The sequence below is a fragment of the Miscanthus floridulus genome, chromosome 1 (assembly GCF_019320115.1).
Source record: "Miscanthus floridulus cultivar M001 chromosome 1, ASM1932011v1, whole genome shotgun sequence".
NCBI classification, from domain to species: Eukaryota; Viridiplantae; Streptophyta; class Magnoliopsida; order Poales; family Poaceae; genus Miscanthus; species Miscanthus floridulus.
The window spans coordinates 12,178,879-12,250,967 of record NC_089580.1 but is presented as its reverse complement, the minus strand read 5'-3'; the positions used below and the strand labels follow the sequence as shown (position 1 = coordinate 12,250,967).

Below are 72,089 nucleotides of genomic sequence, written 5' to 3'. Positions count from 1 at the left end.
CACCTCGGCTGCGCGTTGCTCCTCCTCCACAACCGGATCTGTGACCACAGTGGCGGATCGAGCACCCCCAGCGGCGGCGGCCTCCACGGTGGCGGATCGAGCACCCCTGGCGGCGGTGGCGGCGCGCATTGCGGGACCTGCTCCCCCGACGGCGGTGGCCCAGATCCAGGCCCGGTTAGGGCTAGGTATGGGCTTTTACTTTTTTGTTTTTTTATTTGATTAACCATGGCGGGCATTCCAACCGCCTCGGTAAATCATGATTTACTGTGACCTTTTGGCCGTGGCGGTTGTGATGCCCGCCTCGGTAAATCAAAAACGTCCGTCACGGTTAAGATTTGTATAGTAGTGTCTCACAACATACAAGTTCAATGATTGATGATGAAAAGGCTAAGCGAGTTGCTGCCATGAAGTGTTTGAGGAAAATGCTTTTTCCTGAATTTATATAATTTGGTACGTATTTTCACTGGAATGTGACTGAACTTAGCTTAACCTAGCTTAGTGACTGAATTTATATATTTTGGTACATATTTTCACTAGAATGTGAATATCTATGTTTTTCCCTGCTGTAAGACTGCTGCCGGGAAGACTGCTACCGAAGATTGCTGCCGAGGAGACTGAATTATAATGAGCCTTCTTCTCAGTTACTGGTGTCTTATTCTCAGTTACTGGATGCTGTTGCCGTGAAGCTAGTGTATCTGTGTCATGTATGGGCGTACGTACGCTAGAAGGCGTCGTGCCAGGGACATCCGTCGGGCCACAGAGCGCGCACTGGGCGCGACCAGCGACCAGGCCGCACCACCGACTGGCTAGACAGCAATGGTGATCAAGACTTTCAGCTTAGATCCTTAATTCTAGTAGTTTGTTTCCTCATTCAGTGCGGCCAAGGGCCATATATGCTTGTACTCGTGACATTGGAGGATTAAGTAAGATTTGTTATCACCAAAACCTTTCTCATCTCTCTCAACGTCCCAAGCCTGCGGCAGAGGGGCAAACCTCGCCGGAGAAGACGGACCGAGGCTACGAACTACGTAGCCAAGGGCCAGCTACCCTAGGGCCTGAGGTCCTTGACAACCTGGTATCACGGTCTCGTCGATCCTCGCCTTCCGCCGCCGCCGCGCCATCAACCACACAACTAGCCGCCGCAAACCCTAGCCCACCATCAGCCGCCACCGCCAGCACCCCATCCTCGCCATCGTCGTCCGTCGCCTCCTGCGCCGGCACCATGGGAGATGATCTCAAGGCTTCCATCGAGGCGCTCACCAAGACCGTCACCTTGATGCAGAAGTCGATCGAGGCCAACGCCAAGGCCATCGCCGACCTGACCATCGCTAGTTCGTCCACGTCCGGCGGCCGATCGGGATCCGGAGGCGAACACCACCAAGACCGGCCGCCCAAGCACTGGCGTCCCGAGTTTCCACGCTACGATGGCAAGAGTGACCCGCTGATCTTCCTCAACCAGTGCGAGTCCTTCTTCACGCAGCAGCGGATCATGCCGGAGGAACGGACGTGGATGGCGTCCTACAATCTCCAAGAGGCGGCGCAACTTTGGTACATGCAGGTGCAGACGGACGAGGGGACGCCGCCATGGCCGCGCTTCAAGGAGCTCCTCAACCTCCGATTTGGACCGCCACTCCGTGCGGCCCCCCTCTTCGAGCTCGCGTCTTGCCGGCGTACGGACACGGTGGAGGAATACCAAGACCGGTTCCCAAGCCTGCGGCAGAGGGGCAAACCTCACCGGAGAAGACGGACCGAGGCTACGAACTACGTAGCCAAGGGCCAGCTACCCTAGGGCCTGAGGTCCTTGACAATCTGTTACCAGTAGTTCCTGCTGCTAGTTTCAGATAACTTGTAATCATTTGATTGTGACCTTTCTTTTGCTTGTGAACTTGTGATCATTTGCTTGTGACCTTTCTTCTGCTTCTGAACTTGTGTCGTGTTGCCTCTGAATGATTCTGGACTGAATGCACAAGCCGTTTCAATCATATTTGATTTATGGAAAGAAGACATATGTTATATTTAATTTGTCAAATATATTATATTACACTATATTTAATATATTATTTTGTAGGATTTGTTTTGTATCAATTAGCAACATAATAGTATATAGAAATGGTATTCATGATTAATCACGGTTACATGCAAGCATTAAATAACTTATAGACAACCAAATAGACAGCCTCTGAGGTTGTATGAGGTGTCTGTGTTATTAATTCCCAAACTTGCAGACAGACCCTTGTATGTGCCTGAACATGCCCTTAAAGCCAGCAGGTCTGTTGTATTATTAGCATAGCTCTTATAGGAGTGAGATGAGCAGGGTCCTCACGCGCCCATCGATGATGGTCGAAAAAACGATGCTTTCGCCATTAGGGAAGGCAGTGCCTGGTTTCTTTGGGAGTGTTTAAATCCAGGGGCTAAAGTTTAGGGGTGTTACATCGGGTGTTACATAGGGGTGTCACATCGAGTGTTCGGATAGTAATTAAACAAATTGCAGAAGTCCTCAGTAATCCACGATACGAATTTATTAAGCCTAATTAATCCATCATTAGCACATGTTTACTATAGCACCACATTGTCAAATTATGAACTAATTAGGCTTTAAAATTTCATCTCACAAATTAGTGGTAATATGTACAATTAGTTATTTTTTAGTCTATATCTAATACTTATCAAACATTCCATGGGACAGAAGTCTGTGCGCACGGCAATCGATCCGTCCTGGCAGTCTCCCGTGCAGATTGAGCCAAGGCGTTTCCGGTTTTCCTGTCGTACGTGCAGAAGCTCCAAAGACCAAAATCCTGCCCTCTCCCGCCAAGAGTCTCTCCAGTCTGTCGTCCACAGGTCAGGTGCAACCATCTGTTCCCAAGCCCGATCACTCATGGATCCAGTTCATCCCTCAAGGTATCAGCATGTTCGGTTGGCTGGTTCGTATTGTTGCTGATTTATGAAGAAGTACTATTAGCTGGTTTGTGTGCTGGTTTGTGTGAGAGAAAAATACTATTCTAACTAAAAATTTACGATCATTTACGATAAGCCACAGCCAAACAAAAAGACTATGTTCTCCGGATTGCCATCCAAGTCCCATGACCACGCACTTCCAATCAAGCTCCTGTAATCTCCAGCTTATCCTTCTTGATTTGGCTCCAGTTTTCACAGCTTTATTAGTACCGCTAGTCTGCTACTGATATTTGTAACTATTTATTTGCCACGTAAGCAAAAATAAGTGACAGCCTGCTGGACGACGCGGCGCTTCGTCCACGGCCCGTGCAGCACCGGCTTTACACGCGCCCGGCATGCAAGCATGAAGGCAGCTGCTCTAATTATCCTGGCCTGATGACGTGCTCGGTGCTCCAGCTATATATTTTGCATTAGAGTTCGAGAGACTTCCTGCACCCACAAAGTCGAATATGGAATAAAGCAACCACAACTTCGCACGTACGTTTAATGTTACATTAGGCTACGTGTTATGCGCAGCTAAATATCATTGGTGTACTTAAATTTTTCAAATCACAGATGTCACATTAATCTTCAAATTACTGTCAAGAAAATGTAAGAAGACCAATTCAAAAGGCTGATCAAAATATCGAAAAACCGTATTTAACAGTAAGGAAAGGAAAAATGGGCCGGCATTACTTAAGGCTAGTTCGAAAACTTAAATTCCCTTGGGATTTTAGATTTTATCTTAGAGTGAGAAGCCATTCAGTTCTTCGTAGGGGCTTTCCATGGATTTGCCTCCCTTTGCTTGCAAATTAGACCTTGCCGAATAAATCAGACCACTCATGAAATTGTGCGCTATCATTCAGATACTCAGAACACACTTCATAGTGGGGGAAATCTGTTCCATTTCGGTGACTTCTTATATAGTTATACATACATAAATCTGACGTGAGATATGCTCAAGCCGGTGGTACCTTTGACCATGATCTGAAGGGAGGCGATGGTGGTAGTCGTCAGACGCCACCGCCCGTTCATACACGGAAGCGCCGTTATAAATGCCGACAGCCCAAAAGTTCGCGCAGTGTCTAATCTTCCAGCAATTAGCCGCTGCACCCTGGGCCCATCCCTACCGCGGACCCGCCTCCGGCAAGACGAATTTGTACGGCCGCGAATCAGGACCACTAACCCCGACCAAGTGGGCCAACGGGGCGCCTACCTGGCCCACATGTCAGCACCTCGTCGGTGGCCACCCGGCCTCCGCCGGCCACGCGTCACTGCGCAGTTGTTGACACATGCACGCCCACGCCCACGCTCCTAAATAAAGAAGGCAACTGCGGAATCGCTCGCCACGCAGGAGGTGGTGGGGTGGCACGAGCTCGCGGGACGAGCGGGGGCGAACCTTCTGGTGGTGGTGGTGGTGGTGGCTCTCGTCGTCGTCAAGCAGCAGGAGGAGGGGAGAGAGGAGCCGGCGGCGGAGGTGGATGGCGGTGGAGTACCACTGCTGCTCGGCGGCCTTCTTCGAGCACATCGTCATCATCGTCGTGCTCGTGCTCTTCGCGGGCCTCATATCGGGCCTCACCCTGGGCCTCATGTCCCTCAGCCTCGTCGATCTCGAGGTGCTCGCCAAGTCCGGCACCGAGCAGGATCGCAAGCACGCAGGTACCCTCTCCTATCCAACTACCGTCGCCACCCGTGTTTCTCGGCCGCTCCGGGCCCCTTCTCTTCTCTCGCGTATAGGTGCGAGGTCGTCATGTTGCTCGGGGGCGTGTGCGCTGCCTGATTTGGATGTGCGGTTGGTCGGATTTCGCTGGGGCCGGTACACGAGTTGGCTTGGCATTTCGTCGAGCAGCTCCAGGGTGGCAGGGTGCCAGTTCGATTCATGGGTAATAGGATAGGCGTTTTGCTTTGAGAATCGGTGGATGGTGAAACTAAAGATTGATCAGGAGTTTCGGACATTTGAATTGATAGGCTGTTTCGCCGTATTGTTGACCAGGAGTATCTGGAAACCCTGGTTGCCTCGTGTTTCTGGACTTGGTCGCCTGTGAAATGTGAATGGGATATGACTGTATTGATCACCTGGCAGTGGGTTCTGAGTTTCTCTAAACATAATGAAAATGCTGCACTGCCTTTGGGCTTTGGCTTTGGCTTCACTAGACATTGGGGTTTGTTTTTTACATATAAACCAAACCAAATCTAGGCACAAACTTTGGGGTTTCCTTTTTATTATATACTACTATACATATAAGAAGAGTCATTGAAAAGAACGGAGAAGTCTTCCTGTTCTTCTTCTCAAGTGAGACTTACAGTATATTGTTAGGAAAAGATGTGCGAGGTTGTGGTTTTTAGTAGAAAGCAAAATGTGTCTTCAGTTAGGTTTGTTTGATATCCGTGGGATTTTGCCACATTGAAATGGTTGGAGATGACTCCTAGGATATATATTATTTGCAGAATCTGATGCAAAAGTATTAAATTTCTATTAGGTAAACTGCAGGAAATATCTAATGCACCTTGGATGCCTTTTTTCAGCAGTACTGACAGTATGACACTATGTTTCTTTGTTGCAGCTAAGATTTTACCTGTTGTGAAGAACCAGCACCTTCTGCTATGCACTCTTCTAATCTGCAATGCTGGCGCCATGGAGGTGCTGCTCTATGCTTCCAGTGACTCTTGGATTACAAAAGTTTGATACCCCACTATAAATAAGTTGTGATGATATGCTTGTCTGTGTATAGGCTTTGCCCATATTCCTTGATAGCTTGGTGACTGCTTGGGGTGCGATTTTGATATCAGTGACACTGATTCTGCTGTTTGGTGAGGTGAATCATCCAATTTTCACTTACGGATGCTCAGCTTCATGTGTTGAGTTTGGTATCATGCGCTAATATTTTGGTATGAACAGATCTTACCACAGTCCATCTGCTCACATTATGGGCTGGCTATTGGTGCTTCAGTTGCTCCATTAGTTCGTGTGCTTGTTTGGATCTGCTTTCCTATTGCCTATCCTATAAGCAAGGTAACAGGCGTACTCCCTGATAGAGTGTATTAACAATACTTGACGAGTTCTCCAATATATAATGTGGACTGAAAATTTCCTCTGTTTCAGCTATTGGACTATTTGCTGGGTCATGGTCAGACAGCTCTCTTCCGTAGAGCTGAACTAAAGACACTTGTCACTATGCATGGGAACGAGGTATACCAATTATGTTGTCTCCTAAGTAGCAAGTCTATCATGCAAATGTTTCTTTGCTGTGAATCTAGACTGATCTTGGCCTTGCCCATAGTGTATTTGTGTTTCTATCTATCTGTAGCTTTCGGCACGATCTCTGTATGCTCCCGCTAGGAAACAATCACATGGGCATTGGCTAACCACAGTCTCTACATAGCACATTCGTACTTTAGAAGGTATTGCAGGAAAATATTGTGTGCTGTGTTAGTTTAAAGCTTGGTTGCTTGATTCAAGCATCTCGTATAAGAACAGAATTGTATGCTTGGTATTGGCAAATAAGTCTTCTTCAAATGGATCTGTGAAGTCTTCCATAGCTGATGTACATGTTTAAGCAGGGAGGATATTGAGCTATTCCAACTCATCACAGCCAACTTATGATGGTTGTCAAGTTAGATTATACAGCTTATCATAGTTTGTTACCTTTCTACTTCATTTGTCAAAGTTTAGCAATCATTTTGCAGCCTTATCTGTGTCAACAATAAGGATGCAACAAGGTATGTAATTTAGTGAGTCCAATGCTTAGGAGAAGAGTGGCTGAAGGGTACTGGAACAAGCAGGGGTTTTGTGAAAACCGAAGGCATAAGATGACAATATATTTAGACCACTACCATACGGTTATGTGAGCTCGATGTTTAGGCTTTCAAAGCGGATAATACAATATAATTTCGTTTTGAGAGTCATTAGTGGATCTGTGGATGATTTGCTGGTGTGGATGTGTATTCAATGGAACACAATAAATGATGCCTACTTGGAATATCGAACGAAGTTATATGCTATAAACATCTTTTTACTGGTTTGGGCATATATCTTAGACGCTCGAATGCAGCTGATCGACTTAATAGATGTGTTACATTTATTCTATCCAGACACATTTAGCAAGGATGTCATGGCATAGATTTTGTGAGGCATGAAGGTTTGCACGTGTATGAAAGTTTATGTTATCTTAGCTATGTTACTTGTTTGTAACTGAAACAGGCTGGCAAAGGTGGAGAATTAACCCATGATGAAACTACCATAATAGCTGGAGCTCTTGAACTGACTGAAAAGAAAGCTAAAGATGCTATGACACCCTTGTGTCAAACATTTGCAATTGATATAAATGCAAAACTTGACAGGTAATACGTCATATCTCATTCTATGTCTTAAACAGCGTGCTGCAGTTATGCAGAATTGTTGTTAACAAACTGTGCCATTGTCTCCTTCACACAGGAATCTGATGCAAGAGGTACTTGAGAAAGGGCATAGCAGAGTTCCTGTTTATTATGAAAAGGAAACAAATATTATTGGATTGATATTGGTAATGTCCTGCTATTAAAATATGCTATGCATTTTTCAGGAAAAATTGGAAATTTCTAGCATTTTCCATCTATCCTTCAGTTGTCTGTCCTTGTTGAAGAAAGATCTTTGCGTAGAATAGGATTCTCCACAGTGGTAAGGATTACCGATTACTAGCCAAATAGAACATTCAAAATTAAGTTCAGAAGAGATTCAGGTAAATGGCAGGGGAACTAAGCCAAAAAGGGTTGCCATTGTCAATCCTTGCGAGAAGTTGACAGCAAACAGTTCATGTATGTAGTGTTGGTTTAATAAATTGTTTGCACTTGTATTTTTAATCAAGATAGAAATTTGTGGAAGATTGATTTATTAAGCTGGACACACATACAACAACAACAACAACAACAAAGCCTTTAAGTCCCAAACAAGTTGGGGTAGGCTAGAGTTGAAACCCAGCAGAAGCAATCAAGGTTCAGGCATGTGAATAACTATTTTTCAAGCACTCCTATCTAAGGCTAAGTCTTTGGGTATATTCCATCTTTTCAAGTCTCCTTTTATTGCCTCTACCCAAGTCAACTTCGGTCTTCCTCTACCTCTCTTCACATTACTATTCTGGCTTAGGATTCCACTACGCACCGGTGCCTCTGGAGGTCTCCGTTGGACATGTTCAAACCATCTCAACCGGTGTTGGACAAGCTTTTCTTCAATTGGTGCTACCCCTAATTTATCACGTATATCATTGTTCCGAACTCGGTCCCTTCTTGTATGACCGCAAATCCAACGCAACATACGCATTTCCGCGACACTTATCTGTTGAACATGTCGTCTTTTCATAGGCCAACATTCTGCACCATACAACATAGCAGGTCTAATCATCGTCCTATAAAACTTGCCTTTTAGCTTCTGTGGTACCATTTTGTCACATAGGACACCAGATGCTTGGTGCCACTTTATCCACCTTGCTTTGATTCTATGGCTAACATCTTCATCAATATCCCCATCTCTCTGTAGCATTGATCCTAAATATCGAAAGGTATTCTTTCTAGGCACTACTTAGCCTTCCAGACTAATATCTTCCTCCTCTCGAGTAATAGTGCCGAAGTCACATCTCATATACTTAGTTTTAGTTCTACTGAGTCTAAAACCTCTGGAATTCAAAGTCTTCCGCCATAACTCCAGTTTCTGATTCACTCCCGTCCGACTTTCATCAACTAGCACTACATTGTCCGCGAAAAGCATACACCAAGAGATGTTCCCTGGCATGTCCCTTATGACCTCATCCATCACTAAGGCAAACAGATAAGGGCTCAAAGCTGACCCTTGATGTAGTCCTATCCTAATCGAAAAGTCATCCGTGTCTCCATCACTTGTTCGAACACTAGTCATAACATTGTTGTACATGTCCTTAATGAGCCCGACGTACTTCGTTGGGACTTTATGTTTGTCCAAAGCCCACCACATAACATTCCTTGGTATTTTATCATAAGCCTTCTCCAAGTCAATAAAAACCATGTGTAGGTCCTTCTTCTTCTCCCTATACCGCTCCATAACTTGTCTTATTAAGAAAATGGCTTCCATGGTTGACCTTCCGGGCATGAAACCAAATTGGTTCATAGAGACCCGCGTTATTGCTCTCAAGCGATGCTCGATAACTCTCTCCCATAGCTTCATAGTATGGCTCATCAGCTTAATTCGCCGGTAATTAGTACAACTTTGAATATTCCCTTTATTCTTGTAGATCGGTACCAATATACTTTTCTTCCACTCGTCAGGCATCTTGTTCGATCGAAAAATATGGTTGAACAACTTGATTAGCCATACTATAGTTATGTCCCCGAGGCATCAAGCTGAACACACATAACATACTTTATTATTTTGTTAAGGAAGAAGTACTTCAAACTTACCTCCTGTTCACGTCGCTACTCTTAGATATTATGCTCAAGGCAGGTGTAGCTGTGATTTAGTAAAGGCTGAAACATGTGAATGTGTAAATTGATTTAATATGAAGCAATGCTATCAACAATGGCATGTGTGACATTGGTGAGAATTGCTGAGTTTTTTGTAGTCTCTCTTCTATGATCGACTAATACAATATAAAAATGTGGGATGTGTTGCACGTGTGTTAATATTAGTGGCTATGACTTTTGAGTATAGAAATTTCTTTTTTGGTAACCTTTACGGATATAACTGTATTGCATTTATCTTTATGGATTTTCAGGTGAAGAATTTATTATCGGTTAATGCTGATGATGAGGTTCCTATAAAAAGTGTAACTATCCGCAAAATTCCTCGGTAATATATGAAAGTTCTTTCCATTTAACGGTTTTAGGTGGTTTCTGTAGTGAACTATAACTCTGTTTCCATATGTATCAGTGTTACTGGAAATACAAAGAATGACCTATCACAGTATCCTTGATGCTCCACAAGAGAACCTATTTATACCAGTCATGAACATCGCTATAGGATGGGTGGGTCCTAAATAACTAGTGTGTAGTGCGGTTTCAGGCTTTCAGCTAGCTTGTTGTTTTCACTATTGGGGCATTGTTGGGAGAACATTCATATATATGACATGTATAATTAGGTTAGCATACAAGTGGCTTATAGTCCAGTTATTGTACAAGTCATGGCTCTCAAACTCGTATACTAAACACATCAAGTTCAAATTTGGATATAGGAAAGTGAATAGTTTATTTCTTCAGCAATTCGAATGTTGGAGCCTTCTAGTTTGATCATCATATTGTGAACATATTACTATAGGGAAGACCTAATATATATTTAGCTAACACATGTGCCCCTTGCTGGATTTCAGTGTTCTAGAAGATATGCCCCTCTATGACATCCTAAACGAATTTCAGAAAGGTCACAGCCACATGGCTGTGGTCATAAGGAAAAACAATCAAAGTTACCCACCAGCTGAACAAGCTGCCAATGATGGTGGAACTTTCGGTGAGTTCCTATGCAATTGTTACACCTTATTAGTCATCCTTAGTAACTCACATCTGGTGTGCACATTATCATATTATCTTGCTCTCTTTGCTTTCTTCTCTTTGGGTGTGGAACAAAGAGGTGTCCATTGCTATTGATGACAAGAACAGCGAAAAGGTCGTGAAGAACCTTCCACCACCGCTGCAAAGATGGAAGAGCTACCCTAACACTCAGAACGCATCAAATAGAGGAAATAGGCCTAAAAAATGGTCCAAAGATCAATCAGACGTTCTGCAGGTCCATAAAGAGCCCTTGCCCACGCTGAGGGAAGATGAAGAGGCTGTTGGAATCATAACCATGGAGGATGTCATTGAGGAGCTTCTGCAGGTTAGTGGTCTGGAAATTTCTAAGGTTTATTTAGGCTGTCGAGTAAACTGTTTTGTTGTCTATAATGCTTGCCTACCGATAGCACATTCAAACCAGATGAACTTTTATCGTAGCTGTCTTACGAAATTATGGTGATTATTTTTGTTGTTAGAAATAATATGGTAATTATTTTATTTGTGGAAACTATAAAGAGATTACGAAATTCAGTAAAGTAAGTTGAGGGTACTTAAAAACAGCTACATACATGTCCTCATTATAAATAGGATTAAGTCCATTTTTGACCCCTCAACTCTTGTCTTTGTCTAATTTTGAACCCCAGCTATAAATCCAGGAAACTTAGCCCTTATAAATACTAGCAGGTGAGCCCGCGCGTTGCGCGGGTAATATTGGGGGAAAAAGGTTTGTGCTGTGTTGGAAAAAAAAAAACGGAAAAACGAAGAAGTTATACTGTTCCTTAATGGGTCGGAGAACTGTTCATATCATACCCGTTACTGTACATAAACCCGGTACTGTTTATATTTTGTCCCGTTACTGTGCATGAACCTGTTACTGTAGCGCACAGTTTTCACGTTAACTGTGCCGGTAACAGTGGTTTTGTGAGAGCGATCGGAGTTCTCAGATTGCACGTCTTTTATATTATAGTATAGATATGGAGGCTCAAAAGGTCCTATCTTGTGCACATATGGCTTGAGCACCGCAACTGTTGTCCTACAAGGTATCATTTTGCAACATTCACTGTACAGTGATTCTTATCTTCTTCGTTTTTGTTGACGCAGGAGGAGATATACGACGAGACAGACGTACATGAGGAGCAATGACGCTGGCCATGCGCCCACTGTTTATAGTTCCCTCCATCTGTTAGAAAGTGCGGCATATGTAATGTATGTAAACTTATGTATAGAATAGGAAGATACATTGAGGGCTTGGTTGGATGCATGTGTATCCAACTCAGTCTACATGTGTTGAAGTGGAATGGAATAGAATTTAGTTTAATTCTACTTCAATCCACTTAACACATGTGGATTAATATGAATACATGCGTATTCAAAGGCCTGAGAGATATTTTAGCCGTAGCCCGTAGCCGTTCATTGTAGTACGTACTATTGGTGGCTGGCTGTCTCGAGTATTGGTAAAGACTGTTCGGAGTGCGTCCTCCTCGTCCAGAACAGCGCTTTGGTCCGGAAAATGTACCGCGTACTGGGCACCAGGGAAAGAAACAGAACCGTTGACGCGTCTGTGTAGCTGGGTTCAGAAGAAACCCCAATAAAATATTTGTTTCTTTTTATGATGGCGGCAGGCTGATACTGTATGTGAATATGGAGCAGCATGTTTGTTTAGTCATAAACATTTTCAGTTAGAACAATATTTTTCTCTCACATCAAATTAGTCAGCAGAAATAATCTACGATCATATACCATCGTATCAGCACCCGCCAAACAGGCTGTAGATCTCTACATTTTGAGGCACGCAGGCTGGTACAGCTGTACAGCCTACGGAACGCAACAGCAACGGTACGTATGGGAATACCGCTCCTCGTTTTCTCCATGGGAGTTTGTCTACCAGCTACTAGTACCGTTACTGTAACATAGTCACGGAATGTGGCAGTCTTCTAAAGTCTGAACTAAAGATGGCAACGGGGAATTCCCCGTCGGGGGTTGCTTCCCCATCCCCGCCCCCGTGGGGGCAAAAATTCCCCGTCCCCGTCCCCACGAATGGTCACGGGGGAGAACTTCGCCCCATCCCCGTCCCCGCACGGGGATTTTGTACCCGACGGAGTCCCCGTCCCCGCTAAGAATGCAGTCGCCGGAGCTTGTGCAGCTGATGTCGATGCGCCGCCGCCCTTGTGGAGCCATGTGCGGATGCGCCGCCGCTGCCTGTGGGGGCCTGCCACCGCCACCGCCCTTGTGGAGTCACGTGTGGATGCGCCGCCGCTGCCCGTGGGGGCTTGCTGCCACCGCCAGCATTGGGAAGACGCGTCGCCGTCGCGGGATGGCCGCGGCTGAAGGGCTCGCAGTGGCTCCGATGTGTACGTGGGCCGTCGTCAGAGGGCCTCTTGTGGAGGGCTTATGGTGGCTCCGACGTGCGCCTCCATGGGTGTTGGCTGGTGTTGTGCTGCTGCCTGCTTGCTGAAGTGATTGGTAGCCTACAAAAGTGGCGGCGACCGCTGGAGGCTGGAATACACTACTAGTAGGTGGGATTTAGGGTTTGTGGAGCGTATATATACAATGGGCTACGACTTGGGCCTTTACATGGGCTGCACTGGTGCCTGGTTTTCTGATTCACGCGCATGAAGCGGGGCAGGTCGCGGGGATCGGGGACCGCTGCCTGCTGCATGCTTCGCGGGGCGGGTTGGCAGAGATCGGGGTCGGGGACCAGGCAACCATCCCCGTCCCCGCCATCTCCGACGGAGACAGCGTTCCTACCAAATGTTTCCCCATGGGGATTAATTCTCCTCCATCCCCGTCCCCTAATGGAAGAATTCACCGCGGGGAATCGGGGATCGGGTCCCCGTTGCCATCTTTACAGCGCACGCTTGTATTGATTTCTGCACACAGCACACCTCCGCGCGCTATGGGAGGGAGGCCGGTCGATACAGTAGAAAGGAACGGCGCGGCGCGTAGAATCAGAAACTCAGAATCCGAGGGGCCGTGTCACGACCCGCAGCTGAGAGGGAGGGCAGACTTCCCGGCCAAGGCCAATGGACAACCCAGCGTGCGGACCGAAGCCATACGCAATCTCCAGTGCGGCTCTGTAGCCTTGGCTCGTCCACACACCGATGATACGCCGGAACGCGGCGTACGAACAGGAGCACGGATTCCTTGAACCAGCACCAGACAACTAGGGCGTGATTGGTTAGTTCTATCAGTAATTTTGGGAACCAGGCGTCTATCCGCCCCGGACACTTTGTTGATGGCCACGACGCTGGTCAAACTACCCTATCATATCTGCTCGGGAGTTCTAAAAAAAAGAATCGGTCTTTTTGTCTCACGGCCCTCTTCCTTCCCCAACGTATCGCACCCCGCGCGTAGCTCGCAACGCCGTGCCATCGCCTACAGCCCCACCGGCCACCAGTGTGCCCCTACCGCCTCCTCGCTCCTTCGACCCGGCATCGTGCCGTCCTCCCTGCCCACCTACCACGCCGCCACACTTGCTCCACCGTGCCCTGGACCGCCGAGGATCGCCGGCTCCTTGAACTCAGGGTGAGAGCCGAGGACCACGGGCTGCCCTTCTTCCGAGATCCATCCGTCGCCTCCTTGAACTCGATGTAGGTCTTCTCCACTCCTCGCCCCGGGCCACTGCCTCCGGTGAACACACACCGAGGAGCCTTGTCGGGGTTATAACGTCGGGGTGTCTCAGGGCATCGACTAAGTAACAGGCCAAAGCGGACCATTATACAACAGCCAGTGAAAGCCCAAGCGACCGAGGCCCAGCTGAGCCAAGTAAGCCAGGCCGAACGCCAAGGCTAGGGTCAGCCACGTCCCCTTCCTTCTGCCTTAGCCACACGATGCACAAGAGATGCACAAACTCTTACCGCCATGACCCCTGGGAGGAACGGAGAGAGGTCGAGCCTAGCCAAACGTGCTCACTCTGACAGGAGTAGGCACGCCACTTTGACTCCATAAGGACCGAGGGGACAGCGGTCACCTCGGTCCAGTCGAACGCCACCCCTATGCCACGCAGCTTAGACAAGACAACACCACCCAAGATGGTGACGATCGGTACAAAAACCACCGGCCAAATACGGTCCGACGAGACAGATGTACGATTCTACCCACTACGGGATGGGATCCACGACGAAGGCCTTGACTTAGAGGTCATTCAGACGACGGGAGCCACGACCCCCAACGATCGGGATCGTGGCCTTTAGCTCCTCAAGCCCACAGAGCGATCGATGACCCACGGGAGGCTACCAACCCCTTGTACGACACCCCAGGAAACCAGGAGGCGATAACGAAGACCACGGCGGAGACCATGTCGCACACGATGCCTAGTGAACCACCACCGCGCCTACAGTGCCGCCACGCCCGGCACAGTAGCACCACGTCAAACCATGCCGCGGCGTGGCCACAAGACCATGACGACAACCACGTCCAGACATGCACCACAAGATGGCATAGCTTGCAAGCCAAGTTAGCTTGGCCCTCCTTCAGGCTCATGACCCTTCGGTCGGGAGAACCTTCTTCTTTATACACGCCCTGCCCCGAACTCTATATAAGGGCAGCCAGGGCACCCATCTTAGGGATCCGACTCTCATTCACTCATTCTTACATCGTAGAAGGCTCCTGAAGCTTCCCTTCGGGTAGCCCGTCTCCTAGCTCTAGCTGTCCTACCTCTTTCACTATTCTTGCACCCCTCATTGTAAGAACTTCAAAGCATTCAAGCGAGAAACACGCACTCGATCATCTCTGAGACTGGACGTAGGGCTCTAGCCTGAACCAATATAAATCATCGTGTCTTTTGGATGCTATCATCGTCTTTCTAGAGCAGCGCGACAATCGTATAAATTTACTAGTTCGGTTTACAAAACATCGACAAGCCTCCATTCTTACAAGCAACAAGAAGATGTTACGCTGAAAGCACATGTTGCAAGCGTATGCTTTAAGTATTTCAGATGTTTTAGAGATATGTTGCAAGTGTTTTATATGGATGTTGCAAAAGTGGATCGGGATGCTGCATATGTTGCAATGGTTGTGCACGTATGTTGCAAGCTTTTGTTCTCAATGTTTCATCTGTTTTTTCTAGACGTATATTGCAAGTATGTTAATTTGGATGTTGCATATGTTTCACACATATGTTACAAGTGTTTTATATGGATGTTGCGTATGTTTTACGATGTTACGATGTTTTTCATGTGTTTTAGATACATGTTTCAAGTGTTTCATATGCCTTCAGACGTATGTTGCAAATGGTGCATCTAGATGTTTCAAAAGTAGATCGGGTGTTGCAACTTCATCCTCGCTTTTGGCTGCCTCGCCTCAGTGTCCCCTCCTACTCTCAACGCAGGCCGGCATCCACCGCCCCCTCCCCCTCTTCTCGATGTTGGTGACATTCGGGGGTGCCGTGGGCCCCGCGTAGGCGTGCGAAACGATTATAGGCGTGTGCATCCGGATGCCCCGTCCGTCTGGATGTCCAGGCGCTAGCAAGCCTGTAGTTCTATATATGGGCAAGCTAGGCTGCAGACCGACGTGAGATGACTAGGGCATGATTAGTAAGGACATCCGCAATATATAGGTTCAACCTTGATTCTAAGCAATGATTTAGCCACAATCACCCATGGTTGTGGTCTACTGGTGGTTCTATGGACTGTAGGACGGTGGATCCATGTCCCTATGGCCTAGATTCATAGTTCTTCTGTTGGATTCATCAGGCTCGCTTCGGAGGTGCCGGGGCGGAGTGGGAAGCTGTGCCCCTGGGACGGTGGGGCTACTCGGGCTCGTTTACGGTGGTCTCATGCGTGAGTGAAGCGGTGTCGGGCTACTCGGTGGGAGCACGACAGGTGCCATGGCTTTTGCATGGTTTAGAGGGGACCCTCCACTGCGCCTTTGTTGGTCCCATATCCAACCATAGTGGCCCTAGGCTTTGGTTTGTGTTGCGGTGGCGGTACACGGCGAGCATCCTCGGTTTTGCGGCATTTGTTGCCCCCAATTTTTTGTAATTTGGTCCTTTTTTGAAGAAAATTTACGTTTGGCCCCCTGGGAGATGTAAACTCGTCTTTAGACCCTAAGGTCAGCGCCAGGACTCATGGCTCTGAGGTAACACGTATCGGTGCCAGTACCTATGGCGCCTAGGTTCCTGGGCGTGCACACCTGCGCATCTGAGGCGGCGCTGACGTGGCCAGTACCTCGACGCTAGAATACGTGGCTCCAAGGTCGGAGCCACAGATCTTGGCGCCGAGCTCGAAGCCAAGAACTGTGGCTTCGAGCTCGGAGCCACGCACTCTGGCACCGAGATACAAATCCTAAATAGGGTGCAGTCGTTGTAGCTCTCTCTCTTGTGTGGCTCTCTCTCCCTCTCTGTTGCACTCTCTGTCTCTCCTAGTGCCACCGCCAGCCAGCCCCACCGTCGCCCACGCCTTCTACGCCGGCTGCCCCCCGCTCCACCGCCGTAGGCCACCGTCGTGCCCCCTTCACCGTGCCATTCCTGGCTGCCCTCGTCGCCCCTTCCCTCCTCCTCCTCGCTGTTCAACGGTGAGGGTGGCCCGCCATCGCTCGCCTGAGCTCTAAAAGTCCCTTGTGTGGTTTTGGTAATTGAGTGACAACCCTCACTTACAAGAGCTCAAGTTTATCAAATAGATGACACATGCTATAACATAGGGGGAGGTGTCCCACCAATTGGTATCAAGATCAAAGATCCTATGTGTGGTATCTCAAGGAGCCCAACTAGTAGTATCTACAAGTGGTATCTACAAGGGCTACAAGTGGTGTCATTCCAACAATTAAGTGATGTCCATAAAAAATGCAAGATTCAAGCTTCAACCATCTACCCCAAAAGCCAAACCTTTGCATCAATGAGAAGCAAACCTTTGCATCAATGAGAAGCACACCTTTTATGAAAATTAATGACAAAGGGGGAGAGATTATACAAAGATATAAAAGCTTTGGGAGACAATTGAAGAAAAGAAGTAGAGGTTGGACATGGACATAGACATGGACAAAGAGGGAGCAACATTGAAGGAAAGAGATGGATCAAAATTCTTGAACAAGAGAAGCACACAAATAGGAGGAGCAAGCTCATGAACGGTGCAATGGACCCAAACAGACTATGCCGATATTGAGTCCTCCGACGATGAACAAACGTCTTACAACCTTACGACGAGGGTCGGGACATAGGTGGAGCCTGCACCGATCCTGGACCGAGTGGTAATGTCAACTATAACCCCATCATTTAAATACCATTGCATGCAGTTGCCTGTGCCGGTGTCCACTTATTTTGCTTGTAGCTAAGCAAGGCCTGAAATTTTGGACTCCCGGCCAGGTTGCCTTAACTTCACTGTAGTCAGTACATGCTAGTTTAGATTTCCTACCTATGTATTATGAGAAAGTACACCTACCTAGGTTTTGAGCGCATTAATATTTGTTTTATTTTGCAGGGCAACGCGCTGAAGCAATCTGTGATTGAGATCGAACGGTTTCCAAGAACAGGTCTGGACGACCACACACTAAACAACTTTATTGGAGTAAGTCGACACTAGCCCTCTTGTTGTTTTATGCTTAAGTAAGTTGTTGTGTTGAGCTAGTGGTTTTCTACTTAATATCTCACTGTTCAAGCATGACATCTAGCATAACAGAGGTAGTATGATGATGATATGGCATTCATTTGAATAATAACTTATCTGTATGCACTCAACAGCTTACTAATTGCATCTTTGCATGATAGAGGCTAGCACGTAGGCTACGGCATGCTGCAGCTCGTTGTGGTTATGTTACTAGCGTTGTGATGGACGTACACGGGCCACACGCACGACAATGGGACACACCTGTAGGCCTTGGTACTTCTTCTGACGGAGGTACTAGCGTTGCGACTGTGGACACTTTCTAAGGCCACAGAGATGAGGACGAGGAGGAGGAGGAGGAGGGCGAGGAGCGTGGTTATGATGAGCTTGCCGAGTCTCAGCTCCAGGACGCTCCTTCGACTGAGCCTACGCAGGTTGCAGGAACGAGACGACGCTGTCCGCCTTGCAAGTACACTCCAGGCACCGGCGCTCTTAGCCACAAGGGTAAGGGTAAGACTAGGAGGCAGTGACGATGACTTGTAGGTTAAGACTATGCTACCAACTTAGACTCGATGCCACAACTATTTGGGCTGCATGGACTTTGCTTATTTTGCATTTATGGAGATTTGAAAAGTATGTAGTTACTTTCCTATAACTGTTTGGGACTGTATGGATACTGTGGACTATTTAGACTATGCAGGACATGTTATGTTGATTGTGACATTCGATGTGGTTGTAATTACTAAACCTAGGGTTTTTTCATTTGTTGCACATAAATAAAAACATAATATAACACGATGATAAGAGATTACCTTGGCTTACTAGCTTTACCACGCCTTGGCATCCTACCATTACATAATACAAAAAATAAAAAATCACTTCAAACATTAGGTAATATCGTATCTAGGGTTGCAAAATAGACGTAATATATACCAAATCAATGCGTAAAAATGATAAGGAGAGAGAGGATACCTTGCTCGCGAAGATGTATGGATCAAATCCAAGTATCCAAGGTCAAATTCGTTGATTCAAGAGATTGGGCGGGTTAGGGAGAGAAAGAACCCGAGAGGGAGGAGGAAGAAATGAAAGCAGCCTCGGCAAGGAAAACTTGGCTGTGGGTTTTGAATTCATGCTCGACGTCAGGTTCCACGGCGCCGAGCTCGGAGCCAAGATCTGTGGCTCCGAGGTACTGGCCACGTCAGCGCCGCCTCAGATGCGCAGGTGTGTGCGGCCAGGAACCTAGGAGCCATAGGTATTGACGCCGATATATGTTACCTCGAAGCCATGAGTCCTAGCGCCGACCCGTCTTCTAGGGGCAAACGCATTTTTTTTTCAAAAAAAGGACCAAATAGCAAAAAAAAAAAGAGGGGGTGGGGGGTGGGGGGTTGCCTTGTGGGAGCGTCTGCGGTGGCTACCTACGGTAGTGTGGTCGCATGGGCCAGCATTGCTATGTTGCCCTTTGTGTAGGGGTGAGGTGGGTGTCAGTTGTGCGAAAGCCTTGGTTGTCCTTTGCATGAGCTGACGACGGCGACACTATTGTCTGCCGGTTTCTCCAAAAGAACTCTGCCTAGGCTACCTAGGTCGGACGACGACGAACGACGTCGTGCTCTCCCTGGAGACGTTGCTAGTAGAACCGGCCTAGGTGGCCAGACGCAAGCAGATAACGGTAAACATGAAAGGAGATTGTCTTTCACTGCCAAATCAAGTCATGGGGATGGTGGATCAGTTATGCTGCAGATTGCGCTGTAGTCCCACATTCCTGTTATCGGAGATGGAAGTGATGGCGCCATGGCTGCATCAGGAATTCAGGACCCACGTAGGTTGAGTTAGGTAGGCTTTTCGTTTCGGCTGAATTGGCTTATAAGCTATGATTGAAAGTACTGCTGGCTGATTTTAGATACGAGCGAATAAGTCAAAACGAACAGGCTGATTATTTTTATTACCTCAACGTATAAGTGGCAGTATCTAAACTCATGCACCAAAGTCACACCACACCACGTGCACACACTAGATCTACACGGTTAAGAGATGTGACCGTTGTAGTCGATCATTCATGCGATGCGCTGGGCACCGGGTGAGGCACGCGAGTTGGAAGGCCAATCAAATCTAATTTCTTCTTCGACTTCGAATACAGTATCAAGGACGCTTTCGCCGGTTGGACTTGCTGAAAGGCCAATTACGATTTTAATCGTGATCTTCTTAACATTACTGGATCTAATTGTAAAATTTTCTCTTACGGCGCAGCCACCGCAGACGCGGGGTATTTACATATTTACCATTATTACGGATAGCATCTTACACTGTGTCACTAACACATGAGGCACTGACATGGTACTTTTTATACCACTCACATCATAATGATGATATGTAAATAATCCCGCAGACACCAGGCTCGGTCAACGTTTTAACCATTTATATATCAACTTTTTGATAGTTGATTGCATCGACGTAAGTTCTACGGAGTATAAACTCATAATAACACACGTACGTACAGATACAGTAGCCGTGTGTAAAGAACTACCTACGACTCCGGTTTCACGAGAAAGATAGCCCACCGTGGCAGTCCGCACTCTACAGACTACTACGTATCTAAGGTCCTGTTTGGTTTACCTCATATTCGGTTTGTTTAATTTATTTTTTTTAGTCGGAACAGTGTTTTTCCTCTCACAACAATTCAACCAGAACATTATTTTTCAGTCAGTTTCGGCTAAGATTCAGCAAGCCGAACGGAGCCTACTTATCCGTTACGATCTGAACAGCGCTCGCCGCCACTGTTGTACACTTGTAAGCCTGGCGAGTCGCGCCACTGTCTGCTGGCGCTGCTAGCCATATATACAGCATGTTCGCGTGTTGGTTTTAGCCAGGTCTTATCAGTCAGCCACACAACAAACCAGCAATCAAGCTTATCAGCCCAAAAACTAACCAGCGAACACAACCGATAGACTACGGGGGCATGGACAATGGCGAGCCAGCCGTGATCTCCCCTGCCGCCGTGCTGTGGGCTGCCTGCCCGCGCGGCGCGCTTGGCATGCAGCTTGCAGCCCGACGCAGGCAAGCAGCAAGCCGAGCCTCGCCGCGTGTAACGCAGGGTGGACGGGATGACGGGTAGTGGGGGCCTGCTGACCACACCTGCAGAGAAAACGCGGCCCGCCGCGCTCGGTGACGATGAGTCGGTGGGTGTGTCCCTGGCGCCGGCAGGTCAGCACGCCGTGCGGCCGTGACACTACCATGTGGACTACGGCGCCCGGCTTCTTCGCTGCTGTCCCTGTCCTGTCCAGCGGCGTGCCATCCGCGGGGATACGACGTGTGACGTCGTCTCGGGCACCTTGCATCCTGCTCCCGTGCTCCCCGGCCGGGCACAGGCGTTGTCCGCGTCGCGCACATGGGCCTCCAGAGTCCAGCCACTTCAATTTGTTAGCCCTGTGGAGTACGGGCGTGAAGAGGAAATGCTTGTTTTGGGCACTTGATTTATCCTATGAGTTTTGTTTTCAAGTGTGGTTCTTTCCCTGCAGCGTGCAATAATGCACCTACGCATTTAAGGAAACACAAAACAAAAACACAGAATCATTAAGAGGGGAACACGGCAACAAAAGCTGGGATGGACCCTCAAAAAAAAAACGACTCCCTACGTTCTAAATTATAGCAAGACGTTTTAACTTTTCTAGATCTAAATTCATAACAATTTTTATTAATACATAAAACAATATATCTAGAAAAGTCAAAACATCTTATAATTTGGAACGGGAAAAGTATTATACAAGAACATGCGATGTTTTGGGTTTTCTTAAGCCAACCTACTTCGGATACTTATCGATTTTTGTGTGTTGAGTTTCGATATATAAACACAACACGAGTATATATATTTGTCTTGAAATGTTGTTTCATATAGGATAGTTTGCGTATGTTTTGTAAATACTTTATAATAGAAAAATACCAGTAAAGTTGTGTGAATATTCAAAACATCACTTGTTTCTTATTGAAGGGACAAGGGGGTATGTACTAGTCTGGCCTATGCTGATGCTTATGTTGAAATGTTGTGAGAGGGAAATACTGTTCCATGGCTGAAAAGTAGTTCTGAATAAGCTCAAGCGAACAGGGTTGTTTTATATTCGTTAAACTTTTAGATATTTCTCATCTAATTGATAAACACTAACTACATACAACAACCTACCCTTTTAAGTACTAAACTAACAACACTATGTTTTGTGATCTACTCATTTGAATTCTCACGTGTGAATAGCACAAAATACCATAAGTTTGAAACCATACATAAAGGCATTAAATTTGAAGACAAAACTTTCATAGCTTGATGGAGGTTATGTTCCACCTCCATGAAAAATCTCATGATCAAACTAAGTTAGTAGCTAATACCCATAGATCCAACATGATGGAAAAATATCAAAACAATGATATCTTAATCGGATTGACATTAATTGTCCCTTAGTTCAGATTCAAGAATCCTCCTATATAGTATGTCAGATTCCAAGCCTCCTATCATGTGGACTCATTAGCCATTGCACATCCATACCTACGACATTGGGTATTTGAGTGGCCCTTATCCTACGTATCCTCCACCCTCCAATATGCTTATGCTGGTCCAATTTCCAGTGCAATTATGGAGTCTTGGCTTTTAATATGTTTCTTTGTGTAGATACTCTGTAAGGGCACCCGCAATGGCCGACTCTTGAGCTAACTCTAAGGATTTTTTTTTCATATTTTAATAGAAGAGAGAGAAAAGCTAGTTCTTGATCAAGACCTAAGCTATTGCACAAATGTCTGTGTCAGGACCGCCCGAAATAATGCACTTACGGAGGCGCTCGTCTTCCACCAGACACTAAGCACCCTGAAAGCAAGCTACAGCGGGCGGTATCTGTCGGGCACACCACAAGGGAGAGCCCGAAAGATCCATATTTTTCTCCAATGATCTAATAATGAGAACGAGTTACAATACTTAGTACATTTCATACATCCAGAATTCTTATAAATTCATTATTACATTGCCAAATTCAGAGTGCGGAAGATTAAACAACGGAATGATAATAAACATCCATCGATAAAGAACAAGGATCTGTCTGTGCCCACCAGAAGAATCCTTCACACAATGGTACTCCTCAAATGTTACCTGCAACAGGGGTAAATAAACCCCAAGTACATAATGTACTCGCAAGACTTATCCGACTAGTGAGAATAATTTCCCGACTCCAAGGAATATGATAAGCTTTATGGTTTGCTGGTTTCCTTTTTGCAGAAAGCAATACTAATAGTGAGTCCTTATTTATGTTATTATTAGCAGCCATGATTAATTTATTATCTAGCCATTCTATGTAAGCACATATTCTACTTTCAAGCAAGAGTTGAGCAATCAGTTCCATTTCTTCACCTTCTATCTTTCAGTTCTTACTACGGTGCTCGAGTTTAAACAAGCCGTACCGGATTTCCCAGCGATTCGTGAATCAGTGCCCCCCAGCTGGGTACCCTGAAAACACACGCCCCGCTTGTACCCCAGGCACAAGCAGGACCAACCCATCACCCTCCTGTCCCAGGGTCCAGGTCCCCGTCCAAACTTGGACTCCAAGCCCCTGCTCCTGAGTCCCGGACCCAGTGCGGTGTAAGGACATCCACTATCCCCGCCTCCAATCAGTTGGTCCAGAAAGAGCCGGAACCCACGACAAGAGAGCAACAAGTCTTCCCTGCGCCCATACCCAAGTATATGCTCGGGATAATGAGTATGTGACTTGCCTAGAGTCCAATGCAACGGCCGGTCATTAACCGACACAGACAGGGAAAAAGTGTAACCAAGCTATGCCCTGTTGGCCGCAAGACACGGCCTCTTACACCCACCAGTACCCAAACCATATCCCTGCCCCGTCACCTCTTTTTCTTTCCACCATTTTATCATGAGTGATCATAATTACCACCTATTGTGAGTAACGACAGGTTACTCACGCTACTGAAATCCTGAGCATAGCAGCTACTCAACCTATACTAGTAGGACTCATAGGTAGATATATTTATGCATGTAGTTTCCAAAAAATGCCTGTAACATAAATGTACATCATATATATTCAGTGATCATTTAAAATAAGGGCTATGCACCAGGGCTTGCCTTGGGCAGGCGGTGGGTCAACAAAGTCAGCACCAAAAGGCTCTGGGGCTCCCTCCTGCATGAGGATCTCCTCCTCGTACTCCTTAATGACCTCCTCATAGTCTTGTTCGTCCACGGGCATGAACTCTACCTACTCATGATCTACATGCATGAAATGATGATGCAACACTTAGTAATACGGCAACAGCAACTCTTAACATAAAAATACAGCTATCAAGCTACTAAGCGACTTCTACCGACTAAGGTGCTAAGTTACCTATTATTAACACTAACAAGTATGCCGCATGACATATATTATCTTCGCAACTAAAGGTATTCTTACTCTTAATACCGATTTACTCTATATATGATTAAACAGGGAGTACAAGCTACTATATTTATCAACCTACTCTAAGGTTACAAAAATTACAGTGAGTACATAATAATCTAATGAACCTACTGTAAAATTTTCAGGGCTAAAACTATCATCAATTTGCCACACAAATTCCTACAATTATTAAGCTATATAATACTAAGCTTTCTGAATTGAATTTATGAACCTATCACTATCATAGTCAACTATAAACTAACTACACTAACAAATAGATAGCATTTTTGTGAACTTAACAAATTTTGTTTCACTATTTTTGGATAGCTACAACATTTACTATCATTTTTTAAAGTTTAGCTCAAAACTAAATTGAATAAATATTTGTTAAGTCACTAGAAAATGAAAAACCGATTTCTACCCACGCGGCCCGCAAGCGAGCGGCTCGGCCCACTCCAGCACCCCACGCGCACCCATGTGCAGCACACTGGCGTAGCCCACGTGGCTCGGCCCACGCGCGACCGTGGCCCAGCATGGGAAGACCCACGCGCGCGCCAGTGATTATGCAAAAGAGACCCCGAATTTCAACTGAATGAACCCGCGTTCCTTTCTACTATTTCACTCTCTCTAAATTCTCATTTAACCCCCCGGTTTACTATGAATTCTCATTTCGAGGTCCCTAGCCGGAACATAATAGAGGCCGCGGCATCTCCGGCCAAACGCCGGTGAGCATGGACCTCCTCGACATCAATACTCACCATCGCGACACTCCTCATCATAAGCGCATTCGATAGAGGTAATAAACACCATGATTGGTGTCGCACCGAGGTGTGGCCACGCACCACGACGGGGTTTGGTCGTGGTGACGCCGATGCCGATGAATTCACCTAACCTAACGCCTCTACCACTACTCTAGGAGTGAAGGTGCCTCACCAGATACGCAAAGGATGGCCTAGACGAAGTCGCAGGACTCGGCAGGGTGGTTGGCCATAAGCGCGAGGTCATTCTGGTTCACGGCAAGCACGGCGATGGTGTCCTCGGTGACCTGCTGCTCCACCGGTGAAACTGTTACACAGGCGAGGCAACCAAGTCAACACGACGCAATGGCACCGCTCAAATGAGACAAAGGATCAAGGAGCGACGCCCTGGCCGAGCACCCACCTCGATGGCCATGGCGGACCGCCGTGAGGAGAAAGCCCCACATTACCTTACTGTAGGATGGAAGCTCATCGGGATGACTCCAATCACTGGCTACCTAACAGGGCTAGTTGGGTGCATGGTTAATTTGAAAGAGGTGGACTACGCAAGGCTAATTAGATGGACGGCGGTGTTCGGACTTAAGGGGGTCGACGGTAGGGGAAAACTCCAATTGAAGCCCCGACACCGTATGATCGCAACAGTGACAAGCTTGGCGTGAAGCTGGACTCCAACTCGACCTCCAGATGTGCGCAATTATAAGGATGGGGCCAGCTCTGCGGGTTTTGCCTGGCGCGGCTCGGCCAACACGACGCCATTGAAGGCGATGCGACAGAGGGCTTGGCCTAGCACAATTGCTAATTGGATGAGGACGGCAGCGCAACGGTGATGGCTCCATGTGCGCATATGAGTCCGGCACGACGATGTGCGACCGCAGCGCCATGACTCGCAAGGCTACAGTGGCTCGGTACTGCGCGCCGCAGAGGCTGACGCCGGTCCGGGGAGGTAGTAGCGTGGCGACACATGAACACGGACACGATGGCGAAGGCAGACAGGCAGGCCTACGCGTGTGCAACCACGAAGGGTCAACGGCAGCAGTGGTCGGGCGAGCGGCGGCGGTCGGAGCGCAGCGCAACTGGGGGCGTAGCTCGACGCGACGGCGAGCAGCGTGGCTCAAGCGGACACGGTGGTGGCAGAGTAGCTAGGCTTGCTGGGCCCCAAGGTACTTGTGTGCGTGCGGGTTGTGTGCTAGACTGTGGTAGCAGGTGGCTGTGGCTAGCAACGTGGAGCCACTCGCGCGGGCGGGCATGCGCGTCGGCGGCCGGCGCGGCAACGCCGAGTGCCGAGCAGGGTGACCACGGCCAAACACTAGCACCGTTCAAACACGTGTCTTGCTTGCTTTTTAAAGCTACTCAAAAATCCAACTCGATGATCTAGTAGCTACACCACCTATTTTACGCTCAAGATTGTATGTCAAACTACTAAAACCAACCATGAAATTGCACTACTTCTTAATCCAAGTCGCCTACAAAAAATCCCAAACCTAGCTTCGTCAAAACGTTGTTCGACTTAGGAATTTCGGCTAAGTCTTAAACGGTTTCGCGTCGAATGCGATTTCCAAGCTATTAAGTAAGCTATCTAGCGAATCTCATTCTCGACCACAAGTATTTCATCGCCACCTATGAAGTTTGTACTACAAACTTTATTAAAGTTTTATATATGCGTTCTATAGTATTATCGTTCAATAAAAATTCATTTAGAACCCTAAGTGACACAACGTGACATGAAATATAACATTCGTTTCGCGTTTTCGAAGAACGTTTTGAGCCACAGAAATTGATTTATATTCTATAATTCATACACTATCATATAAACATGATGCACATGCAATGTTTTAGCAAACGACTATACAGTGTAACATTGAGGGTGTTACAAATCTACCCCCCTAAAACAAAATCTCGACCCAAGATTTCATGTGCCTAGTGTGGGGAAGGAGATAGGAAATACATTTCAACGTATCAACTACCTATCAGAACCAGAGAGAAGGTGGGGGTAATGCTTTAAGATATAGCTCTCTTGTTCCCACGTGGCTTCATCCTCTGAGTGGTTTTGCCACTTCACCTTATAGAATTTCCCCACATTGTTCCTTGTGACTCTTTTCTTTTCATCCAGGATTTTGATAGGATGTTCAATATAAGTCAAATCAGACTAGAGTGGAAGTCCTTCAATTTCTATAGCTTCATCAGGTACCCATAAACATTTCTTCAACTGTGAGACGTGAAACACATCGTGTACCGCCGATAAAATATTGGGAAGCTGGAGATGGTAAGCATACTTCAAAATTTTGTAAGGACCCACGTATCGGGGAGCTAGCTTGCCATGGATACCAAACCGATGCACCCCTCTCATAGGAGACACCTTGAGGTACACATAATCCCCAACTGCAAATTGCAAGGGTCTTCTTCGCTTGTTCGTATAGGCTTTCTGTCGGCTCTGAGCTGCCTTCAAATGACTCTGAATAATGATGACTTGCTCTCGAGTGCCTTTGATGAAATTAGGCCCAAAATATCTATGGTCTCCCACTTTAACCTAGTTAAGTGGCGTCCTGCATTTCTTTCCATATAGAGCCTCAAATGGTACCATGCGAATGCTCTCTTGGTAGCTATTATTATAAGAAAATTCAGCTAACTTCAGGCATCCATCCCACTTCTCAGGAAAAGAAATGGCACAAGCTCTCAACATATCCTCGAGCACCTGGTTCACCCTTTTAGTTCGACCATCAGTCCATGGATGATATGCTGAGCTTCTAAGGAGGCGAGTACCAAGACAGTGCTGCAGTTGCTCCCAAAAACGAGAGACAAAAACTGACCCTCTATCAGAGATGATAGTAAGGGAAACTCCGCGTAGGGTCACAATCCGATCAAAATATATCTCAGCATACTTCTTGGCTGTATATTTAGTGTCCACCGGGATAAAATGAGCAGACTTAGTGAGATGGTTCACAATGACCTAAATAGAATCATAGCCCTTGGATTTGCGGGGCAAACCCACCACAAAGTCCATGGAGATATCTTCCCATTTTCAAACAGGGATGGGCAAGGGCTGCAAATATCCTAGAGTACACATATTATCTATTTTAACTCTCCCACAGGTGTCGCACTCCGCGATGTACTGAGTGATATCCTACTTCATGTTGGACCACCAGTACAAGTGACGCAAATCATGGTACATCTTGTTGCTGCTAGGATGGATAGACATCATTGAATGATAGGCTTCATTCAAAATCTTCCTTCTTAGATCCTCACTTGATGGAACCACCAATCTATCTTTGTATCTCACTACTCCTTGCTCGTCAATACTAAAGTGAGGACCACGCCCTTCGGCAATCAACTTCTTGATGGGAGGAATTTCTAAAGTGTCTTGCCTTTGCTCCAGAATAATCTGTTCTAGCAATTTGGAGGTCAAGGCAATGTGAGCCAGCACCTCTGCATGGTTGAGAGACAAAGGTGTTTCTTCAACCTAATATAACTTTCGGCTCAAGGCATCAGCTACCACATTGGCCTTTCCTAGGTGGTAATGTACCTTCAAGTTATAATCCTTGATCAATTCCAACTATCTCCTTTGCCTCATGTTCAACTCAGACTAAGTGAAAATGTACTTGATCCTCTTATGATCTGTAAAGATATGTACTTTATTGCCCAACAAGTAATGCCTCCAAATTTTTAGAGCATGGACTACAGCAGCCAGCTCTAAATCATGAGTGGGGTAATTTACTTCGTGCTTTTTTAGTTTGCATGAAGCATAAGCTATCACACGCCCATCCTGCATAAGCACGCATCCCAATCCTGTCTTTGAGGCATCACAATATACATCAAAAGGTCTGTCAATATCTGGTTGGGCCAACACAGGAGCAGTGGTCAGAAATGTCTTCAAAGCTTGGAAGGCTTCTTCATAGGCTAGGCTCTAATCAAACTTGGCTTCTTTTTGGAGTAGCTTGGTCATCAGTTGTGCTATCTTGGAGAAGTTTAGAATGAAACGTCGATAGTATCTAGCTAGACCAAGGAACTGATGGATCTGGTGCACAAACTTGGGAGACTTCTAATTCAGCATATCTTGCACCTTGCTGGGGTCTACAGAAATGTCGTCAGGTGTTAGCACATGCCCTAAAAACTGCACTCGATCTAACCAGAATTCACACTTGCTGGATTTAGCATACAGCTTGTTTTCCCTCAATCAAGCCAGTACTATCCGAAGGTGTTAGGCATGCTCTTCATCGTTCTTGGAATATATCAGGATATCATCAATGAATACCACAACAAACTTGTCCAGCTACGACATAAAGACTGAGTTCATTAGATACATGAAGAATGCAGGAGCGTTGGTGAGACCAAAAGACATGACTACGTATTCATACAACCCATACCTAGTAGAAAAAGCTATCTTTGGTATATCTTATGGCCTAATCTTGATCTGATGATAGCCGGAACGGAGGTCAATCTTGGAGAACACCTTGGCACCAGCTAGTTGATCGAACAAAGTATCTATGCGGGCTAAAGGATACTTGTTCTTAATGGTTACCACATTAAGAGGGTGGTAATCCACACACATCTGAAGAGTACCATCCTTCTTCATAAAAATGGCTGGACAACCCCATGGCGAAGAACTAGGATGAATGAAACCTTTCTCCAACAACACTTCCATCTGCTTCTTCATTTTAGCCAATTCCTTCAGAGCCATGCGGTACGGGTGTCAGGAGATAGGAGCAATACCAGGCTCTAGCTTAATGGAGAATTCCACCTCTCTGTCTGGTGGGAACCATGGTAGATCTTTAGAAAAACATCTAGGAACTCACATACCACAGGAATAGAGGTAAGATCAGGAGAGGCTTCAGCATGAGCTACAATAGGTAAGACTAGATCTGAGGGTACAAGAAGAGACATCCTATCCTTAGAAGAAGGAAGCCGTAACTCCACAATTCTCTGCTTCAAATCCAAGACTATCCCATACACCTGCAAGCAGTTCATTCCAAGAATTGCATCAATGCCTTGCCTAGGCAGCACCATGAACTAGAGGCGGTAAGTGTGGGTGGCTAATACCAAGCTCACTATGTCTATTCGAGTATTGATGCACATCTACGCATCCGGAGTACAGATTCTATAGGCAAACGGTATAGCCATAATAGGTATATTGTGCCGATCTACAAATCCCATGCTCATAAATGAATGTGATGCACCAGAATCAAACACCACATAAGCTGGATGGGAATCAATGGTAAACATACAAGCCATCACCGGTTCCTGTTGCAATATCTTCTCAACATCTGTGAAATTCACCTGTCCGGATCGGCTGGCTGGCACTTTCTTCTTGATCACTGTCCACTTGATAAGCCTGGAGTTAGCCAATGGCTGAGCAGACTGGGCTGGCTGATTTTGAGGACACTCTCGGGCATAGTGGCCATCCTTGCCACATTTGAAACAAGCACTCGGTTTGTTTCCCTGTGCTATACGAGGTGGGGCCTGTTGTCCTTGGGGCTACTGATGTGGCACCTGCTGAGTAGGTGCACGGTACTATGTGGAAGAAGCCTAAGAAGTATGTTGGGGCTGTCAAAATGAATGCCCGCCTAATGATTGATAGGGCACCCATCGGACAACCTATACTTTTTTAAGTATGGGGGTGGCTAGAAGACCTTGTAGCCACCCGCTTACGCTTCCATTCTGCCTGGGAATCCTGCTGCAAGCCCTCCATGGTGATGGTAGCATTCATCATTGCCCTAAAGGTCTGGTAGTTCCCAGTATACAATTTCTCCTGAAGGCTGCAAGAGAGGCCGTGATAGAAGCAGTCCCTCTTCTTCTCGTCTGTGTCAACATAGGTCCTAGCATACTATGACAAGGGATTGAACTTATTGACATAGTCCATTACGGACATACTAACTTGCCATAGGTCTAGGAACTCAGTCAACTTCCTATTGAGAACACCAGCAGGAATATAAAATTCTCTGAATACTACGGTGAACTCCTGCTGGGTCGCCCGGTGATATTGCTACTGCATGGCATTGAAGGTATCCCACCATGCACTCGCGGACCCCAACAACTGTTGCACTACAAAGCGCACCTTTTGCTCATCAGTCACGTTGAGCAACAGAAACTTTTGCTCCAGAATGTGAAGCCAATGCTCCAGATATAGGGGCTCAGCCATTGGTGTGAAAGTGGGTGGGTGGGTCTTTAGGAAATCCTGGTAAGAGTAGGGTCCCTCAGGACCGTGGGCACCACCCCCGTTCCCACCATTACCCCCATGGCCTCCACGGGTGAAGCCACCGATAGCCTGTGCCAGTAGCTCCATGGCATGGGCTGACTCATGGTGAGCAGCCATCATTTCCGCCATCATCTCCACGTGAGTCATCGACGATGGCAGTGGTAGAGGAAGAGGAGCCAACAGTGGAGCCTCATGGCTCTCCCTGTTACCGTGCTCATTGGCTTGGCCACTTTCACCTTGGCCCTCGCCAAGACCGTGGCCCGCTCCGACACAGGTGCTCCCGCATCTGGATCTTAGATTCATCTGTAGGAGATAGGAACCAACCTCTTGGGACAACCCTCTAGATCATAAACAAGGGATTAGAGAAATGATGAGACATTTATTAAAGCATTCTTTTAGTTAATCCTATCAATTTACTAATCCAAATTATACGTGTAGGGGGAGCTTTAGTTTAAGCAAGATTCTATTATCTTGATGCATGCATCAGCCTATACGTTCACTCAAGCCAGAATATAGCAGCATTCATAAAAATTTTAGCACATCGCACACTCACTTTTCGTATGCTAAGCGATTTCTTACACAACATAAGTCAGTGTACCTACAGAAAACCGATTAGATAAACCAGTGTCGCTATCCTAGATAGACCATATTGCTAGGGCTTATACTTATTTAGATAATTTTATCGCATCCTAATTTCGCAAAACTTTTGTTGGTCAAATTTTTAAGTTTTGGAAAAGAGTGATGAACTCGTAAACTCATTATTGGCTCTAGTACCAACTATGGCAGAACCGCCCGAAATAACGCACTTATGGAGGCGCTCGTCTTCCACCAGACACTATACACCCCGAAAGCAAGCTACAGCGGGCGGTATCTGTCGGGCACACCACAAGGGAGAGCCCGAAAGATCCACATTTTTCCCAAGGATCCAATAATGAGAATGAGTTATAATACTTAGTACATTTCATACATCTAGAATTCTTATAAATTCATTATTACATTGCCAAATTTAGAGTACGAAAGATTAAACAGCGGAATGATAATAAACATCTATCGATAAAGAACAAGGATCCGTCTGTGCTCACCAGAAGAATCCTTCACACAATGGTACTCCTCAAATATTACCTGCAATAGGAGTAAATAAACCCTGAGTACACAATGTACTCGCAAGACTTATCCGACTAGTGGGAATAATTTCCTGACTCCAAGGAATATGATAAGCTTTATGGTTTGCTGATTTCCTTTTTGCAGAAAGCAATACTAATAGTGAGTCCTTATTTATGTTATTATTAGTAGCCATGATTAATTTATTATCTAGCCATTCTATGTAAGCACATGTTCTACTTTTAAGCAAGAGTTGAGCAATTAGTTCTATTTTATCACCTTCCATCTTTCAGTTCTTACTACGGTGCTAGAGTTTAGATAAGCCATACCAGATTTCCTGGTGATTCATCAATCAATGCCCTCAGCTGGGTACCTCAAAAACACATGCCCTGCTTGTACCCTAGGCACAAACAGGACTAACCCATCACCCTCCTGTCCCGGGGTCCAGGTCCCCGTCCAAACTTGGACTCCAAGACCCCGCTCCTGAGTCTCGGACTTAGTGCGGTGCAAGGACCTCCACCGTCCCCACCTCCAATTAGTCAGTCTGGAAAGAGCTAGAACCCATGACAAGAGAGCAACAAGTCTACCCTACGCCCATACCCAAGTATGTGCTTGGGATAATAAGTCTGTGACTTGCCTAGCGTCCAATGCAACGGCCGGTCCTTAACCGATACAGACAGGGAAAAAGTGTAACCAAGCTATGCCCTGTTGGCCATATGACACAGCCTCTTACACCCACTAGTACCCAAACCATATCCTTGCCCGGTCACCACTTTTTCTTTCCACCATTTTATCATGAGTGATCATAATTACCACATATTGTGAGCAACGGCAAGTTACTTACGCTACCAAAATCCTGAGCATAGCAGCTACTCGACCTATACTAGTAGGACTCATAGGTAGATATATTTATGCATGTAGTTTCCAAAAAATGACTGTAACGTAAATGCACATCATATATATTCAGTGATCATTTAAAATAAGGGTTATGCATCGGAGCTTGCCTTGGGCAGGAGGTGGGTCAACAAAGTCAGCACCAAAAGGCTCTAGGGCTCTGTCCTGCACGAGGATCTCCTCCTCGTACTCCTCAATGACCTCCTCATAGTCCTGTTTATCCATGGGCACGAACTCTACCAACTAGTGATCTACATGCATGAAATGATGATACAACACTTAGTAATACGACAACAACAACTCTTAACATAAAATACAGCTATCAAGCTACTAAGCGAGTTCTACCGACTAAGGTGCTAAGTTACCTACTATTAACACTAACAAGTATGCCGTATAACATATATTATATTCGCAACTAAAGGTATTCTTACTCTTAATACCGATTTACTTTATATATGATTAAATAGGGAGTACTAGCTACTCTATTTATCAACCTACTCTAGGGCTACAAAAATTACAGTGAGTACATAATAATCTAATGAACCCACTGTAAAATTTTCATGACTAAAGCTATCATTAATTTGCCACATAAATTCCTACAATTATTAAGCTATATAATACTAAGCTTTCTGAATTGAATTTATGAACCTATCATTATCATAGCCAACTGTAAACTAACTACACCAACAGATAGATAGCATTTTTGTCAACTTAACAATTTTTGTTTCACTATTTTTGGATACCTACAACATTTACTATCATTTTTCAAAGTTCAGCTCAAAACTAAATTGAATAAATAATTGTTAAGTCACTGGAAAATGAAAAACCAATTTCTACCCGTGCGGCCCACGTGGCTCGGTCCACGCACGACCGTGGCCCAACACGGGGAGACTCACGCGTGCGCCGGTGATTATGCAAAAGAGACCACGGATTTCAACTGAATGAACCCGCAGTCCTTTCCACTATTTCATTCTCTCTCTGACGCTCGCTCTTAACCCTCCGGTTTACTACGAATTCTCATTTCGAGGTCCCTGGCCAGAACATAACAAAGGCTGCGGCATCTCCGGCCAAACGCCGACAAGCACGGACCTCCTCGGCATCAATACTCACCACCGCGACACTCCTCATCACAAGCGCATTCGATAGAGGTAATAAACACCACGATTGGTGCCACACCGAGGCGTGGCCATGCACCACGGCAGGGTTTGGCTGTGGTGACGCCAACGCCAACGAATTCACCTAGCCTAACGCCTCTACCACTACTCTAGGAGTGAAGGTGCCTCACCAGATACGCGAAGGACGACCTGGACGAAGTCATGGGATTCAGCAGGGTGGTTGGCCACGAGCGTGAGGTCGTTCTGGTTCATCGTAAGCACGGCGATGGTGTCCCCAGTGACCTGTTGCTCCACCGGTGAAACTGTTACATGGGCGACGCAACCAAGTCAACACGATGCAAAGGCACCGCTCAATTGAGACAAAGGATCAAGGAGCGACGCCCTAGCCGAGTACCCTCCTCGATGGCCATGGTGGACCGCCGTGAGGAGAATGCCCCGCATTACCTCACTGTAGGATGGAAGCTTGCCGAGATGACTCCAATCGCTGGCTAACTAATAGGGCTAGTTGGGTGCATGGTTAATTGGAAGGAGGTGGACTACGCAAGGCTAATTAGATGGACGACGGCGTTCGGACTTAAGGGGGTCGACGGTGGGGGAAAACTCCAATTGAAGCCCTGACACCGTATGGCCGCAACAGTGACAAGCTTGGCACAAAGATGGACTCCAACTCGACCTCTAGACGTGCGCAATTATAAGGATGGGGCCAACTCTGTAGGTTTTGCCTTGGCGCAGCTCGACCGATGCGACGCCATTGAAGGCGATGTGACGGAGGGCTTGGTGTGGCGCAATTACTAATTGGGAGAGGACGTCAGCGTGACGGTGATGGCTCCACGTGCGCGTACGAGTCCAGCATGACGACGTGCGACCGCAGCGCCATGACTCGCAAGGCGACGGCGGCTCGGTACTGCGCATCGTAGAGGCTGACGCCAGTCCGGGGAGGCAGTAGCGTGGCGACGCACAAACACGGACATGATGGCGAAGGCAGATGGGCAGGCTTACGCATGTGCAGCCGTGAAGAGTCAACGACAGCAGTGGCTGGGCGAGCGACGGTCGGAGCGAAGTGCGACCGGGGGCGTAGCTCGACGCGGCGGTGAGTAGCGTGGCTCAAGCGGATGCGGCGGCGGCAGAGCAGCCAGGCTCACTGGCCCTCGGCATGCGTGTGTGCGTGCGGGTTGTGTGCCAGAGCATGGTAGCAGGTGGCCGTGGCCAGCAGCGTGGAGACATGCGCGCGAGCGGGCATGCACGTGCGCGTCGGTGGCCGGCGCGGCAATGCCGAGTGCCGGGCAGGGTGACCGCGACCAAATGCTGGCATCATTCAAACACATGTCTTGCATGCTTTTTAAAGCTGCTCAAAAATCCAACTCGATGATCCAGTAGCTACACCACATATTTTACGCTCGAGATTGTATGTCAAACTACTAAAACCAACCATGAAATTGCACTACTTCTTAATCCAAGTCGCCTACAAAAATTCCTAAACCTAGCTTCGTCAAAGCATTGTCCGACTTAGGAATTTTGTCTAAGTCTTAAATGGTTTCGCGTCGAATGTGATTTCTAAGCGATTAAGTAAGCTATCTAGCGAATTCCGTTCTCGACCGCAAGTATTTCATCGCCACCTACGAAGTTTGTACTACAAACTTTATTAAAGTTTCATATATGCGTTCTATAGCATTCTCGTTCAATAAAAATTCTTTTAGAACCCTAAGTGACACAACATGACATGAAATATAACATTCGTTTCGCGTTTCCGAAGAATGTTTTGAGCCACATAAATTGATTTGTATTTTATAATTCATACATTATCATATAAACATGATGCACATGCAGTGTTTTAGCAAACAACTGTATAGTATAACACCGAGGGTGTTACAATGTTGAGGTTATGTAAGAGTGTCATGTAGAGTTATCCATGTTAAAAGCTATGTGCTAAAAGTTAGCATTATAGAAAAAGTTGGTTAGAGCTAGTAACCATTATGTGTGCCCTAACAAAATACTACTACCAGATGTTTTAGGTGAGTAACTTCACATGGTCAGCACCACAAGTTCTTTCTAGCTATTTGATTCATGCATGGTGACTTCAGAGTTGTATCTTATTTGACTCGACCACTACTAAAAAGGATTTATAGCAACGTCCCTTTTTTAGGGGCGGCTCTACATTGAGCCGCCCCTACAAATGGTGTCCAAATGAGTTGTCTCTTTGTAGAGGCTGCTTGTGTTATCAGCCGCACCCTACAAATGGCTTGATTTATAGGGGCGGCTAGGGCGGCTCTATATCCAGCCGCCCTTACAAATCGGATTTGTAGGGGTGGCTCAATATTGAGCCGTTTTTACAAATAGACGCCAAATAGTAAAAATTAGGCACTAAAATTTGAGTTTTTTCAACCGGTCTCGGATGTAGAAATGACCAAAATAAAAGTTGTAGATCTCAAAAAGTTATGAAACTTTGATGTTAACTACTTTTTCTTTTGAAATGATTAACTATTTTAAAATGTTGTTTGAAATTCAATTTTAAAATTGTTGAAGAAGACTAATTTCTCATTTTAATCTCTGGCTAAAACTTATAATTAGTGTTTCTCCCTCATACTAACTTCAAATTTGATAATTTTTTTCCTAGAATTTTCTAAAATCATGCTATATCAATTTATTATGTTCTTACCGCTATTAGTTTGTCCATCTTTTCATGTGACTATGTTTTATCTATTTGAATTTTGAATTTCAAAAAATGACAACTTCAAACGTCATTTTGAAATATTAAATGACTTCAGCTAATAAAGTCATGAACATAAAAGTTATAGAACTCATCAAAATCAACAACTTTTATTTTGGTCATTTCTTCGTTCGACAAAATAGTAGTAACATTATTCACAAATTTTACATCTCTCTCTTGTAGTTCCACAAATTATAAGAAGGATATGTAAAATTTGTGAACAATGTTACTACTATATGTCGGATGATCAAATGATAAAAATAAAAGTTCTAGATCTCGGAAAGTTATAGAACTTTATAGTTGACAACTTTTTCATTTGAATTCATCTTGTCAAGGAAAACTATGTTTGAAGCTCTCAAATTTGAATTTTGAATTTTTCAAACAACCTCGGATGGAGGAACTACCTCAATTAAAGTTGTAGATCCCAAAAATTTATATAACTTTGTAGTTGACAACTTTTTGATTTGAAATCATCTGTCAAGGAAAACTACGTTTGAATTTTCAAAAATTTAAAATTTGAATTTTTAAACGACCTGAGATGGATAAATAGGAAAAACGAAAGTCGTAGATCTCACTGTGCACGCGCGTGTGCGAGCTCTCACTCTCTCTCGCACTGCACACTGCGCACGACGTGCCAGCTCGTGCAGCAGCCGCCACCGCCGTCGCAAAATCCACCGCCACCACAGTGCATCCGTCCGATTCCTCGCCCTAGCAGCAGCTTCTCCATGGCCTCGCCATCGCCCCCGACCTAAAGAAGCTGCCATCCGCGCAGGTAGCAGCCCGGGCAGACCGCCGCCGCGGACATAGGCGCTGCCGAGCAGTGCTCGCCGGTGCTCGGAGCCTCGACGGGGGGAGGAGCGGGCGCGAGCGAGGAAGAGCGGCGGCGCGCGTGCCGGGTGGTCGACAGCGGAGCTCGCGCTCGAGCTCGCGGCCGCCATCCCCTCCGTCAGCGCTCGTGCTCGCGGCCGTGGGCGTGCCCGCCACGCTGTGCCGCCGCGCGCTCCGCGCGCCGGACGAGGTGCAGGCGCGCCTCCCGCGCCGCCGCGGCCAAGACGAAGGAGATGGTGGTGCTGCTATGGTGGCCGCTCTGGCCACGACCATCCTCAAGGTGACCGCCTCAGCGCCGCTGCTCCGCGCGGGGGAGCTCCGCCCTGGCCATCGCGGGCGCGCGCGGGCGAGCTCGGCCCCGGCCAACCGCCGCAGGCACGGGCGCGGGCGAGCTCCGCCCCGGCCGCACGCACGAGAAGAGAGAGTTTGAGGGAGATATGATAGGGATGAGAGGGATATTTTGGACCTTTATACTGATCAGGCCCACATGTAACGGTGAAAAACGAACAGAACACCGATGGAATGGCTTGGAGAGCAAAGAAGTTCAAAATGATAACACTCGTATGTGCTCAATTCTTTTAATGGCTTATGTGTAATTACAAACTTTTTAATGGTATATATATAAAAGCCTTAAGTTATTAGCAGCAGTGGTTCAGCTTAGCAGCACCGAAACTTGCCGTACTATAACTTTTCGAGAAAAAAAACTTGTCGTACTGTACGTGGTACCACCTACTGGTATACGCGCGTGTGCCAGTGTTATGGCGTACTCACTCACTTCGATTTTTAGAGTTGTCTTAAGTCCAACTTTTTAAATTTTAACTGAATTTTTTTTAAAAAAATACTATAATTTATGGTATTAAATTAGTATCATTAGATTTATTATAAAATATATTTTTATAAGATGTTAATTTTATGTTATAGATATTGTTATTCTTTTTTATAAAATTAGTCAAATTTAGACACGGATTCTGAGAATGGATTTATGTGAGACGAGGGAGCCGTAGTTCTACCCTGCGTACCTACTACCTCGTACGAGTTACATCAGTAGGAAATGGGAACTTTAGATTGGGGTTGGGAATCAGTATTTGATACTGTAGCACTTTCGTTTATATTTGATAATTATTGTCCAATCATGGTCTAACTAGGCTCAAAAGATTCGTCTCGTAATTTACAATCAAACTGTGTAATTAGTTATTTTTTTATCTACATTTAATACTCCATGCATATATCTAAAGATTTAATATGATAAAGAGAGAGTGAAAAAACTTACAATCTAAATGAGGCCTAAAACAATACGTGGCGGAGGACACCAGCACGGTTGCGCTTGCATCCTCGGAAACCGGACACGTGGACAGTTTCTTGTTTTTTTAAGCAAAGTGTTTTCCCCTTTTTGCGATGACATTTTCTTGATTGTTAATTATTGTTGCAACTAGACTTATTTTTTCCAAAAAAAAAATCCTGCAAACACTATAGTTCCAAGCGACAGCGTAACACAACCTCACTTAGTCACTTATCGTTGCACAACCTCTTGACTGACACGGCTTGAGCTTATAGAGGCTATATAGATGTTAGCTGCACCTCAGATGAAGCTTGCCTATAGAAATTAATGTTGCTTTAGTGCAGGACGCATGATCTTGAGCCGGGGCACTCCAACAGCATAACTCATACCTGAGACCCATTTCACGGTTTGAATAATATACAGAAAAAAAAAGTTTACATCCCCATAACCTCACCTCTCCAACAGAGGAGCCCCAAATCCCTGCAGTCCGCGAAGCCACGGAGCCGGAATCCACTCGTGCCGGCCGCCGCGGAGCCGGCAGCACCAGCGCCATCCGCCGCGGCGCTGCCCGCCATGGAGCCTTTCGCGACACCGGCATTTCGTGGCCGGCGGCGGCGCCTTATCCTCCTCCTGAGCTCCACCAGGCGAGGCGGGACGCGGACACGGAAGCTCGCGCGTCACGCGGCCGGCCCGGCCGCCGGCGTTCACCCTCCACGGCTCCACCCACCTCCCGCAGAAGCAAAGAAAATCCACCAGTAGGAAAAAATTCAGCAGACAATAGAAGCAGCTTCACCGAAGATCCAAAAATGATTCCCCCCCCCCACCCCTTTCAGAAACAGAGAGAATGAAGAATCATCGCAAGGACACCAAACAGCAATCAAACAGAAGGTAGCGAACACAGAACCACCAGAAACAATCACCAGAAAAGAAAGGGGGGAAAAAGAAAACGCCTCCCCAAGAACAGAGGGGAACTCAAAAACTCGCAGCCCCACCACACAAAAGACGCAAGAACAGCACCGGGGGCCACCTCAAAGCCGATGCCCGAATTCGCGTCAAGGAAACGAGCAAAGAAAGAGAGAGAAGAACTCAAGAACAGGATGGATAGATGGATCTTAACCGCTTCTGCTTCGGGAGGACGCCGTTGCCGGCGCATTAGGCTTGCTCGCTCCGCTCCACGGGCCGCTCGCTGTCTCTAGATGCTTCCTGAGATTACCCCTTTCTTTTCTTTTCTTTTTTTCTTCTTCTCGCTCTAGCAGCAGGAGGAGTATTTTTTTCGTTTTGTTTTGGCACATGATGGATGAGAGAGAGACGACGATGAGAGGAGACGGGCGTCTTGAAAGAGAGACCAACCTCGGCGGCGGGGCAACCTCCACCGACGGTGCGGACGCAACCTCCTCCGCGCGGAGCTTCCAGGTGCAGGCGCGCCTCGCCGTCGTCGTCGCTACAGTGTTTTACGTCGGGGAGACAGACGATGCTTTTTTTTGCCTACCGACGCACCTGCTACGCAAAATGGGGGCTTGGTTTGCGTTCTCCGTTGGGACCGTGTTTTCGAAACGCAAAATATTGTGCATGCCGGATTTTGCGTTTGGGTGCCCCTCTGCCTACGCTGTTGGAGACAGTCTAAGAGCTCAAGCACATAGCCACATACTAGTGTATATACGTATACGGGTGGAGACTGGAGAGACGGCCGGAGTATTCAAAACCGCGCATTGTTCCAGGTATAGGACCGGACCGCCAAACCTTAGCCATCTTCGCCTTGGCTGCCGAAAACGCGGCGAAAAAGACATGCAAACGTGATCCTGCCGAGATTGAAGCCGGGGCGCCGGAGTCTCGTATTTTACGCGGCCGCGCCGCGCGTACCGGCCGCCGTTGCCGGGGCCTTGGGCGTTCGTTTCCCTCGTCCACGAGACAGGCAGGGGAAACGGCCACTGTTGCAGGGGCACATCATGAGACATCAAATCGCATTGATGGCTCGTGCGCGACGCTGCACAATTGACACCAATACCCCTGTACGTGCCGGCGTACGTATACGTACTCAGAGGTAGTAGCAGGTACTACCGTGCGGTTGCGAGAGACGAGAGCGAGACGCGAGAATTGAAAGGGGTGTGTTTAAAACGGAGGGTCGGCGCAGCGTATCCAAGCGCGCCGTGCAGAGGTTCCGTCAAATCTCCGCTCTCTGTCCTGGCTGCACCCCACGCACACACACAGAGTCATATAGCTAGGGAGCGCGGGAGATCGATGAATGATGCCGCTACTATACATAACATAAAATAAAAACAGCCAAGGTCCCACGCAGCATCCTAGCGCTCTCCTGAGGGCATGATTGGTTGCTCCAACAGGACCGTCGTATAGCCCATCCCGCACCATTCGGTGTATTTCGTCTGTATTTGATTGTCCTACTCATATTTTTCACCTGCTTCCTCTCGTGTAGATGCCATCCCACTTTCTTCTCGGTGTAGGCTCGCTTGGTGCTTGGCAGGAACCTTTTCGGAGAGCACGGGGGATGAGGCCATCCTGACGATAAAGCGCGCGCGGGTCGCGGCTAGGGTTACCGTCCCCACTCTTCATCTCTCCTTCCGCCATAGCTCTGGTACAAACTCCCCTCTAGCTCCCCCTCGACCTCGGTAGCCTTACCGAGGCGACCACCGCCGGTGGATTTCTCTCGGTCCTCCGGCGCTTCGACAGTATATGCCACCTGCGCTCTTCCCCTCCTTCTTCTTCAGTGTCGATTTTGTTGATTTGATTGTGGATTTTGCTTGCAATGCCAAGAAATTAGGGTTCTTGGTTTGACATCCTCAGATCTGTGTTATGCTATACCTGATTTACCAGTTCCTAGCTCAGGTCTGTACATGATGCTTCGTATTTGGTGTATACCTCATGTTTTGTGTAGATCTTATACATGCTGATGCCTATTTTGTTGTACACACTAAGCAAAGTACCTAGAGGTCAGTGATGTTGATTGTGTAATAGTATACGCTGGAGGAGCACCCTTTGGTGTGGCAGCCGCGTCTTTCATAGTTTATTTTATCTGATTTTTTGCTTGCTAAGCAGTACACACCCATGTTGCATGCTCCCTTTCTAATGTTGCCCTCCATCCTGTTGGTAGACATGGCCTTTGAAGCTAGGCGTAGGGCTACCGCTGCTGTGGTTGTTGCAGTGGCTGCTTGGTTTTTCATGTGGTTTAGGAGGAGAGTTGAAGATTCGCGCTCAGTCACCTATGGTCCCATGGCTGAGAGGAACAAACAGAGGATGAACAACCTTAGATACATCTATGAATCTGATGATGTGCACTGTGTCAACCTTCTTAGAATGAAGATGGCCCCTTTTTTCCAACTTTGTGACCTTTTCCGTAGTAGAGAGCTTGTCACTGACAGCATACATGCATCTGTTGAAGAACAAGTAGCCATGTTCTTGCATGTTGTTGGTCACAATGAGAGGTTTAGGGTGGTTGACCTCACCTTCAGGAGGTCCGTAGAGACAATTAGTAGGTTCTTCCAGAAGGTGTTATATGCGGTAGGAGAGCTGAGGAATGAATTGATTGTCCCTCCTGCTACCAATGTCCATCCTAGGATCCTTGGGAGCAGAAGGTGATACCCCTATTTCAAGGTTGGTATCCATAACTTGTCATACATATAGTCTCATTCATTATCAGTTTAGTGTAATGTTCACTTGCACTTATGTTTTGTTGATTTAGGACTGCATAGGAGCAATTGATGGTACTCATGTCTTAGCTAGAGTGCCTGTGAAGATGCAAGCTGCCTTTAGAGGCAGGAAGCACACCATCACACAAAATGTGTTGGTAGCCGTGGACTTTGACCTCAGATTCATCTATGTGCTTGCCTGGTTGGGAGGGATCTGCACATGATGCTCTTATCTTGTCTGATGCTCTTGAAAGAGCTGATGGCCTTAGAGTGCCACCAGGTATCATCCAAACCACAAAAAACATTGACACTTTGCTTAATCCTAAATGAAACTACTTAAATATATCCCTATCTGCTAATTTCTAGGCAAATTCTATCTTGTCGATGTTGGATATGCAGTGAGGCCTGGTTTCTTGCCACCATTTTGTGCCACAAGGTACCATTTGAGGGAGTTTGGTTCAAACCGACCTCAAAATCAAAGAGAGCTTTTTAATCTAAGGCATTCGTCTATTAGAGTAACAGTTGAGAGGGCTTTTGGGGCTCTAAAGAATAGATTCAGGATATTGGACAACAAGCCTTTCCACCCATACAAGACCCAAGTTAAGCTTATTCTTGCCTGTTGTATTCTTCACAATTGGATCCTCAGGCATGGGCAGGATGAGCATGTACCTGTTGAATCCACATGGACTCCTAACATCAATGACAATGCCTCATAGCCAGATCATGTCCCTGACAATGATACCTGGGCACAACAGAGGGAGGCATGGGTTGCACAGATGTGGCAAAACAGGGGGAATTCTAGGGTGTAGTGGCATGGTGTGTGTACTGTTTAGTAGCATTGATGGAACTTGTATTTTAACTGAGACCTATGGCACTTTGCAATGATGTAGTACCTATTCCTTTTCTGCCTATTTGATCTGTTGAACTTGTATTTCATATCATGCAATTTGTTTCCTTACGTACTAGGTTTGTTCAATGTTATGCTGGTTGTGGATAGGAATGGACAATATGCTTGACCAGGTTGTTAACATTGGTGGTGAGGACAATGTGGTGGAATAGGGTGGGGTAGTTGCTGATGATGATGGCAATCCAGTAGCCCCTCAGCCCAATGGCCCTATGCACTGGACTCCTGTCCAGTCTGGGTTCATGCTAAGGAGGTTCCATGATTTGGTGGGGCAGGGGGTCAAAACCGACAAAGGGTTCAAGGAGGTACATGTTAGGCAGGTTGCACTCATGGTCTCTGAGTTTGCTGGGGTCAATGTGAGCACCCAACAGATTTACAATCACCTGAGAAAGTGGAGACAAAGGTGGGTTAAGATTGTTAGGCTCAAGGATTTGAGTGGTGCTCTGTGGGATGAGGACCACCATATGATAGTACTTGATGATGAACACCTGCTTGGCCACACCAAGGTTAGAAACTGTTTGGATAACACCTCAGCTATCCCTTTTCTTTTGCTCTCCTATGTCTAATAGTTATATCTGTTTCACTAACTAGGACCATCCTACTGATGCTAAGTTCTTGAACACACCAATAGAGAACTATGTTCAGATGGAGTCCATCTTTGGTGGTAACCAGGCCATAGGCAGGTATGCAATGGGCTCAAATGAGCCTCTGGGTACTCCAACTGACATTGGCCAAGGTGATATTGATGTCGTTGAGGACATCACAGACTTAGGTGGCATAGATGCTGAATTTTGGAAAGGGAACTTCTTCTAGGTATGGAAGGCTCTAAGGGTTCTGATGCCAAGGGCCAGGAGGAAAGGGGTGGCAAGAGAAGGAAGCTTGCCTAAGAGGAAATAGACCTCATGAATGGAATGATCAAGGCTGTGGAGTCTGTAGGAGATGCCCTCAAGACTCCACAGCACAATGAGGTGCATCAGGACCTTTATGGCTGTGTTATGGCCTACCCTGGGGACTCACAGGAGGCACTCATGTTTGCCCTGGTTTACCTGCTGAAGAACAAGGCTGAGGGACTTTGCTTTGTTCAGATGACAGAGGCTCATAGGATCTTGTGGCTTAGGACCTACCTGAGCACAACATACTTTGCTTAGATGCATATGAGTTGGCCTCTCCACTTTTGCATATAGCCATGCTAACTGTCTTATGTTGTAGGAAGTATTTTGATGTGTAGCACTGACCTCATCTGGTGCTACAAAGAACCATTTATCGTCTGACCAAGGCTGCACCTAGTTTTGTATAGCATAGGAGCCATGGTGATGGATGTGAGGCTGTGTTGATCTATGTGGTGTAGACATTAACAACAGGTGATGGATTGTTACTTAGTTGATCTGAGCCCTAAAATACCTTGGATTATCACTTAGTTAATCTGAGTCCTAAAATACCTTGGATTGTCACTTAGTTGATCTGAGACATTTCAGATGTTGTTATTGTTCTTGTTATTCTTATTGTTGGAGTTCCTATTTAGCCGATGATGCAAACTATAGCAATCTAAGATGGCTACGGGTATTCTTCATGTTGCTGCTTTATTGTCTTCTTGTGTTTTCTCATGTCTGTCATCAAACCGTGCGATACGTTCATTCCCAAGCAACTGTTGTAGGCATGCCTACCGGATGGCTAGGATGGACATGTCGCACGCTTCCATGGCAGCCATGAACTTGCCTCAACAATTTGTGTTCTTATTTACCACCTGGGATGATTACAGTTAGCTTGCAAGATGATCATAAGTTAGTTTGTAGTTAGCTGAGGCCTGCATTTTTTTGTGCCTATGATGTCAACCATTCTTTTGACTGAGGCTGATATAATTATGAGATTCTTTTCATGCCTATGAAGATAACAGTGCCAATTTGAGTAATGGATTATGCACACTGATGACATTGGACTTGTGAGGTATTGGAGCATTGTTTCTTCTATCTTCTACTTATGCTTCTCATGGCTGTCATCAAACCATGAGAGACATCCATGCCCAAGCAACAGCTGGGCGGCTGTGATGATCTGATGGCTGGGCTGGACGTCTCTCATGGTTTTCATGCCTATCATGATCTTGGTTTTCTACTATCTGTTTGAGATATGTTGATGTCTATGTTTCTTAAGCTCCAAGTTCAAGGTCAAATGAAAAGGCAATTAAATCTGAGGCAAATCGATTGAACTAACCCTCATCTTATCAACATCTTATACTTGCTTTTATGTGTTTTTTAAGGGGCACATGGCTTGGTATGTTGTGTACCGTGGCAAGGTTCCTGGGGTATATGCAACCTGAGCTAATGCAATGGCCAGGTAACTAGTTTTAAAAACAACAGCTACAAGAGCTTCCCTACCAAAGAAGAGGCAGAAGCATCATACTTGAGTTCATGGGTTGTGAAGATGACAAAGTTTTTGTCGAGCCTCCACCCAAGGTGGTCAGGAACACACCGGTGTTATTTGTTGTGGCTGTGGTACAATCTTTTTTCTTGCTGGTGCTCCTGTGGTTCGTTCTTGCTCGTTGCTACAACTGCCTGTGATGCTCAAAATGTGCCGTCCAAACTTGTAATGACAATAACCTTGTGAGGTACTGTGACCCTAATGTTGTTAACTATTATATGTCAGGACTGTTGTATGGTTCAAATTTATCATTAGATGCTCCAAGGTCATTGTCGATGAAAAGGCACAATGAACTGAGACAAACAAATCCTCTGTCTTGCTTGTTTTCCTAAGAAGTGTGGTAACCTCACCAAAACCATACCTTAGTGCCTAGACCTGTTGTCGTGCGGCAAACCAAACAGAGCTAGGGGCACAACTTCTTACCACTTAACGCTCCATGCTGGCAATCAAACGAGAAGGAAGTCATCCAGTACGCAAGCCTCAAGTGCAACCAAACACAGGAGGGTGAACGGTGTTAGCTGGGCTAGAAAAAGCCTGGATAGGGCCTTCATCCCAAATGACCGAGCTCGGAGCAACCAATCACGCCCTAAATGACACCCGTGCTCCTAGCAGGGAGGAACGCCACTGTGCGCTAACAGCATTCGGCACTGTGAGTGCGTGTGCGTGCATTTGCCACAACTTTATAGTCGAGTGCCGGTGAGTGAGCATCTCGGCCATCTCACCAATAATCTATTTCTACTATCTATTTTTATGAGCATCTTCAACAGTATCCAAAAACGTAATTCTAAAATTCTGATTTTACCATTTTTCCAATAAACAAAAAATAATACTAAAATTCTGGTTTTGCGACCGGGTAAACAATATATTATGAACAAAAAACAAGCTACTCCTGACAATTTCCAATAGTTTACTTAAAAATAAAAAGCAGATGCATTTGGAAAAAAATTTGCCGTTGTCCATGTCACACCGACACCGCCGCCATTGCCGTCACCTAGTCGCTCCACAACCTGCCATCCTTTGCACCTAATTGAAACCTAGAACCTCTAACACGGAATCTCCATTGCCTCCATTGCATATTATCTCTCGGTATTCTCAGATCTGAAAGTAGCTAGTCTTTAGAAATCCAATTTGACAAACCTCTCTAGCGGCAACGGCAGTCGCACCGGCATCCATGGCTGACCGATGTCAGTCATCCTCGGCATGGCGGCACTCTAACTCACAATCAAAACCTACAACATTGTCTGCTCTACTTCTCGGTGTTCTCATATATGAAAATAGTGGCCCGACATTCAATTTCGCCGAACCTCTAGGCAATGGCGGGGCAACGGCGTGTCGAAGAAAAAAAATCAACACTTGTTTGCATATCTTTGCCATGGATGTCTCCATTTTTTCAAGTGCGAATAGATTAGGAGTTGGAATAGAGAGTTGTTGGAGGAAGATTTTTTTCATCCCACTAGAAAATCAAGATTGAAAGTAGCTTCATCAAACTATTGGAGATGCCCTAACATAGTGGGATTGGTGATCGTCGATTCTACTTTTAGATTTATTGGCAAAGATATTGCTCTATTCGGGGGGACGATTGAGGTTGTTCTTTTATGATCAACATAAAGAAGGTATCTGCTAGAGTGGGAAAATAGGCTCAGCTCATCAAATGCGCCTTCTATATTTCTGTTGTACGCTCATATTCTTATGTTATGAGAAATAATGCATTTTAACAAAAAAAAATTCATTAAAAAAATAAACGACTGAAGACTATTTTGTCTCTTATATGATAAGCAATCAGTGAGAGGGGTAAAGGAAACAATTGAGGAAAGAAGAGGCGCGCAGTGGCAAAGTATCCTCCAAGTGAACTGACTACTACTGTCATATATGGAGAGCCGGTTCAGGACGGTGACATGCATGCTCAAACCGTGCACCCAGTCGTGTTTGGTTGTCTTTGTTGGTGGTCTAGAATAAGATGACATCTTGTTTGGTTACCTGCATAGATGTGAGTTTTGAGTGTATGAATGAGGTCAGACAACTAAACGGTGCGGCCAATCAGCCCCACGGTAGCTTAGGTGAAAAAGATCACTTACCCTCTTTGCTCCCCTTCGGAGACTCTTTTTATACTTTCGATGATGCACAGTCAACTCCAATAATCTTAGCGTGCATGCGGGGCCAACGCGCTGGCGTGGCGTGTGTGATCGATCGCGCCGAGAGAAAGAAAACATTCGTTACACAGTGCAAGCAAGCGTCGGCCACATGGTTGCCCGCTGGCATTTCGTCGTCGTTATAGTTGTTTAGTTAAAGAAAAAAAAAACTACCTCTCGGCCTGTCGTCGTCTTTATCATGACAAAGAAATTGGGCCGCCGCGCCGTAAGAAGCTGGGTTGGTGCCGTGCGTACTGCGTACCAGTGCCACGGGGCCCCTCCCAGTGTCCGACCGAACCCCTTCCCCTTGAAACTCACATCACATGATGCTTGGGCTTTGGCTGGCTGCTCTGCTCGCCAGAGAGCGGCAGGCACCACCAGGCAGGGCACCGCCGCATGTGGCAGCACGAGCACGGGCCACGGGGAGCTCTGGAGCAACTGCTGCCAAGGCAAAATGCGTGCTCCAGCTATCAAGAGGGGGTCCGAGAGTGCGAGACCGAACGCAAGAGAGGAAAGCAAACTGGTCCATCCGCCCGGCCGGCCGGTTCACGAAAGCGAGAGCGTCTGGAGTAAATAGCCCATGCCACGAGTGCCCGGCCCCGGGCGTTCGTTGGCATTGCACTGGCCGAGGAAAGCAAAGCAAAGCCGCGGACGCCGAACGCGCGCGGACAGGAGCTGGAGGGGCGAGGAGGGCGACTTGAAAAGCGTCACCTCTGCCTCGTGACCGCGCAGCGCAGCAGCTAGCAGCGGCAGGCCGGTGGACGCGCGGATGGAGGGAGTCTGCTGCGGGCGGGCGGCTGCCCTGCCAAAGCTCCCTGCGCGGCAGCCGTACTTTGTTTGCCTTTGGCGGACCCATATGCCATGTTTACGCACAGCGCCGGGCTGTGGAGGAGTAGGATGTGGTCGTGACTCCCGGCTACCACCGAACACCACGAAGATCCAACCAATGTCACGTTCGATTGGGCTTGTTTGGCTTATAAGACATATTTTTTCAGTCAACGAACAATGTTTTTTTCTCACTCCTAATCAGTCAACAATACTTTCAATCATTGCTTATCAGTCAAACAAGCCCAAACAAACAGGACGTAAGCCGGGCCTAGTCGCGGTAGGAGTGGCTCCTCCTGAGTCCTGTTACCAGTATTACTGTGGCAATTACTCTCTCGTGTTTGTGCTTGCTTCAATGGAGGCCTAAAGGTGCAAAAGGATAGGGGCGATAGGGGTATCCGGAGACCCAGGACCTGTTCGGCTAGTATTAAAGTCGGCTCATAAGCTGACTGAAGCTGTTTTGTTGCGAGACAAAAATACTGTAACCAGCTACAGCTAATGAGTTCAAGCGAACATGCCACCAGCGGATAAGATCTTCGTAAATGTCAAGTTAGCCTTATGTACTTACTACTAGTACATGTAGGTGTAAGGCTCAATCAATCTTACTGTAACAACCTCACTAGTCTTTACTCCACAAGGTTTCACCGAGATGGGGCACATCTTTTACCATCACACACAAAGACAGGCCCAAGCAGTAAGGGTCTGTTTGGTACGTTGTTGAGCTCAGCCTGGCTCGCATCCTCCCGCCAGGCCCTGGCAGGCCTGGCCGAACGCATGCAACTAGCATTGTTTGGTTGCTCGGTTCAAAAGAGCCTGGCTGATGTGAGCTCTTGTTTGGTTACCTGTATGGATAGACAGATGGGACAGATAGATGCATGTTAGGGTGTTTGGTTGGTTGCATAAACTCAAGGTTCGAATACCTCCTGCATCATGTGGTGAGTATACCTCCCAACCTTCATGTGCTTAGTTTACACATGATTGACTACATCAGCTTAACAATGACCATAACTAACAACAGAATTACAACACTATTAACATAACATCTTTTGACTTAAAGGAGGCAACTTCTTTTTCGGCCGTCCCATGGTTCTTCATTCCCTTATCTCCCAAATTGACATCTTCTTTGTCGGCCGTCCCAAAGAAGGCAGCAATAGCTTCTTCTTTGGTCTTGTACTTCTTGAAGAGTGCTCCAGGAAACACATTCACATGTTCATGGCACTCCTCCCAACTTGTAAAAATCCCAGTCTTTCGTCCACAAGTAACAACATACCAGAACCAAAAAATAGCAAAGAGGCATATGCTCAGATGTTCCAAACAGTAATTGTAAATAAGGCATGTGCTCAGCCTAAAAAGAAAACATCATTGGCATGAGGCATTAGGTGCCTGCAGCGAGATTGTGAGGGAACATTCAGTGAGGGTTCCATCACCAAGCATTAGGGTTTCAAAATGAAGAGGAAGAGGCAAAGGGAGGGGGAGAAATCACTTGCCTGTATAGCCTCAGATCCACAGCACCTGCAGAGAGAGAGAGAGGGGAAGGTTTAGGAAGCCATGAATCGATGAACTACTGAGCAGAGAAGAGGAGATCGAGGTGGAGCACATACCTCTCCGAAGGTGCTCCCACGGCGAGGGAGTGGTCCTAGATCCGGCGAGGCAACAAGGCCAGATCAATCAAAAAACAGCACAGGCAATGAACATGTGCTCAGATCAATCCAAAAATATCACAGGCAATGGACAAGTGCTCAGTTCAGTCATAAATCATCACAGGCAATGGACATGTGCTCAGATATAAGAAAACAAACATCACATGCAATAAGGCAAGTGCTCAGAATGAAATTGTACAAATCACAGGCATAGGCTGGTGCCCATATAAAATTTAGAACCACAAGGTTCACATCATTGGCAATGGACTCATGGTCAGATTGCCACCACTAGGTTGATCTAGGTTGTAGGTGCAGGGTTATTTAAGACACTAACTATATGTTAGTGTTAGTAAGTAAGCTATGCAGGATCAGATCAACTGCACAAAAGAGAAGGTCAACCAACTACACATCCACCAGCTGTAGTTAGGTATGCACAAAAGAGGCCACCACTGCACAGGGACAGGCACTGCATCAGAAGACCACCATGATAATGCAGGCACTGCACAAAAGGATCAACCCCAAGCTGTGAAGCCTTCACATGTAGTAGTGCTTGGCCAAGTAGGTCTTTAGCCACAGCTCACGGTGGTAGTCAGACATCTTGACAAAAGCTGAATCCAAGGCCTTGTTGTCCAGCAGATGGCCATAAGCACACATCAGTGCTTCTTCAGTGAAGCCTGGCACAAACATAACAGCACCATACAGCTCAGGGTGGGAATCCTCAACCTTGGTCGACCTAATAGCATCAGCAACATCCTTCACTGCCTCTGCCATGCCAGTGAACAGAACAACATCCTCTTCTGCCAGCATGGATCTCTTCCTCTTGTTACCAACTCCTCCCTCACTCTTCGTATCCTCAGGAGTCACAGTCTTGCCACTGTTCAGGATCTCAGTCTTCAGTGAGCTCTCAGCACAGTCAGATGGTGTGCCAAGTGGCTCATTGGAGCCCATAGCCCACTTGCCTGTTGCCTGACCATTGGCAAAGATGACCATCATCTGCTTGTAGTGTTGTATGGGCTTGTTGAGCAGTGTAGCATCATTGGGGTGGTCCTGCAAAATGAACTGTCCCTTGTTAGCCATAATGACAAAATGTTTCAAAGAGTCATCTAACAAATCAAGTTGTAGTATCATAGGTTCTTGCTCACCTTGGTATGACCATTGTAGTGTTCCTCCTCAAGAACAATCATGCAGTTGTCCTCATCCCACTGAGCTCCACTAAGGTCCCTCAGCTTGGACAGTTTCACCCACCTCTGCCTCCACTTCCTCAGGTGGTTGTACACCTAGGTACCACTAACTTCATGACCACAGAACTCTTGCAGAGCCTTTGCCACCTTGTTCAGGTGCACTTCTTTGAAGCCCTTATCAGTCCTCACTCCAGTGGTAATGAGCTAGCACATCTGCTTCAGCACAAAGGCAGACATGGGCTCAGTCCACCTTAGAGAGGTCCTCTGCTGAGCAGGTTCCTGTGATGCTGGTATGAAACCAGTCACATCATCCCCAACAACCACATTGTCACCAGCCAAAAGACCACCATCCAGTCCAGGGAACACAAGGTCATCAGCAGGCATCATCTCCTCAGCCATAGCCTAATTCATCATTGCACATGCCCAGAGCCTCAGCACAAGTGTTTTGTATCACAGAAAAAACATCATTGCACATGCCCAAAGCCTCAGATCAAGTGTAGTATCACAGAAAAAAACATCATTGCACATGCCCAAAGCCTCAGATCAAGTGTAGTATCACAGAAAAAAAAACATCATTGCACATGCCCAAAGTCTCAGATCAAGTGTAGTATCACAGAAAAAAAACATCATTGCTATTGCCCAAAGTCTCAGATCAAGTGTAGTATCACAGAAAAAAAACATCATTGCTATTGCCCAAAGTCTCAGATCAAGTGTAGTATCACAGAAAAAAACATCATTGCTATTGCCCAAAGTCTCAGATCAAGTGTAGTATCACAGAAAAAAAAAACAGCATTGCTATTGCCCAAAGTCTCAGATCAAGTGCAGAATCACAGGAAAAAAACAGCATTTGTCCATGAATAAAATGAATTACAGACAACTTAATGATACATAATAGAACTCTAGATTCTAGAAAGACCCCTATTAGCCCACATGTGATTAGCCCATTCATCCCTCTGAAGTGCCCAGGCAGCATTGTCATCCATATGAGCAGGATGGGGCTGACTGTTTGTGTCATTTGGTACCCAAGAGAACTCTTCTGGAATAACCTCATCAACCCCAAAACTAAGGATCCAGTTATGCATTATACAACATGCAAGTACAAGCTTGATTTATGTCCTCAAGCGATGGAATGGTTTGTTGGTGTCAATGATGCGAAAACGGTTCTTCAGAGCCCCAAATGCCCTTTCTACAGTTACTCTCAAACTAGAGTGCCTCAAATTATACAACTCTTTTGGGTTGGTTGGGTAGTTCCTATTCCCATATTCTTTAAGATGGTACCTACAACCTCGATAAGGAGGAAGAAATCCAGGCCGACAAGCATATCCAACATCTACTAAGAAGAATTTGCCTAAAATAAATGTGGAGTTCAATTAGATTCATCATTTTGTAAGTTACATTTGCTTCTTATTATCACAGTTGATTTAATTACCTGGTGGAACCCTCAACCCATCCTCTCTCTGTAATGCATCAGCAAGAATTGTGGCATCATGAGCTGATCCCTCCCAACCAGCCAGCACATAGGTAAATTTCAAGTCAAAGCTAACTGCTGCTAGCACATTTTGTGTGGGGGCATTCTTTCTACCCCTAAATGCAGCTTGCATCTTGGCTGGAACTTGGGCAAATACATGAGTCCCATCAATGGCCCCAATGCAGTCCTACATGGCATCCAAAATTGCATAGTAAATTGACATGAGCTAATGCAACAATATCCTAGCAGTTATATGACAGGTTTTTTTACCTTAAAGTAAGGATACCATCTATGGCTGTTGCTAATCTTTACTGGTGTCTCATTACTTGGAGGTCTAATCATCTCTTGTCTAAGCTCACCAATAGCATACAACACGTCTTTAAAATGGCGGTGGACTGTCTCTATAGACCTTCTCCAGTTTTGCTTTACAACTCTAAATCGTTGGTTATGACCAATAATATAGAGAAACATTGCAACTTGCTCTTCAACACAAGAATTTATGTTGTCAGCAAGTAGCTTCTTCTCCCTAAGCAAGTTGCACAAACTAAAAAAGGGTGCCCTTCTCATTCTAAGCATGTTCACACACTCTATATCATTGTAGTTGTAAATTAAGTTCAAGTTCCTTTGGCGCTCCTCATCCCTAATGCTCATTGGACCATAACTGATCTGAGGCCGCTGACTCTGAAGCATTCTAAGTCTAGCAAACAGCAGGGCATACATAGCAGTGATAAGAGCAGCAGCACGAGCAAAAAGAATGCGTCTCTTCTCTTCCAAGTCCATCTAGAAAAAATGAATGGAATTTAAGGACAAATGCTCAGAATGACAATGTCATCATCATGGACTTGGACAAAAGCTTAGAAAAAGGATTCATCATATACTAGAACATGCTAAAAATAAGACTTTCATCATCACAGACTAGGGCAATAGCTCAGAAAAAAGGCATCATCATAGACTAAGGCAATAGCTCAGGACAAAAGGAATCATCACAGACTTGGACAATAGCTCAGACAAAATGGCAACTTCATATACTTGCTCATAATATCACAAAGTAGGACATGCATCCGAATCCAAGAACGCAGGACTCACTATCGCACGGTACAGATTAGGGGGGAGGCGAGAGGGGGAGTAGATATACAAAATACCCACGTCAACAAGCAGCAGCACCAGCAAAAGCCCAACCCAGCAGGTGAGGGAGCTCAGATCTGCAAGCACACAAGCAAAGAAAAGAGGATTAGCATACACAAAATAGGATTTTTACTTGAAAAAAAATAAGAAAACAATATGAGACCTAAGAACAAGGATCCATACCGCAATAACAGCCAAGAAATCAGATCTGGTGTGCCTGCAGCGAGATCAACAAACAATGGTGACCTAGGGTTTCAAATCGCACAGAAAAATGGAGAAAGAGAAGGGGAAAAACTCACTTGCTTCAAGAGGACGCAAATCCACGACACCTGCAACAAATCGAGATAGAGGGTAGGCATTAGGAGGCCACGAATCCATCAAGAACACCGGGGGGAGGAGGAAGAGGAGGTGGAGCTTACCGGCGGCGCAGACGGGGAGCGACAAGAAGAAGAAGAGAGGGAGGCGGCGGGAGGGAAGATATATAGGCGGTGAATGGCGGGAACGGGGGAGGTAACCCTAGGATCTTCGCGCCATCTCCCCGCGCACGGAATCGCCAGGCGCGCGAGCTCGCGGGAGCACGGAGCGAGCCAGGCTGAAGAAAAACGGCCGATTTGGGCGTTCCTCGCGAGCCAGGCCAGGAGAGGGCTTTTGCACGAGCGGAGCCTGGCTCGGGACGGTGGCCAGGGAACCAAACATAAGCAGGCTGCATCCGGAGAGCCTGATTTGCCCTTATGCGGACAACCAAACACGCCCTAAAGTTCCTTTCTCACTCTCACCCTCTCTTGGAGTCGATGCCCCACAGTTTACAGCGTGTGAGTGTGAGCTCCCGTCACATTTGCTTGCCTCTTCGTCCTGTACTGGCCATCACATGGATGAAGCCCCGCCATTTACTTCCTCGTATTTACCTGCAAGGATACAAAAGGCCCTAGTTATTGAACTACAAGTACCAGTACTAGTTTGCAGAAGTTACTCACGCAACGTACCGCCCCACACACACAGTTATTTGCCTCATTGGCCTTCTTAATTAACCCCACATGTAATTGCTTGCTCCCATGACATGACTATGTACTCCCTCCATCCCTTGAAACAGTTCGTTCTGAGGGTTGGGAGCGTTTTCACAAATGAGTTCGTTTTAGGTGGTCCACCAGTTCCTTACACGAGTTTGCCCCCGCATTAACGCAGCCCCATCGTTTCAAGCGCATGCAGTCATGCATTAAGGCCTCCTCGTTTCGAAGAGGCCTGAGGCCTCTTTGGATGCTGTCTCCAGTACCTCCGGCGCCAGGCAGAGACCCCAGGGTTCGATTTTCATCGTCTTGGGCTGAGATTGGTTGCCTGACAGTTCTCTCCTAACAAATCAGCTGTATAAATTAGCACAAGCAACTTTACAAACAGGACATAATGGAGCTCGTGCCTGACTCCATGGCGCCGGAGCCGCTCGCGCCTCACTCCATGGCGCTGGAGGACATGGAGCTCGTTGCTGACGCTAATGAGGATGGCTCCGTCGCGACCACAAAAATACAAGTACGCGCGCCTGCACAAATACGAGTACGCGCGCCTGCACAAATACGCATGTCTATACGTACGCGTGCCATGCAAAAATCGCAAAAAAAAAAAACCAGCAAGCGTGGGATCGAACCCGTGACACTTGCCCCAGAGCACAACTCGATAACCAGTCGGAAACAGGGAGTTATTTATTCATTGAGTGAATGCCCGATAAGCTATTTAATAAGGACAAACATGAAAAAAAATAAACTCTAATTAATCACTCCATGATATCCTAAATCATGTCTAAAACTAACTTTTTTAAGGGATGGAGAGAGTATGAAATGAAATCGCTGGAAGAGAAAAAAAGGCCAAGCTATTACTATTTATTATGTCTTGCATGCAACAGCAGTACACCACGCCTTTTCCCTTAAACTTAAAGGTTGAGGCGAGGACATGACATGTGAGTTCACTCACTTCACACCAATGGCGATGAAAGAAAACCCAGACAGACCTATTTTCAAGAGGCAGGGCCCGTAGTAGGGCCTTTCGGTTTTGATCAATCATACTACGTGTGGGGTTAGTAGTACCTTTGGTTGTGTAGATTTGAGATTCTGCTTTAACAACACACTGCTACACCATCCGTGGTACGCGCTGTCAACTCACTACTGTCACTGTCATGGTCTTAATAACAACAATAAAAACCCTAGAAAATGTTGTACCATAGCAGTATTCAAAAACTCCCAAAAGGAAATCTCTCAAAACTCATCCAAAGCCAAAAGAATGGATGAAAGGACTGGTGCTATTTAAGGGCCACCCCCCTAGTCCCTCAAAGAAGCCACCACACACACCCTGCCTCCCTCCCACCAGAAAAGCACACCCACCTTCTCTCTCCCTCTCCCTCTCTCCTCAAAACCAACAAGCCTGTCCCCAACAATGCACACCAGCATCCACTCTCCCATCAGCAGGCTCTTCTTCTCCCCCAAACCCGAGTGCTGAGTTTTGTGCTGCTGCTGCTGGTGCGGCTGTGGGCATGGAGCTCGGAGTCGTCGGGGATGTGATGGGGCTGCAGCAAGGCATCGCCATCACCGCGCCACCACCCAGGGACAGCGACCTGGGTCTTCTCAAGCGAGCAGCCCTCACCCAGGCAGCGGCTGCTGCTGCTGCTGCTCCCTACCCCTTCCTTGACGAACAGAAGATGCTCAGGTTCTCCAAGTCGGCTCACACATTGCCCTCAGGTCTGGATGCCTCCTAAGTCCTCAACAACACATTTTCTTCCATCATGCCCATTCATTCTTCCTTCCTTTCATACGCACTGTAGAACCAAGATGTCGTGCCCATTCATTCCTTCCTTTCATACACACTGTAGAAGTAGAACCAAGATTCCATTTTGCATGTTCTTGGATGGATGGATATGTTATCTGCAAAAAAAAAATGATAGACAGCGGCAGTAGTGTGTTTCCCTATTGTACTAGTAATGTTCAAAAAGAAAAGCAAAAGTCAAAAGGAGAACAGAGGTGCAGCATTCATGGAACTTGATGAGCTCTCATGAATGCTATGCTACATGGAGGGGCCTAGCGTGGCGGCCATAGGGATTTGCACAACGCTAGAGCTCTCCCTGGGCCCTGGGCCCTGGGCCCCTCACAAGGCTGCCCTGTAAACATTTCAACTGCTTTTAACCTTTACACTTTTGTCTTGGCGCTCCCTTCACCATGCACGTCTCTGGAGATAAGGTTGCTGTTTTGCTTCAGCATTTCAGATTTGGTAGACTAAATATTCTCCTTTTTTGGCCTCAAATATTCTCTGTTCGTCATCATCTAGGCTTGGATTTTGGAGGCCTGAGCGAGCAGGCTTTCCTGCTGTGCAGGACCAAGAGGCCATTTACTCCCTCGCAGTGGATGGAGCTGGAGCACCAGGCTCTGATATACAAGTATCTCAATGCAAAGGCCCCCATACCTTCCAGCCTGCTCATTTCAATCAGCAAGAGCTTCAGATCATCCAATAGAGGTATGCATGCATGTTCTGAATCAGAAGACTAAGGTTCTCCACTTCAAAACTACTAGCACTTGCAATAGACCAAGATAGAAGAGAAATATTTATTTTGCACAAATGAATGCCTTATGCATATTCTGAATCAGAAAACTAAGGTTATCTACTTCAAAACTACTAGCACTTGCAATAAACCAAGATAGAAGATAGATTACTTTGCACAAATGGATGCCTTTGTAGTGTTACATGGTAAATAAAAATGTTGGCAACTCTGTAGTGTCTGTAACTACCAAGTCATTAACTTAAATAGATGAATGTTATGGAACTACAAAGACATTACATTCAACTAGAGCCGCACTAAAATCTTACCATCATTTTGTACCCAAACAATCATATGCCATAAAGAATAACCACAGTATTGCTTTGGATATAAATGTAATCAGAGCTTGACAAACTTCTCTAATGCAGTGGGCTGGAGGCCTCTCTATCAAGGCTACACAAATGCAGACTCTGACCCAGAGCCTGGAAGATGCCGACGGACAGATGGAAAGAAGTGGCGATGCTCCAAGGAGGCAATGGCTGATCACAAGTACTGTGAGCGGCACATCAACAGAAACCGCCACCGTTCAAGAAAGCCTGTGGAAAACCAACCCAAGAAGACCACCAAGGAGGTGCCTGCTGCTGCTGCTGGCTCATTGCCATGTGCTGGGCCACAAGGTAGCTTGAAGAAGGCAAAAGTTAATGACTCCAAGCCAGGCACTGTCAGCTATTGGACAGATAGTTTAAACAGGTAAATACTATATTCTTCCACCAGAGTCATCTCCTTATATGAGGCACCCTATTTTAGCATCATATCTGGATAATAAAATCCCAACTTAATACTTGTGCATCCTATTAACAGCATCGATGATGTTACATTTTGGAATAGCTATTAGTATGTTACATTCTGGAAAAGTGTTAGTATGTTATGGTTCTATATAAGATTATTTTGATTTTAGTTGCCACTTAGCAGTCATAATAATTCCCATTTCTAAAACCTTCTCATTTTCAGGACAATGCTTGAGCAGAGAGAAAGCAAACCAACCGACGGAAGACAACATCTTTGCTGCTTAATTCTACGAATAGCCAACCCACCCTGTCCCTGCACTCTCAACTGAAGCAGCAGAACAAACCAGATAAGTTAGGTCCCACACTGGAAAATGAGTCAGACACAATATTGAAAGCCTGGGGAGGCAACCAGCCTAGCCACAAGACCATTTCCTCCACACAGCGCCATGACGCTGACTCCCTCCAATCAGTCCTTCAAAATTTCAGCCTAGCCCAGAATGAGAAAATGGAGTCAGAAAAGAACAAATATTCTGATTCCATGCTAGTTTCATCGACTTTCTATTCTGCAGACGGTCCACGATCTACCTGCCTTACACCTAACATGACACAAGTACAGCAGGATTGCATATCAAGCTCTTGGGAGATGCCTCAAGGTGGACCTCTAGGCGAGATCTTAACAAACTCCAAGAATAGTGAGGACTTAAGCAAGTGTGAATCAAGGTCATATGGTTGGTTATTGAATCTTGACCATGCACCATGATTCCTCAATCCATGGAGAGCTTGACATAGATATCTCACCATGGAAGCAAACAATGGTCAGAAAAAGAAGGTTCAAATGACCACATTGTTTACCCCATGCATGCTCGCTATCTACATTTGTATTTCTGTTTTGTAGTATTTAGCTAGTTGAATTATCAGTTCTTCTGAATCTGGCTGTATCTTAAACAAATTCTAGTTTGCATCAGATGATATCTTGCTTGCTATATGTTTCATGTTTAACTTTCAACAGGAACTTCAGAGATCCATTTTGATCAACAGAAAACTGTTTGAAGAACCAGCTCTAGTAAGCAAGGTTCCAAAGAACTACTTTAGTTATGGACATTTTTCTCACTTTTTTTGGACATGCAGGAGAGCTGCATCATCATTATATTAAATCAAATAAGAGTTTAGAAACCCTGGTTACACCCCAGACACACCCTTAATTATATTTATCTCATGGACTACTGAAATATAGATTTAACGCATGAAGATAAACATGTAACTGTCATTGCAGACATTGAGGTCATTTGACCTTCACAATGGCTGCAACGGTAGGGTTAGATTTGACAGGAATAACACAGTACCATTTGTAGGAAACCCTTTGATAAGTCACAAAACTAACTACTGCAACCGCACAGTTATTCATTTCATATAGAGAACTTTAAGAGTGCATTTCCAAAAACAAACCTGCCGGGGTTCCAAACATAACTCCTGCTCAATGGCTATACCGATATATGGGATTCATGTATGATAATTCGAACCGTGGCCTCGGTAGGAACAGCAGCCAGGTGGCCACAAAAGGACCCATGTTCATGTATGACAATTCGATGGCCACAAAAGAATCCAAGTTCATGTATGACAGTTCGATGCAAGATTGCAAGAAAAGGATCCATGACCGCTCATACTGAGTCACTGACATGATCATCCAGAACAGCTATGATGACATCTCCGCGCGTCTACCTGGCGCTTTTATTAGCCTGTACTCAAAACCAGCGAATGGGGAAATATTCACCTGTACTCAAAATGCATCTCCGCGCGTCTACCTGGCGCTTTTATTAGCCGCCTTGCATGCAAGCGAAGCCCTATTGGCGGCAATTAATACCTCACTGAGCGATGATTGATGCAGTCAGTCAGTGCCCACGATTATTCCTGATAGAAGGATCATGGCACTCCGGAAGCATTCTGAGAATGCAAAAGACTGATAAGCAGTGCAGAGCAATTTATCCATCTTGAGAACTAGCCAAAAATCACAACAGACAAGGTAACAACTAGCATCATTTTGGAGAGTATTGTCACCATAAGTGAATAAAGAAATCAAAACTAAGCTAAACAAAACTCAAATAAGCCAGGGACAACAGAAAAAGGTCATACTTTTCGTGCGAAGCATAAAGATAGGTAATACTGATATCTCATCCAGAAAATATGGTCCTTGAATAAATCAAGTCTCAACATCGAGAAACGAACATTTTTGTTATCACAGCCACCCTAGAAAACATACTCATCTGCGCTGGCTCAGACACGCATAAAGGTCATCAAAGTTTGGAACTTGGAAAAAATCAAGTATCAGGATCGAGAAACGTATGTTTTCGTCATCCCAGCCATGCCAGATGAGCCAAAGACACTACTAAGAAATCCAATCGACACACATAAATACAAGATGAAATATATCCCTTTGTCATTTATCCTGTCAACTGCAGATAAAAGGATATTTGCACCCTGATCATCCCACGACCAATATCAAATAAACAATAGTGCAAAATCCTTAGTAGAGCAAAAGTTTCAAGAACACAAAGGATCAGACACGAAACCGCCTCTGCCAGGAAGTAACCAGCAGGAATAAAAATTGAGGATGAAAAGATCAGCAGAAAGGTTGGTAAACAGGGACTCTGCATTGCATTGGCTCAGACACGCACAAATAAGGTCATCACGATTTGATCCTTAAATGGCATTAAGAATCATAATCAACCAAATAACCTTTTTGTCATCACTGCCATGCAACAGCAGCAGAGGCAGATCTACTCATCACCAGGTCCCAACTAACATTGATTGAAGAGAAAAAAATGGCTACAACATAGAGCTGCAGCAATCAAATTGATGTGCGAGGGTGCGTAACCAGAAGCCCATCGTTTATACGGGCTGCGGCTATTAGAGCCCCAGATTGATCTGGGAGCGGCTGGAAGAAGGACACCATGGCCATCGAATCTAGAAACCACAGCTCCTCGTAAATGACCAACCTCCCATTAATAAATAGGTGGAGGAAAAATTCAAGCAAGAAAAGAAAGTGTGATCAACACGACAAACTCTCGATCTCAGCAATCTAGAGAAGGCAATATCTATCCAAATCGATAGGCTGCGATGACGAACTGAGAGCAAAGAGGAGGGCGTTGGGACAGATTAGGTCAACGCGCATGTGTTTTGGGGTCGAAATAAGAGAAACTCAAAGAGCATCCATAAAACTTGGATAAAAAACAACTCTCCAAAAAAAAATTGACCCCCAAAATACAACCGTACCACAGCAGCTACCCAAAATACCATTTTTTGAAACTGCCATGTCATTAGTTATTTTCATCGAGTTTCTCCTGACTTCATCGGATTGCAAGGTTCAGAGCCATTTCCCGTCGTACCACCCATGTGCCGGCCACAGAGCAGTCGTCAAGCCAGCCAAGGCCAGCAGCATCCAGCCGCCCAGGCCGGACATGATGCAGGGAGGTAGCCGTGGCAGTTGCCAGTCAACCAGGAAAATTGGCTGCCAGCCAGGAAGGAGGCTTCAAGTGCCATTGATTAAACCAGATTTTCAGCGTTTGAACATAACAATTTGTAGCGGAATAACTCAGTTTCCTGGTAGTGGTAGCATGACCAGTGCCGAAACATAAGCTAAAAGGCAATTCATCATTCATTTTTCAGAAGCAACATATGAATGGGGAAACCCCCAGGGTAAAGGGGCAGTAAAATGAAGACAACATGACACACTCAGATTGGCAACAGGTAGGTAATAGGTAGCTGTGCGACTGTGAGAACATTACATTGTCAAGTTAATCAAATTCAGAATTAGTAAAGTAATCTATGCTAATAGGTAGTAGTAGTACATTCCAACATTACTACATAGGCAGTAGTACTGCTCATTGTCTGACAAAGGGAACTGAAAGTAACATAACCCTACTAGCCACTGGAAGTTCGGAGAAAGTTGTTCTGGGAAAATACCAGATTTTCTCATAACCTTTAGTTATCTTAATCAACTAAATTTGCATTGCCACAATGAGCACGACAAAAACAGAACATGTTAAGATATTGTAAAGGCAGCAGATATATTGCAATGATCACTACACCGCTGAACCCTGACATATTTAGTTTTGCTAGAACCATTTATTCAGTACTGATCATGATGCTTGCTCAACACTTGCCCTGCACTTTCCGATTACATAAAAAATTGCATTGCCCTGACCTACCCTATTCTGTAACATATAGTGACACCACCTCATAAGAATGCTAATTAGTACGCAACACAAACGCGGAAGTAATCAGTTGCAAGTACAGAAGTACTCACCAGTACATTGAAGCCATTTCCAACTCAAATGCACCATCATCGTCTACAATGATGTAGCTGAATGTCAAACACGCAGACACAGGAAACTCACAGGAGGAGATCAACGCAGCAGGGTGGCTCCCGTAGCAGTGTAGCACGTAGGTGAGGGGAACTCGTCGTCACCGCCTTCTTGGGACATCGCATCCGGAGCAACTTATGCAGTGGCAGGCCGTTGACGCTACTAGGACCTGCCGTCTGCAACGGAAAGGATCCGCCGCCGCCGAGGGCCTGGGAATAGGGATCGACTTGCCGGCGCCGCGATTGGGTTCTCCCCGGGCCATGGGCGGCGGAATCGCTTCACGGGGGTGCGCCGACATGGCGTCCCTACAGAAATGGCGGCACGCGACGGGGGGAACGGGAACGCGGCAGTCGGCGGGCCGCGCGGGAGACGGATGAAGACGGCCTTCGGCGCGCGCGGGAAAGGAGCGCCGTGCTCCTCGCGCTCGCAGGACAGAGCGGAGCTGGATCTCCACCTCTAGCTAGCGAGGATTGCAGGAGGAAAAAGTCTACTTAACCCTAACCCCAACCTTTCGTACTTGATCAACTTCACCCCAACTACAAAACCGTTTATGCAGGAGGCGGCTTGTAGTCGAGTGCCAGTGAGAATATTCTAGAAGGAACTGGGAACCCTACCTGATTTTTGCTGGGCTTTCTGATCTGGAATTTGTACTGCTTAGACATACGGCCCAATAAGCCCACGAGTTAAACTTCCTCATTGCTGGGCTTTCTGATCTGGAATTTGTACTGCTTAGACATACGGCCCAGTAAGACCACGAGTTAAACTTCCTCATTGAGTATGATGCGAATTCTGGATTTTCTTTTTTCCTTCCAAATCTACAATTCAACGGCATCCCCTCAAGAAAAAAACAACAATTCAACGGCATCAATTTTCAAGATAGTGTTAGTAGTATTGTTGCATCATCGTATGATACGAATTCTGCATTTTCTTTTTTCTTCTATAATTAATAAATCTACAACTCAAGGTTTTGCCACAAATTTATAGTATAGGAATGCTACTGCATCATTGTTGACTCCAATTCCGTATTTTCTTTTTCCTTGTAAATTCTAAATTTACAAATCATGTTTTTGGCACAAAATTATAGAAGGAAAAAACTGAAGCAATGTGTTGATACGGATTCTAGTTTTTATTTCCCTTCTAAATCTACAAGTCAAGTTTTTAGCACAAATTTATTTATATAACAAGAATATTGCTTCACGTTTAAAATTACACAAAAATAGATTTTCAGAAAGATGTCTACTCAGACTTTTGAGAAAAACGTCAACATTTGTCAGCTCATTTAGCAAAGAACATAGAGTGGTGGTTGGTTGGATATTCAAGAGAAGTACTTTAATCGTTCGAATTTTGATGAACCTCGAGAAATTTATGGAATAAAGAATAAGAACAAAGGAAACATAACTTAAGATAATGTTAGTATCTAGTATCACCGTATGGCAGTTTGAGTATGAAGCCATGGACTTGTCGTATTTGCTTCAGGTTTTGTTGAGGTTACTAGGTGGTTGGATGCTTGGTTATAATTATGATTGTTGAAGCCTTCCGCTTCCTAATCCTAAAACAGATACGTATAGTATACTATTACCAATTTAACTTTTTACCAGATCGAAAATGACTATAATGAAAAGAAAAAAAATTAGAGGTTGCTGGGCAGTTGGGATGCCGGATGCGTGGATCCCTTGGATGGCCTGTCCATCAGAACAAAAGAAAAACACTGCTAGTAAAATACAGTACATCATCAGAAACTAGAAAGCAGAGCCTGTAAAATCTGAAGAACACCCCAACCTCAACGGCGGATGATCCGAAGCATGTGCATCTGGAAAATATTATATTGCCACGCCAGGAAAACTACCGTTCGCAACTTAGCTAAAACTGACTAAAACCGACTGAATTGTTGTGAGAGAAAAACACCGTTCACGTTATTTTTTTTTAAGACAAGCGAACGGGGCTCACTGTCCCTGCATGCCTTAACTCATGCAAACTGATCCATAGCTAAAGGTGGACGGTGTAACGAGGAACACTGGATCTAAATCACAGTTGCGCTCGGCGCGAAAACCTGGGAAAATCATAGACGCCAAAAAAAAACTAAAAAAAGACAGGATTGAGAAAGCGAGAAATTCAGCGCATGCATGTGCGAGGCGCGTATAACCCAAGAACCCATATTTTCACCCGGCCAAGGCTATGTAAACCTCGTCGAATCGATCTGGGAGCGTCGGGGCCACTGAAGCCGCGGCCATCGAATACGGAAGCCGCGGCGCCTGTGGATGTGACCAAGCTCCCTTTCATTAAAAATTAAAATCAAATGAGGGGCGAAACGAAACCCTCGAGAAAACGCAAATGAGGAAACTAGTATATATAGAGATTAATTTCAGGAACGGAAACTGGAGGGAGAGGTCGCCACGAGCGCGGATCGAGAGAGATCTGCACCGCAGCAAGGGGATCTCAGGATTTTGGTGGGGGAACAGAAATTGCATGCGGATTTGGGGGCCGTCCGCGTCACGAAGACTCCTTCCTTTCTTGGATAGGTCTGGGGTCCTGCCCTGCCTGTCCTCGTATATAGGCAGCCGTTCCACCTGGCAGGGCGAGGGGAACGGGAACGGGATCGTCATGTGGTCTCGTTCAGATTGTTTCTGATGCATTCTGGCCTGTTTAACGGGTCCGCGTAACTGAACTGGTGGCCCGGGCCAGTTTTTTTTTTTTTGGCCCAGCGAGGCCCGAGGCCACTTTGCCGCGAGGCGAGAGAGGACCACGCAGAGCCGGCAGAGGTCGTCACGCACGATTCGGTCGGTCTCCATGCGTTCGGAACACAATCGTCCATCAGCCGTGGAGGCCGACGAGATACTGCACGTGTGGGATGCTAGCATTAACATGTGCTAGAAACCAAATCGGGATACCGCACGTGTGGGATGCTACCATGCATTAACATGTGCTAAAAACCAAATTGGACAAAATCAGATTATTTGTTCGTCAGCTGCAGAGTCAAGAGTCGTGGGCAAAAGAGAGCAACAACCCTCTCAGCCATGGGGATTTCAGGTTGCCAACCGAGTCGAGAAAAAAATGACGTGGCTAGTGTTAAGGAAATCGAATTTGTTGCGCGGCATGGCTCCTCCATTGAGGGATTGAGTTCACCAGACCTTTGGGGAGGAGGGCAATCTTGTGGTTGCAGCTGGCAGTGATGGCGGGTCGTTTGAAGGGTCATATGGCCCTACCAACCACGAGACAGGTGGAGGATATCTAGGGTCGAAAGCATTATATAGGAGAGTCTTGTAGCATCTGATATAATTATTCTACCATTTTCTATTGTTTCTATTTTTAGTAAAACGTAAATGCTGTCATTTTGTTATTTTAGCACAACCGCTTTTATTGTTTTTCTAATGAGTATATCTTCTTAAATATGGGAAAACAATCCTAGAGAACCAATGGATGGCAAAGGTGGCATCCGCGTCATAACAACACTGGTGTGATCGGGTTAGCATTATAGCGGGAACCACGGGAGGCGGTTAAGGGTAGGTTCAAGAGCAGGAAATTGAAGGAGTTAGTGGACGACTAGGCAGAGGCAGAGTGGCAGACACATGGTGATATAGGCCACTGGCAGTGGCCGAGGTCGGGCAACGTTTTAGAATGGATTGGAAAAGAAAGTGCTGGACCAAGATAAAACCTTCAACGGTTACATTGACTCTAGTTGCTCAAGTAACATATAACATCCCACGCTGCCTTGCTCCACTCCAATGATACCCTCGCTCTCTCGCTGCCGCTAACCACCATGTTCTTCCATTCCGGCTCTCGGCCGATTTCAACGTTGTATCATCCTTCTGCCACTAGGGGTTTCTTTGGACCTCAATGCACCTCTCATCCCATATGCACAACCCGATGCGGACCACCTCCATCATTATTTTGGTGACCTCCTAGAGACCCTTTTACACGTTGAATAATATCGAGAATTGCACTTAAATGTAAAATAATAAAATAAAATATTCAAAATCAATATTAAATTACATAAAAGTATAACTCTACCTAATATTAAGAGCAAACGGTTTCTTCCAATTCATTTTTTATTCGAAAAAACTACTCCCACGTCCTCCATGTCCCATATGCGATCTAGAATCATGACTCGTGCTCATATGAGTTAGAATAACTCATATCCAAATGATGGTGTTGTTGCCATGAAAATTGATCAGGTATATAGTCCAATTCTAAGACGCTAGTAATTTGTAAATTCCAACGGCTACGACGATCCTAATAACCTTACTTAGTTGCGTGGTTATGTGGGGAGAGACAACGAGCTTTGGGTTGGATTTATAGGAACGCTAATGCTCCACTACGGGCGTCCGTCCCATGTCCGTCCGTTCGGACGCTACTAGCTGGGCCTGCGGACCGGCCCATAGGCCTGCTCCTCTCACCCATGGTTTCTCAAAAAAAAAGTGAGCGGCATTTTCCCCATCTCGCATTGGATCCACCGCGTCGCCCGCCCTTCGCTCGCCATCTTCGCCGCTGGGGCCGCTCGACGAGGGCAGCAAACCCGCCGACCGATCGGTGTTGCTTCGCGACCGCCGCTCGCCAATGGAGAGGGAGACCGCAGCCGCTCAACCACCACTGCCGCCTCCACCACGTGGGCCGGACGCTTGGCCGGGGCCCAGGAAGACCTCTGCCTCCACCTGCTCAGCTCACCCGCGTGTAGCTCACGGCAGCCCGAGCGGAGCGCGCCCGCACACATCTCGCACTCGCCTAACCAGTTTGCCGCGCCCCGGGGCGGAACTCACCAGTGCGCAGTTCGCGACAGCCGGGATAGAACTCCGCACGCTAACGAGGCGCCATTCTCCTAAGCAGCAAGGAGATGTTGCGCTGAAACCGCATGTTGCAAGCGCATGTTTCAAGTATTTCAAATATTTCAGAGGTATGTGCAAGTGTTTTATATCGATGTTGCAAAATTAGGAGGGTGTTTGGATTCATTGGCCCCATTCGCTTCGCTGAAAAAACAAGCAAAACACTGTTTCGGCTGATTTGTTGTGAGAGAGAAAACACTGTTCCGGTCGAAAAAACAAGCTAAAATATACAGATTATAAGAGAAGCGAACAAAGCCATTGGGCTAACCTTTAGCCTTGTCACATTGAATATTTGGATGCCAACTAGGAAGACTAAATATAAGATAATTATGAAACTAATTGCAGAAGCCTTGGGTTAATTCGCGAGACGAATCTATTAAGCATAATTAATCTATGATTAGCACATGTTTACTGTATCTACACATCATCTGTGGAATTAGTTTTGCAATTAGCCTATGTTTAATACTTCTAATTGGTATCAAACATGTGATGTGACAGGGCTAAAATTTAGCCTAGGGTATCCAAACACCCCCGATCAGGATGTTGCACATATTGAAATAGTGTGATATCAAGTGTATGTCCTAAATATTTCATCTGCTTCAGACGTTGTTTCAGATGGATGTTGCAAAAGTAGATCTAGATGTTGCATATACTACATGTTGCAAGTGTATGTTTCAAGCGTTTCAGGTGTTTCATACGTATGTTGCAAGTGTTTCATCTGGATATTGCATATGTTTTGCAATAGCTACACACATGTTTTTCTGGTGTTTTAGACGTATGTTACGGAGTGTTTCGTCTACATGTTGTAAAAAAGTCTACTTATCCCCCACCTTTCATACTTGGTCTACTTCACCCCCTAACTATGAAACCGTCTGTTTTACCATCTGAACTTTTTAAAACCGTCTATTTTACTCCCTGGGCGGTTTTCAGCGGCGGTTTTGCTACAGTAACGGTGGGTTTGCTACAGTGATGGTGGGTTCGAATTTTCTTTTCTTTTATTTATTTTCGGTGAATTTTTAAAAAATCATAGTAAATCATAGAAAAATCTAATTTTATTGGACTCCACATGAGTAGATCTACATAGTGAATATATAATACGGTATGCTTTAGTACAAAATTTTTACTGTAGCCTTAGATTAATTGAAAAATCTAATTTTATCTGTAATTAATTGGAATAATTCATAGCTACAGCTTCTATGGTCCAATTGTGGTAAAATTTTTATGGTACACTAATTATTGTATGCTTGACTATAGTAAAAATTTTGTACTCATTGGACTATGTATAACTTAGTTATAGATAAATTCTAATTAATTACAGACAAAATTGGATTTTCCAATTAATCTAAAGCTAAAAAAAATTTTATACTAAAACATAACGTATTATATATTCACTGTGTAGATCTACTCACGTGGAGTCCAATAAAATTAGATTTTTTATTTTATGATTTTTCTATGATTCACTATGATTTTTCAAAAATTCACCGAAAATAAATAAAAAAATTCAAACACACCATTACTGTAGCACCATCGCACTGTAGCAGCACGCTGTTACTGTAGCAAAACCGACACTAAAAACCGCCCAGAGGGTAAAATAGACGGTTTTAGAAAGTTCAGAGGGTAAAACAGACGGTTTCATAGTTGGAGGATGAAATAGACCAAGTATGAAAGGTGGAGAGTTAAGTAGACTTTTCCCAAAAAATAAATCTAACTTTGCACATGTTACAGCCCAGTTGCCGCAGCCGAGCGTGGGAGCGGAGGCGTGAGTGGCAGGCGCGAGAAACAGAGCGGCTGCAGAGATGCGGCCCCGCGTGGGCCGTGTAAGCATGGGAAATGGAAAGGCGCAGGCGCACGGATGGGGCGTAACAGCACGTGTACGTGGGGGCGTGGGCCTGACCCAGGCCTTGTTTAGTTTCCATCAAAATTCCAAGTTTTTTCACTCTCTCTCCATCACATCAATTTTTGGACGTTTGCATGGAGTATTAAATATAGGTAAAAAAAATAACTAATTACACAGTTTAGTTGAAAATCACGAGATGAATCTTTTGAGCCTAGTTGGTCCACGATTGGACAATATTTGCCAAATAAAACGAAAGTGATACTATTCATCAGGTTGAAAAAACTTTCGATCTAAACAAGGCCCCATATAGAAATCTTAGGATACTCACATCAGTCACTGCGGGCAGACCGCAGACGGTAGACGCTGATGACATTGCAAGGCCTCGTTTAGATTGAGGTTAGGAATTAGTATTGGGCACTGTAGTATTTTCGTTTGTATTTGACAATTATTGTCCAATTATGATCTAACTAGGCTCAAAAGATTCGTCTCGTAATTTACAATCAAACTATGTAATTAGTTATTTTTTTATCTACATTTAATACTTCATACATGTGTCCAAAGATTTAATGTGATAGAAAGAGAGTGAAAAAACTTACCATCTAAACAAGGCCCAACACTGGAACCCCAATTTGTCTCCAGAATAGTCGATGGCCTGCCGAACAATTTCTGTAGGCATGGAAGTCACGGCCCTTGCGTTTTGACTCTAGTGTTGTAACCTAGCGTTCAGGTCATAACTATTATTCATTCTCCGGCGGACAAGATAATGGTCCGCCGTAGAACCCGTTCATCACAAGTTGACGTGGTTACTTTACAAGTATCTGAATGAATCAAGTCCAATATATATTAGTAGATATATAAGTAAGATTTTGCGTACTGCGCTGTAACTATTGTACGTGTGCCTAACTGCCGATATACAGAAACAGATACCAGTCCGCGTACAGGTACCAAACTGATACTCACCCAAAAGAGAGATCCAACAAAAAAAACAACTGTGGTGCGGCATACCGGCAGCCGTTAGATGGTCGGACGCGGCAAGCATGCCTGCCGGCTGCCGATCGATCGGTGCAGTCTGTTAGCCACTGAGCTCAAAAGCGATCCGTGTGTCTGATTCAGTTGGAGCCACCATCCCCCAGATCATCAGCAAAAGCGCGCGAGAGGAAAAACCGACGCAACAACGCTTGCAGGAAACGACGCGCACGGCCGGCGGCCACCACTTCTGATTTCTGAACCCCGTCGCCATCGGCGGATGCCCACCCTGCCTGCCTGCCTTCTGCTGCTGCTGCTGCTGCTGCTATAAAGCTCCAAGAAGCCCGTCGCATCTCTTGCTCACGGCTTCCCCGCAGATCTCGTACATACGTTTTCCCTGTCGCGTTGCTACAGCCTGCTGCTGCTCTCTTGGCCTCCTTCGCCCCCATCCCTTTGGTGCTTGCTCTTCAATCTTCACTCTGTTCTGCTGCTGGTCAAGCTTATTGATCGCTCGCGTGTGATCGAACTCCAGGAGTTTCCGACGACAACGACGGCATGAAGCCGGAAGCTGTGGCGGCGTCCAAGTCCGGCAGCAGCAGAAGGAGCAGCAGTACGGTGGCCTTCTCATGGGAGCATGAGCCCGGGGTGTCCAAACAGAGACACTCGGAGGCCAAGAAGACCGCCGCTGCTGCGCCCCGCGCGGAGGCTGTCGGCAGGAGGACGCTGGCGAGCGCTAAGAAGCAGACGCCGGCGCCGGTGCCTGCGGCTGTGACTGTGACCGCGCACCCGCACCGGCATCGCCTGCGCGTGCCGCCACCTCCAGGAGGGCCGGGTGCGCCCGCCGCCTCGCCGCCGGGGAGGAGAAATCCGAGGAGCCGCCGCGTCAGGCCGGCGGACGATCCCTTCCTTGCAGCTTACCTGGCCTGCACGGAGGACGGCGGGAGATACTACAGGGGCCCCCAGAAGCTGCTTGGCTGGGCCGGGCTTGGGCTCGGCCACGGTCTTGGGATGCGTGGGCTTGGGCTCTCTTGCAAGAGCTCGTGTGGGGCCGTGGAGGAGTGCGTCGTCAGGCTGGCTAAGATTCCTGGACTCAACGAGGATTGAACCCTGCCCTATGTTTTTTTTCTTGTGATTTTCAATCACTTGCTGTTTGTCGGTGTTTCGATTAAACACCAACGAGTAAATTTGTGTTATTGCGCGTCTGGCCCGGATGGTGTGCTAAAAAGACACAAGGTT

The 72,089-nt window shown here is 46.1% G+C and overlaps 1 protein-coding gene, 2 non-coding genes and 3 pseudogenes across 3 annotated transcripts; 4 read left to right on the top strand and 2 right to left on the bottom strand.

Moving 5' to 3' along the window:
• The first annotated feature begins 4,211 nt into the window (after positions 1–4,211).
• On the top strand, positions 4,212–12,062 carry LOC136544414 (DUF21 domain-containing protein At2g14520-like; annotated as a pseudogene).
• Positions 12,063–42,353: 30,291 nt separating this feature from the next.
• LOC136452112 (protein ALP1-like) lies at positions 42,354–43,695 on the top strand (annotated as a pseudogene).
• Positions 43,696–56,722: 13,027 nt separating this feature from the next.
• LOC136473070 (growth-regulating factor 9-like) lies at positions 56,723–60,163 on the top strand (annotated as a pseudogene).
• A 975-nt stretch (positions 60,164–61,138) lies between these two features.
• LOC136512439 (small nucleolar RNA snoR126) lies at positions 61,139–61,232 on the bottom strand. Its single transcript, XR_010773091.1, has one exon. It is a non-coding gene; the product is annotated as a small nucleolar RNA snoR126 (small nucleolar RNA).
• Positions 61,233–61,527: 295 nt separating this feature from the next.
• On the bottom strand, positions 61,528–61,624 carry LOC136512454 (small nucleolar RNA snoR126). The gene has a single exon (XR_010773094.1). It is a non-coding gene; the product is annotated as a small nucleolar RNA snoR126 (small nucleolar RNA).
• A 9,433-nt stretch (positions 61,625–71,057) lies between these two features.
• Positions 71,058–72,046, top strand: LOC136473060 (uncharacterized). The gene is made up of 2 exons (XM_066470760.1): positions 71,058–71,235; positions 71,386–72,046. The coding sequence occupies exon 2, from the start codon at positions 71,409–71,411 to the stop codon at positions 71,955–71,957; it is 549 nt and encodes a 182-aa protein (XP_066326857.1). The 5' UTR covers positions 71,058–71,235; positions 71,386–71,408; the 3' UTR covers positions 71,958–72,046.
• Positions 72,047–72,089: the final 43 nt, after the last annotated feature.

Coding starts and splice junctions, on each gene's coding strand:
- LOC136473060 (XM_066470760.1), top strand. CDS start 71,409: ATGAAGCCGGAAGCTGTGGCGGCGTCCAAGTCCGGCAGCAGCAGAAGG.